This window comes from Nelumbo lutea, chromosome 8, assembly GCF_056320005.1.
Source record: "Nelumbo lutea isolate HS-2025 chromosome 8, American lotus-T2T, whole genome shotgun sequence".
NCBI classification, from domain to species: Eukaryota; Viridiplantae; Streptophyta; class Magnoliopsida; order Proteales; family Nelumbonaceae; genus Nelumbo; species Nelumbo lutea.
The window spans coordinates 43,867,616-43,931,380 of NC_142691.1; the positions used below are offsets into that span (position 1 = coordinate 43,867,616).

Here is a 63,765-nt window from a genome sequence, read left to right on the forward strand (position 1 = left end):
TTGGAGTTACTATTTGCTAAAAATGATTTTGATGCTATTCTCGGGGGTCCTATCATCTCCAATTCCTCCAAAATGATGGTTGGCAACTCCATTTCCATCCCAAAGTGTGTCATTTCCCAATGCTCACAAACTGGTGACTCCACTGGGGAGTTCTTAGACCATAGGTGGGCCACATGTGGTGCTCAACAGGTTTTTCCTCTTTTATTAGAAATAAGCTTGTCTTTCTTGCCTCTTGTTTAGATTATTGCATATAATGCTTCTTGTGTTATTTTGCTGATAATAAGTGTGTCTCTCTTGCCCCACTTTTGGCATATGAGTTTCTTTCTTTTTTCTTGCATAATCCTTTTACTTGCATGAATTGAATGGATTGCTTATTTCTTTCTCATGTTTTGATTTACATTATTTTGGATTAGGAAATTTGCTTTGTGTATTCATGTTACTCTCTTGAACTAGGATATTTTCTTTAGGAAATAAACCTCTTGCATGCTCTTATGTCACTTATGTTTGGATAGTGGAATTATGTGTTTTATTGGGTAACAAAATTCAAGTTGAACGTGAGGAAGTGTATAGGACTGTTAATAAATTTGCATGTTCCCTATCCCTATCCCTTAATTTAATTCAAGTGTGAAAGAGAGGAAATGAGTGTAAAGATGAGGGTAAGTTTGTAAGGGAATGAATTCTAAATCAAGGAAGGGAATGGAAATTGAATTCTACATGTGTATTTCTTCTCACAATTCCTTTATGTGATGAATTAACATGCAATTGTTTGAGGAGTCTTGAAAGCATATGCACACTTAAATTCAATGGATTGCAAGTGAATCATTTCACATTAGGAGCATAGTTTTTACTTGGGAAAGCATGGATTTCCTTTCTTAATGCTCATGGCTAATATTTGGGACTTTCAAAGAGGTAAGCACCACTCTCTTGATCACTTTGCTTCTCTTTTTCTTGAACCTCATGGACTGTCACTAGTAATGAATCCTAGTCTAGAATTGCTCTTTTTGCATGGGTTTGGATAGAATTTGAATATGACATTGCCTTTGGAAGTATGCCACACTAACAAAATTTAGAAATTGTGCTTCTTGGATTCTTTCACATGTGAATGTCAAGCTGAAATGGGTATGTTTCAAGATCAATGCAAGCTTTTAGAATCATGTTTATTGCTGAAATTTCTGGGTTTTGGGTCCTCTTTGATCCCAAAATGTGAGAAATGCATGTTTTTAGAATCATAATATTGTTGAATTTTTTGGGTTTTGGGCTCTCTTCGATCCCATTATGTGGAAAATGCATGTATTTGGAATCACAATATTGTTGAAATTTCTGGGTTTTGGGTTCTCTTTGATCCCAAAATGTGAGGAATGTATGTTTTTAGAATCATAATATTGCTGAATTTTTTGGGTTTTGGGCTCTCTTTGATCACGTTATGCGGAAAATGCATGTTTTCTGAATCGCTATATTACTGAAACTTCTGGGTTTTGGATTCTTTTTTTGATCCAAATGTTTGAAAAGTGTTTGATTTAGAAGCATATTCTATGCAGAAATTTCTGGGTTTTAGGTTTTCTTTGACTTAAATGTGTGAAGGATGTTTGATTTAAAAGCATGTTTTATGCTGAAATTTCTGAGTTTTGGGTACTCTTTAACTCTACTATATAAGTAGTGTGTGATTCTAGAAGCATCCTTATGCTGAAATAAGATGTTTTATGTGGCTTTTGAACTCTTTGTGATGGATGCAATGATCTAAGGACTTGTTTTAAATGTTGAAATGACATGCTTCTTGATAGGTGTTGAAAGTTTGATGTTTACAATAAGCATGATAGTTCTTTGATCAAATTTTAATGTTGAAAGGTTAATGCTTGTGATCTTGGAAAATCATCTATGCTAAAATGTGAATTTTTACATGTTTGTTGAAAACAATGCTTGAATGAAATAAACTTTTGGGGATGAGGTTCTATGATGAAATAAGCTATACATGTTAAATTCAAGAATGTTGATTAATGCATACAAAAGGGTTGAATGTTTGGGCTGAAATAAAAAGAGTCATGTTGATCACTTAGGCTAATGGGAAATGTCACATAATGGAGAATTCTAAAATCTGACTCATGAAACACAAATAAAATAAGCAAGATGGGGTTAGAATTAGAGCTTTGAGGTCTTCTAACTTTAGGAAGGTAAGTGAGTAGTGTAATTAGATGTTCCGAGGGTAACCATGAATAAAATGCAAACAAATTGGGTACCATGTCTTCTGAGGTGGAATAAATCAGCTTAGGATAGAAGTTTAATTCCTCGTTTCCTTATTAATAAGCAATAAAAGAAAGGCTTAGGCCAATTCAGTTTTGGTTAGTGACTTCTTTGAAATCCTTAATTCTTGAACTTGTTTATTATGGAGACATTAGAAGATGTTTCAGCATTGTTCTTTTGAAGTTGTTGACTTGGCATGCTAAAAATAGAACAAGTTTCTAGCTTCTTGGTAGATTTAACTCTCTTAAACTTGATCAAATCATTGGTCTTCTTATTGTGGAGAAGTTTAGGAGAATTTACAGCATTATTCTTTGAGGATAAACATGATCAAATGCTGAAAATGGGGAGAGTTTAAAATCTTTCCAGAAAGGTAATCTTGTAAAGCATGAAGAAGCCTTGAAAGCTCACTTAGAGTAAACAATTTAGGCCTTACTGAAAGTTGAATAAAGAGTGCCTTAAGCTGTAAATATGCTTAAGATTCAAGTCAAAAGACAAAAAAATGAAAAATAGAAAAGAAACAAAGAATAGAAAGAAAAATTGAAAGATCAAGTCAAAATAAAAAAATAAATAAATGTTAATGTTTATGATAGAGGAATAAAAAGGGGGGTTTGCTTTTAATAATTTTATATTCCAAATTAGTATACTCTCCTAGATTGAAAGTTCAATGTATGTGAATATCTCTCTTGTGTAATTTGTTTTTAGTGAGTTGTTATTTTACTTTATGCTTAGTTTTGTTAATCATGTTATTTACATTTGCATATGACGATGTTGCCCAGTTGTTGTTCTTCATGCTTTACTTTTTGAATGCTTAACATCACTCACTATTTGAACACACCATTTACATTAGATTATAGTGTCTTATTTCCTATTAGGAAGGGGGCCAGTAGTTGCTAGGCCATTTGGACCGCACTGACAACCCATAAACCAGCCACCAACCTAGGAAGCCTATTTATCCAATGGGTGGAGGTTTGAAGGCTAGCAACCTTGTTGGAGCCTTGAAAAGCATAAAGTCAAACATAAAAAAAAATCATCGTAAATAAAAAAGGGTAGGAAGTTTAAGCACAAATACACAAAAAAATGAGAAAAAATGAAAAAGAAAAAAGTAAAACAAGAGAAAAGAGAAAAATTAAAATATAAAATATAACACAATCTTCCCAAAAAGAGGATTAAAAGGTTAAAATTCAAATGAAATATCCAAATCCAAAAAAAATAAATAAATCAATCAAAAGAGAGAAAAAATTAATTAAAGGGAAAGTGTTTTTTAGAAGAAGAAAAATAAAATATATATACATACATATAAAATGTAAAGAAAACAAAGAGAAAGAAAAAAAAATGAAAAGAGTAAAAATCAAAATAAAATAAAATATAAGAGTGTAAAGAAAAAAATGGGTAAAAAAGCAAGGAAATGATAATGAGACAACAAATTTTCTAAAAAAAATAAAAAATACAATAAAATGTCAATATATATATAAGGGAATAGAAATAAAATAGGGTAGAAAAGAAAAAATTAAAAAATTAAAAATGAAACAAGAGAAAAAAAATTCATTCAAATAAGAAAAATTTGCAATATTTCTTTTGGGTATTAAGAAAAATTACTCATAGCACAAATATAAAAAATTCAATATATATATATAGAGAGAGAGAGAGAAAAAAAAAGGAGGTAAAAAATTCAATAATTAAAAGTCCAACGTTATATAGTAAACAAATGGTACAAATTATTACTGAGTAAAAAGTCTAAAATGAAAAAGAATGAAAAAAAATAAGAAGAAAAAGAAAAGATAAAAAAATAAAAAAATAAAATTAAAATATATATGAGAAATATATGTATATAATTAAAAAAAAAGAAGAAATATCAATAAAAAAGAAAAAAAAAGAGAGGAGAAGTAGGGAAAGTAAACAAAAAAAGGAAAAGGTAAACAAAAACATAAAAGAAATGAAATAAGGAAAAAAGGAAGAAAAAAGCAGGAAAAAATAATAAATAAAAATTTTAAAATCCTTAATCAAAATAATAATCATAAAAGTGGGTCCAAAAAGATAAAGAAATGAAAATATACAAAAAAATCAATCAATCCAAATTGAAAAATAAAAAGAATGAAAAGATAGGAGGAAAAAAGAAGAAAACAAAAGTATAAAAAATAGAAATAAAGGGAAAATAAAAGAAAAAGGAAGAAAAATGAGGAAAACTATGTTATAGAGAATGAGAATGATCTATTTTTATTGGATTTGCTTTACTCAACAAAAGTTTTGAAAAATGTAAATAAAGCCTTATGAAACAAGAAGAAAAAAAGAAAAAAATATATATGAACAAAAAAGGTACCATCATAAAAATAATAAAAATAGAGAAGAAGAAAAAGAAGATATATGAAAGGGAAAATAAAAAATGAAGCATAGCAAAGAAAAGTAAAAAAACAAAAAACAAAAAACAAGGTGTAGACACCTCAATTTTTGCATCCCTTAGTCTTTCTACATCACTTCGAGCTTTAAGCATACTTTAGCTAACCTCGTAGTCGATCTAGGGGCATTTTTGAAATTTTACAAAAGTCAGGGCCTCAAGGATCCAAGACCATAGGTGCATAGAGCCTAGAAAACCAAATGCAATGACACCAAGATCACTCAAATCCAACACCATTTACCTCTTCATCTTAACACTCAAAGTTGGAACCAATTCCGATCGTCCGGTCATGATCATTTTGATCAAGAACCTCATTTCACATCAAATCTTAAATCCAAAACCATGGGTATGTAGACCCCAAAAATCCAAATCCAACTTCATCAAGATCATCCAAATCCAACACCGTTTATCCCTTGATCCTAAGACCCAAAGTCGAAATTGATTCCAATCATTTGATCGGATTTATTTTGATCTTGAACATCATTTTACATCAAATTCAAAATCCAAGACTGGGTATGTAGAGCTTAAAAATCCAAATCCAACGACACTAAGGTCACCTGATTTTGACACCGTTTACCCCATCATCTTAAGACCCGAAGCTAGAACCAATTCTGATAATCCGATCGAAGTCATTTTAGTCCTAAACCTCATTTCACATCAAATAAGAAATCTAAAATCATAGGTATGTAGAGCCCAAAAATCCAAATCTAACAACACCAAGATCACCTAAATTCGACATCATTTACCCCTTCATCTCAAGACTCGAAGCCAAAACCGTTTTCAATCTTCCAACTAGGATCATCTTTGATCCTGAACCTTATGCCTCGTGAAATCTGGAATCCAACCTTTTAGATGGATGGAACTCGAAATTTGGAGTCTAACGGTACCAAGATCATCCAATTCCGACGCCGTTAACCCCTCCATCTTAAGACTCAATGCTACACTCAATCTATGCCTTCCGTTTGGAATCCCCTTCACTACAACTTCGAGCTTAGGGCATCCCACGACTAAACCTTTCTCCCAGGCTCTAGATCCATCTTAAAATACAACATTTGACAAGCTAGGAGCTTCCAATTAATTAAGCCAATCGCCTAAACTTTGAATGCCCAATTTAGGTAAATTGGTAAAATCTCCCACTCGTTATCTTGATTGATTGAGAGGTTTCTCGCAAAGCTGTCTTGACAGCCCTTTTTCTCAATCAACCTCTCTCCAAAAATCCTTTTAAACCTCAGCTTTTGATTTTCCTTGTCTCCCTATCTCAACCCTTCATTTTCCTCTAAAAACCTTTTCAAAAATCTATAAATACCCCCCCTTCTCACATTCTGGACACACAATCTAGTTTAAGGAGAGAACCCTACCCCCATTAGCCTAGTGAATACCCTCTTCACGTCCCAAGACCTTGCCCACTCACTCTCCAACATCCCTAGACTCCCCCATACATGTTTGAAGTCCAAGAATCCCCCTAGGTTGAGCTACATTGAAGAAGAAAGCAACCGAAGCATTCTTGAAGCAAAGATCAGAAAAAGTCACTGACATCTAGCAGATTTCTCTTTCTATTGGGCTACATAATCAGCGTCTTTCACCCTCCCAAATGAACCAAAATTCACCCTAAATCTTGGTGCCTATCAAGAAGCAAAAGTAATTCAAAGAAGTGTAGCAAAGGTGGGATCGAAGCCAATGGTTCTTGCTTAGAAAAAGTTGAATGCTATGGTGCATCTTCTCTATTTTTCTTTTTCGGGTTAGACTATGATATGGAAAATATATGATACCTCCTCCTAATTAGATTAGGAGATGGCTGATCTAATCTGCAGATGAGATAAGGGTTATCCCTTATCACTTAAAGGGACTTCTAATCCAAATATGATTTGGATCAGTAACTCTTAATGGGATTAGGAGTTGATCCCTTTAAGTCTATAAAAGGAGGAGGAGGCGGCAGTCTTTTGACATGCAACCAACACATTCTTGTCTTCAGAGCTGAAATCACAAGAAGAGAGAACTCTACACCTTGTGAATACTCTCTTGCCGCCTCCTTCCTACAGCCGCTACCTCTAGCAGTTCGATCTCCTACTCTCTACAGAAGTAATTAAGATTTGATCTTGGTATCAATCTTTTGGAGAAAAGATTGATTGGAGTTGTATTCACAAACCACCATGTTGATTCTTGCGAAGAGTCAAGTCCTTTTGGAAGAACACTACTGATTTTGCTCCATCCTGCACTGTGTCATCTTCAGTGGGAGCAGATTTTGGATCATTCCTTGTGCGTGAACACCTCCATTGGGAGATATTGTTTCTCCGTATCAAGTATAATCCCTTCCTACTCCTTTTGGTTCAGATCTGGTTTAGTTTATGGTTCAAGAATGATCCTTGAAAATATGTTTTTCTAAATAGGGAATGCGATTCCCAGTTGAAGAGAGAGAAAAATTTTTGAAATTCGGGTTTTGGGAAATGGGCAGAAGGCGTTCTACCCGATCTGATCTGAACCTGCGCAAATGGGTAGAAGGCGTTCTACCCTATTTGCGTAGATATGGGTTTTGGGAAACTTGTTCCCAAAATTGATGGGCAAATAATCTAAAATTAATTTTATATAAATGTGATTATTGTTTAGAATAGTTCTTTATAATTTCCTTGATTTGTGGGTTGTTCATACAAGAGGAGATCGAATTCTTGGTTTGCGTAGGGAACCTACAAGATTTGCAGTTTCTTGATTCATTACATGTGGTCTATAAATATTTTTTTTTTCTTATTTTAGACTCGATGTTTTAGGCAATCGATCTGATGTAATTATAATAGAAATTAGGTTTTCTATTTTCTATTTATTTTTGGATTGAAGATGGCAGCACATGGAAGGAGATTTCACAGATGGGACATTCACTACCTGCGATTTGCAGTTTGTGAAACTGCAATCTATGATCTAACCTATGTTTTGCAGGATGGATTGTGCAAACAGCCCTGATTGACTGATTCTTGATTATGTTTTATCAGTCCTTTAATTTCATATTATTTTCTTGAATTAAAGATTTAATTAAAGATCAAACCCTAGACCCATTCGTACCAAGATTGGTTCAAACTGTTTGGACCGAATCTAGGGTTTAATCAAGGCTAAAAGTCAGCCCTAATTTTCCCACTAATGGGCCTAAGGATTGATATATAATTAAATGATTAATTCGCCCAACCTGTAAAGGCTCTGTTTTAAATAGTTAAAACTGTCAAAAGCCCACTTCAAAGGTTAAAGCTATATGGGCCGAACTGGGTAACCCTAATTCAGCCCATATACCTAGATAATATTATGGACTTAAAACGAGCTTCCAATGGGCCTTACAAATGATTAAATGATTGGGTCAATTTATCCCTGATGTGTGATGTGCTACGTACTGGGCCATAAGTGCTTGGCCCATGCTCAATCGACAATGGATCTTGCGCACACCATGGCTGAATGCACATCATTGCCATGGTGTCCCTTTTGGTCATTAGATGACCTCCCTCAGTGGTGGGCCCCACACCTCATCAAGAGGTTACGTGCAGAACCCTAGCCGATTAACGCCCACCGAAATCTGACTTTATGAAGGTCAGTGGAAGCCACTTTGGTTTGACCTAAATCAAACTAGCGTAATAATTGTTCCCTCCTGCTAATATGAGTGCATGTGATAGGGAGAGTCATATGATGAACTCTCTAAAAGCCTCCCATCATTAGCAGGAGGATGAGTCCTTCAGTAATGAGGAAACACACTAGAAAATGGGCTATCCATTTGTTTTTGGGCTTGTCTGAGTGTTTCATGAGATGATAGGGGCATCATAGACCGATGTGAGAGGGGCTTCACTAGAAAATGGGAACTCTCTCACAGTACCTTGGCGTTCACGAACATGATGGGTAAGCACTCACTAGATAGAAAGGTTTACCTGAAAATGACTTTGAACCTTGTCTGACAGAGGCCAAAGGGAAAACTCATATGATGAGTGGATATGATCCTTCACAGAAAGGTGGTGGGGTTATGCAACTGAAACAGTTGGCTCCATGCACCCTATGTGATTTCCCACATTTCTAGAGACAACCCGTAGACTCCGTCACTAAGAAAGGAGGGAAATCTTAGAGATAAATAAATGAAAATGGAATGAAGATTAAAATCCATATCTATGTAATGAACATGAATCGAGGCCCGAAGGAGAGACTATCAGGAATGGGTGGAGAAAAACTCCCTTGCCCAGTGTTACATCATTGCCTCCTTGGACAACCCAATATAGAGGTAGTTCGATCAGATCGAACTAGCCAAGGACATATTGGACAGTCTCAGGATGATGTATGAAGAGTAGAATCATTCTACTCGACAAAAGGTTTTGAAACAGTTCATGACCGCTCAAATGACCAAGGGCCAACAAGTTCATGACCATTGTCTTCGGATGATGGGATACATCAACGAACTGGAGGCTCTTGGATCCAGGCTGGACCTTGTGACCCAGATAGATGTTATCCTTAATTCTTTGTCTCCTTCCTTTAATCCGTTCATTATGAACTATAATATGAACAAGCTGAATGTCAGTTTGCAAGAGCTCAACATTATGTTGCAAAGAGCTGAAGAACTTATTAGAAAGGATGAACCTATAGCTATGCTTGTTGAAACCAACAAGACAGGCAAGAGAAAGAGGAAGGCAAAGAAGACTCAGAAGAAAGCCATTAAGGGTAAGAAGCAGAAGAAAGACAAAGCATCGGATGCTTGTCACTTTTGCAAGAAGATCGGCCACTGGAAAATGAACTATCCTGCCTACCTGGAATCCAAGAAAGGTAATTTCAAAACTTGTGTTATAGAAACCAATCTATTGGTAGCTTCTGCGTCCTGGTGTATTGAATCCAAGGCTTCAACTCATGCGTGTAACTCATTGCAGGGGTTCAAGGTAAGCAGAAGGCTAAGTGAAGGAGAAGTCACACTCTACTTGGGGACTACTGCAACTGTTGTAGCCGCAGCCATAGGAATCGTGGAATTACTTTTTAGAGAAGGAACTATTGTATTGAGAGATTATCTTTATGTATAAAATTTAAGGAGAATTTGATTTCTGTCTCAAAATTGTGTGCAGATGGTTATTCTGTCTTCTTTAGTAATATGATTACTATTAAAAGAAATAACAAATTCATTACATAAAGGGAACTGGAGAACGGTCTCTATGTTCTACATCCTTCTCTAGAAACTAACATAACCGAAACTACATCGGTTGAAATCCCCAAGAAGAGAGCCTGTGATATAGTTAATCCCACGTGTCTGTGGCATTACCGACTTGACCACATTGGTGTTGACCGAATCACAAGGTTGGTAAAGGATGGTCCTTTGGATTTTCTAACTGTAGAAGATCTTCCCACCTATGAGCCTTGCCTACAAGGCAAAATGACGAAACGACCATTTAACGGTAAGCCAAAAAAATGTACAGGCACACTTGACCTAATACATACTGATGTATGTGGTCCCCTAAGTGTTAGGACACGAAATCAACACATGTATTTCATCACCTTCACAGATGATTTTTCACAATTTGGTTACGTGTACCTAATGAGCCATAAGTCTGAATCCTTTGAAAAGTTCAAAGAGTTTAGACAAGAGGTTGAGAAATAGTTAGGGAGAGAAATTAAAGCCCTTCGATCAGAACGAGGTGGCAAGTATCTCTCTGACAAATTCAGGGACTACTTAAAGGACAATGGGATAGTATCACAATTAGCTCCTCCTGCTACACCACAACTTAACGGTGTTTCATGAGTTGGGAGTAGTTCCGTCCGACACATCACCCATCCCATTTTTGTGTGACAACAATGGAGCCATTGCTCAGGCTAAGGAGCCACGAGCCCACTCGAAGTCAAAGCACATCGAGAGGAAGTACCACATACTGCGGGAGATTGTTGGTAGAGGGGACGTCCTGATTCAGAAGGTAGCATCAACGGATAATGTAGCAGACCCATTGACAAAGCCACTATCACAGAAAGTGTTTGAGAAACACGTGGAAAGCATGGGACTCCGGCTAGTACCTGATTGGACCTAAGTGCAAGAGGGAGCTGTTAGACAGTTTTGTATGCCCTTAGCTTCAATCAAAATTGATGTACTTTATGAGTTTATTGTAAATGAATAAAAGTACATATTTGATTCATGTTCCCTTGGTATGTTTCGGTGTATTACCCTTAAACTGGACACTTATTGAGACTCGTGTTAGTTTTGAATGTTCACAGCCAGTGGGTCGGTCTGGGGAGACCTATCCTGACAAGACTGACACTGTGGTGCCACTAATTCGGTTGGGGTGGCTTGTCTCAGCTACCGGGGTGAGACCCTGGGCACATACAGTGTGGGATTAATTGAATCTTTGAACTGGACCAGATTTCCAGTATCGCCCTAGACCTTGGAGATTGATGGGCAAAACTGGAAAGTTACACCCAACCCCTAGACTCAATTATGATACTGCTCTAGGTGTCGGATCGGGCTGTCTTTGATGTACCAATCAGTGAGATCCTTAGCGGGGGTCAAAACCTGGGTATGTTGGGACAATCCGAGAATTCATCTGAGTGGGTGATCATAGTGACAGGATCAGCCCCTTTGTCGGACAAAGGTAATGATCGGGGATGCGCTCACACTGTTGGAAACCAAGACTGCCGTCAGTCGATTTCAACTGTTGAGATTTGTTTTGCAAAGTATATTTTATATGAGATATAAAAGTATATATATTATGGTTTCTAAAATGTTTGCAAAAGGTTTTAATTCCCGGGATCCATATAAGTGGAGAGTGCAACACTGTTCCTTGCAGCCGAGGGAGAGGTCCTCTCTTGTCGATCAGTGTATGATCATTAAGGGCTGAGAGGTTAAGTGTAAGACCATTGAGGATAATACCTGATGGGATAATCTTGCATCTGCCCACAGTCCCTGGGTGTTACAAGGTGGCTTGGCCTAGGGACCACTTAGGGTAAGTGTTGGGCCCATAGAGCCCATTCGATGGGTTTCAAGGGGTACACTGTCTTTAATGTATTCGACCAGGCCTTGTAACAAAGGCTGGGCCGAACCCATGTGGCTGATGTGTAGATCAATGCTTGGGTCCCACGCCATACAAGGAAGCCCAACTGGGCAGCAGTTAGGAAGGTTAAGTGAGCACATAAGCTTAATGGGCCTAAAGCCCATTTCGAACTGGGCTATTAATTTAGTTAATTAAAGGGGCGAATTCTGAGATGGATTAGCAGTTAGGATAGGGTCTTAATGCTATCGACTCAGAGAGTCCAGATCTGAATGTGATTCAGATCTAGAAACCTCCTAATAAGATTAGGATAAAGCTAATCTAATCTACAGATAAGATAAGGGTTTATCCTTATCATTAGAAGAGAAGGCTGATCCAAATATGATTTGGATAAGCACCTCCTAATGGGATTAGGAGCTGATCTTTTCAAGTTAACAAAAGAAGGAAGGGGGCGGCAGCCTTGAGAGAGACCAAGAATCACATCAGATCCTCTTTAGTGCTGAAATCAAGAAGAGAGAATTCTGCACCCTACGAATACTCTCTTGCCGCCTCCCTGCTCTTGCCGCCCTGTTTTCCAGTTCGATCTCCAGCTGTAGGAGAAGTCAAGATTGGATCTTGACATCAATTCTTTGAGAAATGATTGAAAAGGGAGCTGTGCTCACGTTCCATCCTGTTGTTTCTTGCGAAGGACAGAGTTCTTGGGGAAGAACACTGCTGATTCTGCTCCATCTTGCACTGCGCCATCTTCAGTGGGAGCAGTCTTTGGATCCTTCCTTGGGCGTGAACACCTTCGTTGGGAGATATTGCTTCTCCATATCAGGTATCGTTCTCTCCCATTCCTTTTGGTTCAGATCTGGTTCAGTTTAAGGTTCAAGATTTATCCTTGAAAATATGATTTTCTAAATAGGGAATGTGATTCCTAGTTGAAGGGAGAGAAAAATTTTTGAAATTCGCCCCTTATTCCGCAATCTTTGGGCGTCCATCTGATGGATCTCTCAACCCTTCAGTACAGGCACGCTTGACCTTATACATACTGATGTATGTGGTCCCCTGAGTGTTAGGACCCATAACCAGCACATGTATTTCATTACATTTACCGATGACTATTCTCGGTATGGTTACGTGTACCTAATGAGACATAAGTCCAGATCCTTTAAAAAGTTCAAAGAGTTCAGACAAGAAGTCGAGAAATAGTTAGCGAGAGAAATTAAGTCCCTTCGATTGGATCGAGGTGGCGAGTATCTATCTGACGAATTCAAGGACTACTTGAAAGTCAATGGGGTAGTATCACAGTTGGCTCCTCCTACTACACCACAACTTAATGGTGTTTCAAAGATGAGGAATAGGACCTTATTGGATATGGTCCGGTCACTTCTCATCCATTCAGAGTTACCCACATCCTTTTGGGGATACGCATTGGAGACTGCGATATACGTGCTGAACCGGTTCCAACCAAATTGGTTCCTAAGACTCCCTATGAGCTTTGGACTGGAAAGAAACCAAGTGTACGACACTTGAAGGTTTGGGGTTGTCTGGCTCACATTAAAAGAATGAATCCAGACAAATTGGAATCCAAGACTAGTCGTCGCCTATTCGTAGGCTACCCAAAAGGCTCTGTAGGTTACCTATTCTATGATCCAAGTGAGCAGAAGGTGTTCTGCAGTCGAAATGCACAATTCTTAGAGAATGATTACATCCTAGACAACCTTCGTCAGGAAATTGTTATTGGTGAGGAGAGCTCAGATGTAGTGGGAGGTGTCCCACAAGTTTCAGATAATGACCAACTTAGAAGATCTACCCGGGTATCCAGGCCACCAGTCTGTTTTGGTTATGACCAGGATACTTACCTGGTGGAAACCTTGACTAGTGAGGAGGATCCTGTGACTTATGTGGAAGCTATGTTGGACATAGACTCCCCTAAGTGAGTAGATGCCATGAGAACTGAGATGGACTCAATGGAGACCAATGGAGTCTAGACTCTAGTGGATCTGCCCTCTGGGGTAAAAGCAATTGGTTGCAAATGGATCTACAAGAGGAAGAAGGGCCCCAATGGTAGGGTTGAGACCTACAAAGCTCGTCTGGTGGCGAAAGGGTACACTCAGAAAGATGGCATCGATTATGAGGAAACCTTTTCGCCCGTGGCCATGCTGAAATCCATTAGGATCCTGCTAGCTATAGCAACATACCATGATTATGAGATTTGGCAAATGGATGTCAAAACAGTGTTCCTAAATGGAAATCTTACTGAAAATATATATATGCAGCAACCGCAAGATTTTGTAGCTGTGGGTCAGGAACACATGGTTTGTAAACTAAATAGATCCATATATAGACTTAAGCAAGCTTCAAGAAGTTGGAACATCCAGTTTGACTCTATGGTCAAAAAGTTTGACTTTGAGTAGAATCCGGATGAACCCTGTGTTTACAGGAAGACTAGTGGTGACAAATCAAATTTCTCCTTAAATTTTGTACATAAAGACAATCTTTTAGTACAATTGTTCCTTCTTTAAAAAGTAACTCCACAGTTCCTATGGCCGCGGCTGCAACAGTTGCAGTAGTCCCCAAGTATAGTGTGACTTCTCCTTCACTCAGCCTTCTGCTTACCTTGAACCCCTGCAATGAATTACCCGCATGAGTTGAAGCCCTGGAGTCAATACACCAGGACGCAGAAGCTACCAATAAATTGGTTGCTATAACACAAGTTTTGAAATTAACTTTCTTGGATTCCAGGTAGGCAGGACAATTCTTTTTCCAGTGGCCGATCTTCTTGCAGAAGTGACAAGCATCCGATGCTTTGTCTTTCTTCTCCTTCTTGGGTTTGATGGCCTTCTTCTGGGGCTTTCTCTTTGCCTTCCTTTTCTTGCCCAATTTGCCAGTTTCAACAAGCATGGCAATCGGCTCATCCTTTTTAATCAATTCTTCAGCCCTCTACAACATATTGTTGAGTTCTTGCAAGCTGACATTCAGCTTGTTCATGTTGTAGTTCATGATGAATGGATTCAAGGATGGAGGCAGAGAGTTGAGAATAGCATCGATCTGTGTTACCAGATCCAGCCTGGATCCAAGAGCCTCCAGTTCGTTGATATAACCCATCATCTGGAGACAATGGTCGTGAACTTGTTGGCTCTTGGACATCTGCGCGGTCATGAACTGTTTCAAGACCTTCTGCCGAGTAGAATGATTCTGCTATTCGTACATTGTCTTGAGACTATCCAATACGTCCTTGGCAAGTTTGATCTAATCGAACTGCCTCTGAATTGGATTGTCCAAGGAGGCAATGATATAGCAACAGGCAAGGGAGTTTTTCTCCTCCCATTCTTGGTATTCTCTTCTACAGGCCTCAGAAGCCCTATCTCTCGGATGATCCGGGGCAGGATTCTTGGCTAACTTATCCAACTTTTCAGAGGTTAAGACCAACATAAGGTTCATGTACCAGTCGGTATAGTTTGGGCCCTTAAGCTTGTTGTCGTCAAGAAGCTTTTTGCAAATGATCTGTTTGCCATTTTCTGATAAAAGAGCAAACATCAATCCACAACCTAATTTGATTCATGTTCATTACATAGATATGGATTTTAATCTACGATCCATTTCCATTTATTCATCTTTGAGATTTCCCTCCTTTCTTAGTGACAGAGACTACGGGTTGTCATTGGAAATGTGGGAAATCACATAGGGTGCATTGAGCCAACTGTTTCAGCTGCATAACCCCACCACTTTTCTGTGAATGATCATATCCACTCATCATATGAGTTTTCCCTTTGGTCTCTGTTAGACAAGGTTCAAAGCTGTTTTTAGGTAAACTTTCTGTCTATTGAGTGCTTACCCATCATATTCGTGAATGCCAAGGTACTGTGAGAGAGTTCTCATTTTCTGGTGAAGCCCCTCCCACATCGGTCTATGACGCCCCTATCATCTTATGAAACACTTAGACAAGCCCAACAGCAAATGGATATCCCATTTTCTGGTGCGTTTCCTCATTACTGAAGGACCCATCCTCATGCTAATGATGGAAGGCCTTTAGAGAGTTCATCATGTGAATCTCCCTATCACATGCACTCATATTAGTTGGAGGGAATAGTTATTACGCCCTAGTTTGATTTAGGTCAAACCAAAGTGGCTCCCGTTGACTTTCATAAAGTCAGATTTCGATGGGCCTAAATCGGCTAGGGTTTCGCACGTAACTTCTTGATGAGGTGTGGGGCCCACCACTGAGGAAGGTCATCCAATGACCAAAAGGGACACCATGGCAATGATGTGCATTCAACCATGGTGTGCGCAAGAGCCACTGTCGATTGAGCATGGGCCAAGCACTTATGGCCCATGTACGTAGCACATCACACATCCATACATCTCATGCAGGGATAAATTGATCCAATCAATTAATCATCTGTAAGGCCCATTGGAAGCCCGTTTTAAATCCATAATATTAACCATTAATATTATCCAGGTATATGGGTTGAAATAAGGTTACCCAGTTCGGCCCATATAGCTTTATCTTTTGAAGTGGGCTTTTGGTAGTTTTAACTATTTAAAATTGGGCCTTTACAGGTTGGGCCGAATTAACAATTTAATTAAATATCAATCCTTAGGCCCATTAGTGGGAAAAATTAGGGCTGACTTTCAACATTGATTAAACCCTAGATTCAGTCCAAACAGTTTGAACCAATCTTGGTTCGAATGGATCTAGGGTTTGATCTTTAATTAAATCTTTAATTCAAGAAAATAATCTAAAATTAAGGAACTTAATACATTGAGTCTAAAAATAAAAAAAATATATTTATAGATCAAATGTAATAAATAAATCAAGAAATTGCAAATCTTGCAGGTTCCCTGCGCAAACCAAGAAATCGATCTCCTCTTGTACGAACAGCCCATAAATCAAGAAAACCATAAAGAACTATTCTAAACAATAATCAGATTTATGTAAAATTAATTTCAGATTATTTACCCATCAATTTTGGGAACAAATTTCCAAAAACCCATATCTGCACAAATCGGGTAGAACGCATTCTGCCTATTTGCGCAAGTTCAGATCTAAAACAAATTGGTTCAAGATTTGAACCATGGCTTTGAAACCACTGAAAGGATAGGATATCCATCACATGGGCGCCTAAAGATTGCGGAATAAGGGGGCGAATTTCAAAATTTTTTCTCTCCCTTCAATTGGGAATCGCATTCCCTATTTAGAAAATCATTTTCAAGGATCATTCTTGAACCATAAACTGAACCAAATCTGAACCAAAAGGTGTAGGGAGGGATTATACCTGATACGGAGAAACAGTATCTCCCAATGGAGGTGTTCACGCCCAAGGAAGGATCCAAAATTTGCTCCCACTGAAGATGGCGTAGTGTAGGATGGAGCAGAATCAACAGTATTCTTCCAAAAGAACTTGACCCTTCGCAAGAATCAACTTGATGGCTTGTGAATACAGCTCCAATCAATCTTTTCTCCAAAAGATTGGTATCAAGATCAAATCTTGATTACTCCTGTAGAGTAGGAGATCAAACTACTGGAGGCCGTGGCTGCAAGAAGGAGGCGAAAGCTACAGGAAGGAGGCAGCAAAAGAGTATTCATAGGGAGCAGAATTCTCTCTTGTGATTTCAGCTCTAAAGACAGGAGTTGTGTATTGCATGTCTAAAGGTTGCAGCCCCCTCCTCCTTTTATAATCTTAAAGGGATCAGCTACTTATCCCATTAGGAGTTGCTAATCCAATCATATTTGGATAAGAAGTCCCTTTAAGTGATAAGGGATAACCCTTATCTCATCTGTAGATCAGATCAGCCATCTCCTAACCTAATTAGGAGGCTTCTAGATCTAAATCTTATTTAGATATTGGACTCTCTAAGTGGATAGGGTCTGGGTCAAATCCTATCAGTTGATCCATCTCAGAATTTGCCCCTTTAAATGACTAGTCAAACCAGCCCAGTTCGAAATGGGCTTAAGGCCCATTTAAGGTTATGTATTCACTTAGCCTTCCAAACTGCTGCCCAGTTGGGCTTCCTTGTATGGCGTGGGATCCAAACATTGATCTACACATCAGTCACATGGGTTCGGCCCAGCCTTTGTTACAAGGCCTGTCCAAATACATTGTTATGGACAATGCACCCCCTGAAACCCATCTCATGGGCTCTATGTGCCCAACACTTACCCTAAGTGGTCCCTGGGCCAAGCCACCTTATAACACCCAGGGACTGTGGGCAGATGTAAGATTAGCCCATCAAGTATTATCCTCAATGGTCTTACACTTAACCTCTCAGCCCATAATGATCATACACTGCCTGACAAGAGAGGACATCTCCCTCAGCTGCAAGGAACTGTATTGCACTCTCTGCTTACATGGATCCCGGGAATTAAAACCTTTTAAAAATCATTTCGAAACCATAATATATATACTTTTATATCTCATATAAATAATATTTTGCAAAACAAATCTCAACGATTGAAATCGGCTGCCGGCAGTCTTGGTTTCCATCAGTGAGAGTGCATCCCTGATCATTACCTTTGTTCGACAAAGAGGCTGATTCTGTCACTATGATCATCCACTCAGATGAATTCTCAAACTGTCCCAACATACCCAGGTTTTGACCCCCGCTAAGGATCTCACTGATTGGTATATCAAAGACAGCCCAATCCAACACCTAGTGTAGTATCACAATTGAGTCTAGGGGTCGAGTGTAACTTTTCAGTTTTGCCCATCAATCTCCAAGGTCTAGGGCAATACTGGAAATCTGGTCCAGTTCAAAGATTCAATTAATCTCACACTGTACGTGCCTAGGGTCTCACCCTGGCAGTTGAGACAGGCCACCCCAACCGATTTGGTGGCACCACAGTGTTAGCCTTGTCAGGATAGGTCTCCCCAGACCGACCCACTGGCTGTGAACATTCTTAACTAACACGAGTCTCATTAAGTGTCCAATTTATGGGTATTACATAGAAACATATTAAGGGAACATGAATCAAATATGCACTTTTATTCATTTACGATAAACTCATAAAGTACATCATCTTGATTGAAGCTAAGGGCATACAAAACTGTCTAACACTCTTCATGTTCATATGGACCCTCTTCATCTTCCCCATCAGGTCCACAGTATACTTCCTCCTTCACATCTTCTTCCTCCCTTTCTACCATATTAACTACCTTCCTTCTGGGACAATCACTGGATATATGCCCAACCTCATTACATTTAAAGCATTTAAAAGGAGCAGGCTTTGCATAGGGATTACTGGGTTTAGGAGGGTTGGAAGGGTTACATCGAGTACGTCCTCCTGTGATAACCTTACCGGCGTTAGCTGTACTTGCCAGGTGAGAAGGTTGTACTGTCGGGGCTGATTTGTTCTTGTTGATAGTTGCCGGTCTGTTGTCGCTCCCGCTGTACCGGCTATAATTATCACTACGTGCCTTGTCTTGGAACATCAATTCTGATTTTAAGGCTAGGTTCCTTGCTTCCTACACATTGAGAACCATTTGTACACCAATTTTATCTATGATGGATGGTCTCAAACCGCTCAGATAATGGGTTGCCTACTGGTTATCACTTTCAGATAATTGATTTCTTTCAGCTAATCTTAAAAATTCAGATATATATTCATTAACACTACGGGAACCCTACGCATACCGTAGGTAAGATTCCAACATATACTGTTTATAATCTGGGAGTAAAAATCTACCTCTTATTAACTGTTTCATGCGCCTCCAGGTTCGAACAGGACCTCTTCCTTCTCTGATCTAGGTCTCTCTCATCCATTCCCACCAAACAGATGTGCCTCCCTTTAACCGGAAAGCCACTAATTTTACCCTTCATTCTTCTGGTATCTCCATGTACTCAAAGAAACGATCGACTTCTATGATCCAATCCAGCAATCCTTCTATGCCAAGATCTCCACTAAAAGTAGGAATATATACCTTGAGTTTAAATTCACCATTATTCCTACGGGGAGTGAAATTACCTTGATTGTGCCAATTCCTATCGTTTCTGCCATTGCCGGGAAGAACTAGAGAACCACCGAATTCTAATTCATCATCACTGTCGTCGTCAAGCACTGGACGTCGGAACGCTGCGTTGACAAGTTGCCTGTCGTGCTTGTCTCCTTCAAATGGATGTGAATTTTCCCGGTTCCGTGGAACAACCTCCCGTAACAAGGTTTGCAGTTGTTCAGCCATTTCTGCCAACTGTTGTTCGATGTTACGTGTGGCCATGCACTGCTCTTCGATTGTCTCCAAAAAGTTGGGAACCCCTGATCTCCGTCACGGGGTGGGTTGCTAATGCTACCGTCTGGGTTGGCCATCTAACTGGGCAAATTCCCTGCTCTGATACCACCTGATGCAGCGTGGAAGCAATGAAACTAGGCTGGCTATGCAAGCACCGGACGAACCAAGCTTCTAGCAAAGCAAGAAAGAAAGAAAATCTCTAGAGGAGAGAGAAAAGGTGGCAAGAATTGAAGAGAAAATCTGAAGTGTGTATTAATTGAAAACAATAACAATATTTATAGTACATCTAGAAATTATAGAATAACTAGGAAAGAACAACTAAGATAGATATCAAAACATCTAATCTGGATAGGGTCAAATTATTCACCGTCTGATCTTCTCGAATCTTTCCCATGAATCTTGGAAATCTTGGGTTATCTTGATCTCTGGAATTCTTGATTATCTTGAATTCTTGAATTCTTGATGGATCTTGAATCTCCTCTTGAATTATCTCTTGCCCTTATCCTTATCCTATAAGCTGCCACCCCTAAGGTGAGGTGGGCCTTGGGATAGGCCTCCATCACAAGATTATTGCCAAAATCATTGTTTAGAAACTTGCAACTCTTCTTCATAAAGTTATTTCTCCTCAACAAGCGGCTTTTGTCAAGAACAAAATATCCTTGATAATGTTGATCTGGTGCAAGAGGCCTTCTAGGAATTGGATAAACCAGTCAGGGGTCATAATGTGTCTATCAATCTTGATATGTTAAAAGCCTATGACATACTCAATTGGCATTTTCTCTTTTCTGATTTAAATCACTTCGGCTTCTCTCCAGTGTGGATTAATATGATTAAAAAAATGGTGTGCAACTGTTGGAAGATGGAAGGCTGCATCCATGACTATTTCAAATCACCTAGGGGTTACAGAAACGGAATCCCCTCTTGCCTTACCTTTTCATTATAGCCGAAGAAGTTTTTAGTAGAGGACTCACTCAATTGTTCAAAGACCCTCGCTCTCTGCTTTACCAGGTACCCAAGGGATACCCACAAAGTCTTTATGCAAATGACACCATTATTTTCAGGGGATTTTACTGTTCAGTCCACCCCAGAAATCCTAGCTCCACTGAACAGTTAGGGGTAGGTGTCAGCTCAAAATTGATGCCAATTCATGGACGGATATGAGAGATATCGGTGGAGCTATTTATAATTTTGAATTATTGTAGGTCTGCAGATCAAATCAGAATTCTGAGGTGGAGTGCAGTCTAAAAATCCCTTATTTTTATTAATGGCACTAAGAGCTCACTAAAAAAATTAATGGTTTTTCTAATTAGACACTATGAAGAGAGCTCTAAGCAGAAGATAATAAACATGTGGAAGAGTGCTTTTTATATTTCCTCTAAGGCCTTGATCACTCACTGTAATCTGATGAAGAAAACTTTCTCTTCCTGTAAGTACCTTGGGTGCCAATCCATAAATGTAAGGCTAGACCATATATGTTTGAGGAGCTGTTTGCAAAGATTCAAAATAATCAATCAACAAGCACTATAAAAGTAAAAGTAGTAACCAATCAGGTGAGATTTGATTGATCAAAATCTTTTCATGGCGTCATAGAATTTTCCATGTTTCTATATATTAAATCTTATTGACAAATTAAGAGCAAATAATTAGTACAAATTAACAATTAACAATAATTAATTATCAATACAAATTATTAATATTTTATCCAATATTTTTTCTCAAGGCAAATGATATAATATTTATATTTCCTTAGCCATATTCAATAATCAATCAAATTTCATATTTCAACATAGATGGAAGCCTTAGAATTCTTTTGCATTAAACTGACTAGAGGAACAGAGGAAAAATAAAGTCTGGTTTTATTTGATAAATGAGATTGTTTGCTGTATTTTGGGAGTTTTTCAAACATAAAATCCATTTGGCGAGACAAACAAAGAAAATAAAAACAGAAAAAAATATATTACATTATGAAACAAACAACAAAAATAAATAAAAGAATGAATGCACTCACTTCTGAAAGATGAGGTATTCAGACATTTTTTGAGAGAGCTAAAGACTTGAAAACATACTTTTCTGTGCCTTTCAAGTAGAACAAATGGAGCAGCTTTTTCCTTCAATGAAATTCACTTCCAATCGGTTGTTCCCTTCAATCAACTTATCTTCCAATTGGTTGAAGTATATCAATCGAGCAGATGACTGAGGATGATGCTGAACCCCTTTCTTGTCTTTCTTCGATCACAACCCAATTTATTCTCAAAAGAATCTCAAACTTTGTGCTTGTACCCAACTAGAAGAGGAAGGGGATAGACAAACTCGGAAAGTGTAAACCTAAACTTTGAGATTAAGGGAAAACTCCAAATCGAAGAAGAAGTGACACTCCAAGTCAAAGACCGACAAAGGGGAGACTCAAACTCAATAAGGAAGGGGAAGACTCCATGTTGAAGAAGAAAACACGAGAACTATACGTCTAGGAAGTCACAAAGACGATATTAACAATGCCACTTTTCAAAGTTTTTGCAATTTAGAACTGGTTCGGTATTTGGTTTATGACCGGTTTAATTTATAAAACCGCTGGTCCATTTTGGCTTTTTGCTTAATTTAGCTCACAATCAATAGTGTTGTTAAAACTGCCATCCTAGACACATCTAGACCGGTGCTTTTTTGAACCGCCGGCTTAATCTATTTTTCTTGTAGTGATTGTTGAAGATGTCAGGCAAATAAAATTTTGAAAGATAATTCAATCAATTTCTTCCTCTATAAACGTACGAATTGACAAATAGAAATACTTCAAATCATTGATGAAAAAAAAGAAACAATTAAGCCCGTGAAGAGATTACTACTCTTCTAGAACATGCTACATAAACATTAAAGTTCAATGATGCACAATAATTACTAGATCGATTAACAAAATAAATGGATATGGCTTTCTTGATTTGAGAATAACTAAAAAGCATAAATTTGCAATAATCCATGATTATTGACTATTCAAGATATGAATAAAATAGATAATCATATGAATATTTACGACAACAATATCAAAATATATAACAATTTAAGCTCAATTATCTCAATGGTTTTTCAATTATAATGCATATCACAATTTTAACACAAGAACTATTTATCTTCCCCTAGATTATGAAGGGGATCCATTTCTCATTTAACTCCCTTTGTTTTGAATCTATATCTACATCAAAACTCCCCCTGAATCATGTGTGGGGAATACTTTTATTTATCTCCGATCCCCTTGAGGCATACAAATAGAGGATTTTTGCAAACATAATGGGAGTTAAAACTCCTCCTTTTCATTTGAGAGATAGAACTTCCCCTGTTTATGTTGAAAGATACATTCTCTTTATTGGTATCTTTTCCCATATTCCCTACAAAAATCATTTTCAATTCAAGCCAAAATTTCTCCCCCTTTTGTCATGAACAAAAAGGGAGGGAGCAGAGGGCTAAACAATATATCATGCATCAAACTGTAAATAACAAGATTTAAGAGCATATGATGAGAAGGGAACTTCAACATCATGGATTAACAAAATTTAAGGAGTTAAAACACCTTCTCTTTGCATTGAACGAATAAAATGATTGGACCAATGATGAAACTGTTTGACCCCTGAACCAATAACCAAAATAGTATTGTGACACCGGTGAAAGAGAGATGATCATGGCCTGGCATGTTCCAACGCTCCTCACACTAACCTCACAGAGCGGAACATCTTTAGTACTTGTATGTTATTATTCATGGGAGATGTTACGTGGTTGTGACATGGGTGCAAGAAGTGCTCTGAAAGGAGAAAATCATACTTAGGCAAATCATCCATGAGATTGGATTTCCTGCCAACATGACCTCAGTGGAAGAAGCGCTTTGAGAGGAACAGATTCACATCTGGCTCATTTTTCACACTTGTATGTTATTATTCATGAGAGATGTTCTCAATGCACCATGGGATGTGACCTGTGTGCAAGATGTTGTTGTGACCTGGGTGCAAGAAGCACTCTAGAGGAGCAGATGACATTTGTGCTCATCATCCACGAGATTGGAGTTCCTGCCAACGTGGGGGAAGAGAATCCATGACTGGTGTAAAAAGGGTCCATGCTGGGCCAGCATGGCACGATCCGCGTGAAGCCCACACAAAGTGCAGGCCGGGTTGTTCCAGACTGCGGGCCATGCCTCCCTCCCTTGGGAAATTTTTGGGGATCAGCCCGGCATGGCCCATGGCTCAAGCCCATGTGGGCCCATGCCAAGCTGGTCTGGGCAGGTCTGTGGACCGAGCCATGGGCCAGGCCAAAGTTATTTATTTAAAAAATTGACAAAAATTTTAAAATTTTAATTTATATGAATTTTGATGTATAAAATTGCTTATATATACAATAATTAAATAAAATAGTATAATAAAATTGAAAATTTTGTTTATTTTATCAATATATTATATACTATATATTATTATATAATTATAATATATAAAATATATAAATATATATGGGTTGTGCCGGGCCACGAGCCACGGGGGGGCATGGCATGATAGTGTAGGCCATGACAACTTGGCCCGCTGACCTGAAACCTCAAGCCCGGCATGGCCCACGGGGCCCATACAAGTCATGGTGGGCCACGGCATGGCCCATGGACCATCAAGCCGGGCCGGCTCAAAAATGTGTAATATGCAGTATTTGGAAGAGAAGATAAAACATCACATGAAATAGTATTTGGTAGGTTTAAAAGACTGACATGTTCAGATTTCTTTGGGGTTGCATGCGACAGCGGTCGCAGAAAATCTTCTTGTGATCAACTCCATAGGCATGGTCCCCAAAGTTTGATTCAGTTTTTTGGTTTTAACCAAATAATGCTCACTCCTAGTGGAGAGAGGTGCATTCCTATTATTGATTCAGAAATGGATACAACTCATAGACAAACCTGTGAAAATTTCCCCTTCTGAGCCAATATAATACTCAAATCCTTTGTTTTTAATTTGGAAAAACCTATCATAATGAAAAACATGATATGGAAAAGATTTAGCCAATCAAAACTCCTTGTGAACTTTGACAAAGATCCACCTAATAATTGGTTGCCACTTTTGCTATGGTGTCTTTCAGTAGTTTACTTCCATTTGATATATACATATATATATATAAGTTTTCTTTGCATCATGTCTTCGAGGCATCATAATTTACCTTTGCTTCCATTAATAATTGGATTTGGACCGTACAAAGGTAATCGATCTCATCAATGTCCCATCTTATATGTGACCCCAGATGCCACTTAACTCATTTTCAAAATAATAAACCAAAACAACCTAAAAACACAAGAAGAGAGACAATTCATCAAATAAAAACAAGACTATGAAAGTTTCCTATTCAACTGGAGCTGGCTACTCCTCGTCCTCTCTCAATACAACCGCCCCACGCTGTGACCTTGCGTCCCCTTGCCCATGGGCCACAGCGCCAAAGCACATAGAAAGGCCGAGCTGTTGAGCCTCCACTGTTTTATTACTTTTATCACAACTTTGTTCTGTTCTCTTTTATCGTTAAAGTTTCTTGGGATTCATACAGTTAGCAGAGCATTGAAGAGTAGACAAGGAAATTATTTAGGGTCCTGGAATAGGAATATGGTCTAAGTAGAGAAGCTCGCTCTAATCATACCAAGAGAAAATCTGAAGCTCGTGTGGTTGTTATTGCCTGCTGGGACCAGAGATCACACTTTAAAAATTATGGTGGGCATGGTTTTTAAAACCAGACAGGACCGGATGGGATGGAAAAACTGGGAACCGGTCATCTGACTGGTTTTGTTTTACCCCAGAATTGTTATTTCATCAAAAGCCGTTGATCCGGGTGGTCAAACCATTTAATAGTTTGACCTTTTTTTTTTAAATCTGTTTTTTGTCAAAACAGACCATTCATTCGGTTTGAATGATGAGAACGTTTGACCCAGGAACCGGACCCTGACCGGTTCAATTTTAAAAACCTTGATGGTGGGCCTTTTCCTGATCTTTGGACCAGTTCGGTACCCAGTAGCGTAGAAGACTTGTTTCTTTCAATGCATGTAAGCATCACAAAAATAGTTCATCTAATCGTTCCTAATTTCGAGAGTTTATCTTTCCACATTTACCGGGTGGAATCGTAAACAATTGTTGTTTCTTCAATTTTAGTTTAAAATAGGCCCATTGATGTGATATTTTGTCTTTCTTTAGAAAGTTGCATGTTTTTGTATTTTACTGGACTCACTCTAAACATAAGACACATGAGATGTACGTAAAATTATTTTGTTTAAAATAGTCCCATTGATGTGATGCCTAAATGCATGGCTGGGTTCATAAAATTTAGTTGTACGTACAATTATTTTGTTTAGGACGTCCACTACCCGCATGTAGGTGTGTCAATTTGATTGGATGAGTCCACTAGAAAAGGATCTGATGGAATCCAGTCCAATGAATTTTTAATTTGGACCATTTTGGATCGGTTCAGAGAGTGTCCAATATGTTTAAATTTTTGTTAATTTAGTTAGATTTTAAATTAAACCTGGTCCATCGACACTAATGTTTTTATCTTCTATCAATGCACCAGATATTAATTCAATACAATATAAATTCGTTATGGATGGACCAGATGAAGGGGATGAGAGGGATCCAATCATATGGATGAAATTGATCAATATATAGACAGTGGTTCTCGTTCTCTTCAATATATAGACAGGGAGAGGGAGATTCTGCTCCTTGTGGGTTGCAATTTAGTTGGTGGCCACAGAATTGTTGGAAATGGGTAGAAGGCCGTGCTGTGTAGAAGAGGGGCTGAATAGAGGATCATGGTCTGCTATCGAAGATATGATACTCACTAGCTACATTAATCTCCATGGAGAAGGGAAATGGAGAGAGCTCCCTAAGAGAGCAGGTAAATTAATTAGCGACTGAAATTATTTGTTGGTTACATTATTTCTTCACCCAACACACTTATATATATTTCGTTGCATAGCCTGATGTCTTTTCTTGCAGACGATCGATAACGGTGGTTTCTGTTACTCTGTAGGTTTGAAACGTTGCGGAAAGAGTTGCAGGCTCCGATGGTTAAATTATTTGAGGCCAGATATCAAGAGGGGAAATATTTCCAAGGATGAAGAGGATCTCATCATCAAGCTTCAGAGGCTTCTTGGTAACAGGTCTCTCTCTCTCCCTCTCGATATCGATCTCAGTTGAACAGAAGGCAATATTGGGTAATTATATCTGAAACTTTTGGTGTTTCAAGAGGGATGAGGCTTCATATGGTACTACTTAATATTTCAATTCATTTGCAAGAAATTATGAGATTTATTGCTTAAATCATTTATCCCTTGGTGCAACTCTGAAGTGCATTCTCAGAATATAATAATGGACTTCTGCTTTTGCAGATGGTCCCTCATAGCCGGAAGGCTACCTGGACGAACGGATAACGAAATCAAAAACTACTGGAACACCAAACTGAGCAAGAAAATTCAAGGCCAGACGCCAAAGATACGGATTAACGGATCTGTAGAGAAGAAGGCTGCAAGCGAATCCTTCGTTAGCTCAGAAACTCCTCCTGTAATCGGAACGAAAGCCTCGAGATGCACTAGGGTTTTTCTCCCACGGCAAGAAGGAAACGAGATAACGAAGAAGAATGGAGAGTCTTCTCGGGACTGCAGCAGGCCATTCTCTTCATTCCAACAAGTGGGTGATGATTCTTTGGATATGCTGGCGGGTTTTGATATGAACGAGCTGCTTTTTATGTCGGATGATCTGAACTCCAATTGCTTACAGATTTGCAGCGATGGGATTCGGGGAAGCAGTAATTTGGTCATTGGAGAGGATGGTTGGAATATCTCTTCTTGGTGTTTAGATGATCCCTTCTCAACTGGTACTGATGTAATGCTTCAGGGTGGTTCTGGTAATGAAGCAATACATGAAAATTGCAGTATTGACACTCTTCAACCTGATGAAGCCTTTGAGCTCAAGATGCTGGCTTCTTTTCTCAGTTGATTGCATGGATAGAGCAATAATATCTTCCTACGAAACTGGAAATAAATTTCTTGGAACTGAACTCTATTAGGCTGTGTTTTGCTTGATGGAAAATAAGATAAATAGAAAGTTGAGCCGTTGAGGGAATGTTCTTAAACAAAACTTCATCTCAATTTTCTGTTTCACTCCTATTTTAGTCTTAACTAGTCTGTCGTTCTATTTCTTTCCGGCAAGATAAAAGTTGTTCTTGTCGGCATGGAAAGTCCCTAGTGTTGTCTTCTAAATGCTGAACCCTAAAAATTTCAGCAAGAGATTTCATTCGTTGAGTTGTTCAATGTAATTCTTTAACTTCTTTTTTAATAAACTCTTCAATTGAATCGTTTCATCAACCTAAAATAATTGTCAACCAGTTGTTATCAATATGGTTATTGTTTTTTGTCATAAAGTGTTGAAATTTGCTAATAAATGATAATGGAGTTAGATATCCCTCAATGGAGTCCAAGATCAATATAATGGAGTTCATGCATTTTGCAACATTAATTAGTTATAAATCGAAACTAACTTAATAACTTAAATTAAATAATTCTATAAATGAATCCATCCTAATGCTAGCGCTAGACGATTCATGTGGGAAGGGGTGTCAATGGACCGATTTTGGGTTGGACTCCGTCCAAATCAAAATCCATTTAGATGGATTGGATGGACCAATAAGACATATATATTGAATCTGGACGGATTGAACGGACCAATATGATATATTGGATTGGACTTGGTGTAAGATAGTGTATGTTCTTAATCTCTAATCAGATTGATGTATTTGATGATATTTATTGTAAATGAATAAAAGTACATAATTGATTCATGTGTTATGGTATGTTTCTGTGTAATACTCTTAAGTTGGACATGTATGTGTTATTTTAGAATCTTCATAGTCATTGGATAAATCTGGGGAGATTTATCCTGTCAAGGCTGACACTAATGTACCGCCAAGTTGGTTGGGGTGGGGTGGCTTGCCTCAGATGCCAGGGTGAGACATGAGGTACATACAGTGTGGGTTTTCTTAAAACCCTGAACCAGACCAAAACTCCAGTATTGCCCTGCACCTTAGAGATAGATGGGCAAAACTGGAATGTTACAGTTGACCCCTAGACACGATTATGGTTCTACACAAGGTGTCAGATTGGGTTGTCTTTGATATACCAATATGTGAGATTCTTAGAGGGGATCAAAACCTGAGTATGTTGGGACAGTCCGAGAATTCATCTGAGTGGGTGATCATAGTTCATATGGTGTCGATTAATACTTGTTCTATTAACATGCGCTACACAACCCCAAATCTTCAAGTGTCTCACACTTGGTTTCTTACTAGTCCATAGCTCATATGGAGTCTTAGTAACGGATTTAGTTGGAACTTAATTTAGCATGTAAATCGCAATCTCTAATGCAAAACCCCAAAAGGATGTGGGTAACTTTGAGTGGGCGATAAGTGATTGGACTATATCTAATAGAATCTGATTTCTCTTTTCTGACACACCGTTTAATTATGGTGTAGCAGGAGGAGCTAGTTGTGATACTATCCTATTGTCCTTTAAGTAGTCTCTTAATTCGTCAGAGAGATACTCGTCGCCTCGATCTAATCGAAGGGTCTTAATTTCTCTACCTAACTATTTCTCAACTTTTTGTTTGAATTCTTTGAACTTTTCAAAAGATTCAAACTTATGTTTCATTGGGTACACGTAACCATATTGCGAGTGATCATCGATAAAAGTTATAAAATAAATGTGCTGGTTACGTGTCCTAACATTCAGGGAACCACAAACATTAGTATGTATAAGGTTAAGTGTGCCTGTAGATCTTTCAGGCTTATCGGTAAATGGTTGTTTTGTCATCTTACCCTGAAGGCAAGGTTCATAGGTTGGAAGATCTTTTATAATTAGAAAATTCAAAGGACCATCCTTTACCAACCTTGTGATACAATTTATATTTATGTGGCCAAGTCGGTAATGCCATAGGCATGTGGGATTAACTGTATCATGAGTCCTCTTTTTGGGGATTATTTCTAACATAGTTTAGGTAATGTTTATTTCAAGAGAAGGATAGAGAACATAGAGACCGTTCTCAAGTTTTTTGTATGTGAGGAATTTGTTATTCCGTTTAATAATAACCACATTACTGAATAAGAAAGAATAACCATCCATGCACAATTTTGAGACAAAAATCAAATTTCTTCTTAAATTAGGTACGAAAGACAATCTTTAAGTACAATTGTTCATTCTCTTAAAACTAATTCTACAGATCCTATGGCTGTAGTTGCAACTATTGTAGAAGTCCCCAAGTAGAGCATCACTTCTCCATTACTCAGATTTCTGCTTATCTTGAACCCCTGCAGTGAGTTACACTCATGAGTTGAAGCCACAGATTCAATGCACCAGGAAGCAGAAGTGACCAACAAAATGGTCTCTATGATAAAAGATTTGAAATTACCTTGCATCTTATTCTCCAAATATTGAGGACAATTCCTCTTCTAGTGGCCGGTCTATTTGCAGAAGTGACAGGCATCCGATACTTTATCTTTCTTCTGCTTTATAGTTTTGCTACTCTTCTTCTGAGCCTTCTTTTTAGCCTTCCGCTTTTTCTTGCCTTATTTTCCACCTTCAACAAGCATGGCTATCGGCTTATCCTTATTAATCAGTTCTTCAGCCCTCTACAACATATTATTGAATTCCTGAAGGCTAACATTTAGTTTATTCATGTTGTGATTCATGATAAACTGATTGAAGGAGGGAGGTAAGGAATTGAGGACAGCGTCAAATTTGGTGTCATGATCTAGCCCTGACCCGAGAGCCTCCAGTTCATTAATATAATCCATCATCTTTAGACAATGGTCATGAACCTGTTGGTTCTCGGTCATCTGTGCAGTCATAAACAATTTTCAGACCTTTTGTAGAGTAGAACGATTCTGCTCTTCATACATAGTCTTCAAACAATCCAATATAATCTTGGACACTTCGATCTTATCGAATTGTCACTATATCGGATTGTCCAAAGAGGCTATAATATAACACTGGGCAAGAGAGTTTTCCTCTTCCCATTCTTGATACTCACTTCTTCGAGCCTCCGAAGCCCTGTCACCCGAACAATCTGAAGTAGGGTTCTTAGCAATTTTGTCCAATTTCTTGGACGTTAGAACCAGCATAAGGTTTCGAAACCAGCCAGCATAATTAGGGCCTTTCAGTTTGTTATCATCCAACATTTTGGTGAAGTTTTCGTTTGCCATTTCTAGTAAAGGAGAGGCAGATTTGTAAGTCCACAACCTAATTGATTCATGTCATCACATAGAACTTTTAATCAATGTTCCATTTCCATTTTGGGCATCTCTGAGATTCCTTCCAATCTTAGTGACGGAGACAGTTGTATCTCTTGAAATGTGGGAAACCACAAGGGGTGCATGGAACCAACTATTTCAGCTGTAAAACCCCATCACCTTTTATGAAGGATCTCATCCACTCATCTTATGAACTTTCCCTTTGGCCTCTGTCAGATAAGGTTTATAGCCATTATGAGATAGGCCCCTTCCACATCGGTCTATGATACCCCTATCATCTCAATAAGTAATCCAACCAACTACATTAGCAGATGGATAGCCCAATCAATACAGTCAACCTTCGTACTAATGATGGAAGGCCTTTAGAGAATTCATCATATGAAGTTCCTTATCACATGCACTTATATTTAATGGAGGGAATGGAAACTCCCTAGATCTGATTTAGGTCAAACCAAAGTGGCTCCCACTAGCTTTCGTAAAGCCAGATTTAGATGGGCCCTAAACGACTAGGGTTCCGCACGGTTCCTCTTGGGGAGGAAGCTGGTGTGGGGCCCACTAAGCAAGGAGATCATCCAATGATCTTAAGGACACCATGGTAATGATGTGCATTCATCCATGGTGTGTGAAAGAGCTACTATCGAATTAGCATGGGCTAAGTGCTTATGGCCCATGAACGTAGCACATCACACATCCATACATCACATGCATGAAATCCATGAAATCCAATTATAATTATTTATGATTGGATTTCATGGATTTCATGCATGTGATGTATGGATGTGTGATGTGCTACGTTCATGGGCCATAAGCACTTAGCCCATGCTAATTCGATAGTAGCTCTTTCACACACCATGGATGAATGCACATCATTACCATGGTGTCCTTAAGATCATTGGATGATCTCCTTGCTTAGTGGGCCCCACACCAGCTTCCTCCCCAAGAGGAACCGTGCGGAACCCTAGTCGTTTAGGGCCCATCTAAATCTGGTTTTACGAAAGCTAGTGGGAGCCACTTTGGTTTGACCTAAATCAGATCTAGGGAGTTTCCATTCCCTCCATTAAATATAAGTGCATGTGATAAGGAACTTCATATGATGAATTCTCTAAAGGCCTTCCATCATTAGTACGAAGGTTGACTGTATTGATTGGGCTATCCATCTGCTAATGCAGTTGGTTGGATTACTTATTGAGATGATAGGGGTATCATAGACCGATGTGGAAGGGGCCTATCTCATAATGGCTATAAACCTTATCTGACAGAGGCCAAAGGGAAAGTTCATAAGATGAGTGGATGAGATCCTTCATAAAAGGTGATGGGGTTTTACAGCTGAAATAGTTGGTTCCATGCACCCCTTGTGGTTTCCCACATTTCAAGAGATACAACTGTCTCCGTCACTAAGATTGGAAGGAATCTCAGAGATGCCCAAAATGGAAATGGAACATTGATTAAAAGTTCTATGTGATGACATGAATCAATTAGGTTGTGGACTTACAAATCTGCCTCTCCTTTACTAGAAATGGCAAACGAAAACTTCACCAAAATGTTGGATGATAACAAACTGAAAGGCCCTAATTATGCTGGCTGGTTTCGAAACCTTATGCTGGTTCTAACGTCCAAGAAATTGGACAAAATTGCTAAGAACCCTACTTCAGATTGTTCGGGTGACAGGGCTTCGGAGGCTCGAAGAAGTGAGTATCAAGAATGGGAAGAGGAAAACTCTCTTGCCCAGTGTTATATTATAGCCTCTTTGGACAATCCGATATAGTGACAATTCGATAAGATCGAAGTGTCCAAGATTATATTGGATTGTTTGAAGACTATGTATGAAGAGCAGAATCGTTCTACTCTACAAAAGGTCTGAAAATTGTTTATGACTGCACAGATGACCGAGAACCAACAGGTTCATGACCATTGTCTAAAGATGATGGATTATATTAATGAACTGGAGGCTCTCGGGTCAGGGCTAGATCATGACACCAAATTTGACGCTGTCCTCAATTCCTTACCTCCCTCCTTCAATCAGTTTATCATGAATCACAACATGAATAAACTAAATGTTAGCCTTCAGGAATTCAATAATATGTTGTAGAGGGCTGAAGAACTGATTAATAAGGATAAGCCGATAGCCATGCTTGTTGAAGGTGGAAAATAAGGCAAGAAAAAGCGGAAGGCTAAAAAGAAGGCTCAGAAGAAGAGTAGCAAAACTATAAAGCAGAAGAAAGATAAAGTATCGGATGCCTGTCACTTCTGCAAATAGACCGGCCACTAGAAGAGGAATTGTCCTCAATATTTGGAGAATAAGATGCAAGGTAATTTCAAATCTTTTATCATAGAGACCATTTTGTTGGTCACTTCTGCTTCCTGGTGCATTGAATCTGTGGCTTCAACTCATGAGTGTAACTCACTGCAGGGGTTCAAGATAAGCAGAAATCTGAGTAATGGAGAAGTGATGCTCTACTTGGGGACTTCTACAATAGTTGCAACTACAGCCATAGGATCTGTAGAATTAGTTTTAAGAGAATGAACAATTGTACTTAAAGATTGTCTTTCGTACCTAATTTAAGAAGAAATTTGATTTTTGTCTCAAAATTGTGCATGGATGGTTATTCTTTCTTATTCAGTAATGTGGTTATTATTAAACGGAATAACAAATTCCTCACATACAAAAAACTTGAGAACGGTCTCTATGTTCTCTATCCTTCTCTTGAAATAAACATTACCTAAACTATGTTAGAAATAATCCCCAAAAAGAGGACTCATGATACAGTTAATCCCACATGCCTATGGCATTACCGACTTGGCCACATAAATATAAATTGTATCACAAGGTTGGTAAAGGATGGTCCTTTGAATTTTCTAATTATAAAAGATCTTCCAACCTATGAACCTTGCCTTCAGGGTAAGATGACAAAACAACCATTTACCGATAAGCCTGAAAGATCTACAGGCACACTTAACCTTATACATACTAATGTTTGTGGTTCCCTGAATGTTAGGACACGTAACCAGCACATTTATTTTATAACTTTTATCGATGATCACTCGCAATATGGTTACGTGTACCCAATGAAACATAAGTTTGAATCTTTTGAAAAGTTCAAAGAATTCAAACAAAAAGTTGAGAAATAGTTAGGTAGAGAAATTAAGACCCTTCGATTAGATCGAGGCGACGAGTATCTCTCTGACGAATTAAGAGACTACTTAAAGGACAATAGGATAGTATCACAACTAGCTCCTCCTGCTACACCATAATTAAACGGTGTGTCAGAAAAGAGAAATCAGATTCTATTAGATATAGTCCAATCACTTATCGCCCACTCAAAGTTACCCACATCCTTTTGGGGTTTTGCATTAGAGATTGCGATTTACATGCTAAATTAAGTTCCAACTAAATCCGTTACTAAGACTCCATATGAGCTATGGACTAGTAAGAAACCAAGTGTGAGACACTTGAAGATTTGGGGTTGTGTAGCGCATGTTAATAGAACAAGTATTAATCGACACCATATGAACTATGATCACCCACTCAGATGAATTCTCGGACTGTCCCAACATACTCAGGTTTTGATCCCCTCTAAGAATCTCACATATTGGTATATCAAAGACAACCCAATCTGACACCTTGTGTAGAACCATAATCGTGTCTAGGGGTCAACTGTAACATTCCAGTTTTGCCCATCTATCTCTAAGGTGCAGGGCAATACTGGAGTTTTGGTCTGGTTCAGGGTTTTAAGAAAACCCACACTGTATGTACCTCATGTCTCACCCTGGCATCTGAGGCAAGCCACCCCACCCCAACCAACTTGGCGGTACATTAGTGTCAGCCTTGACAGGATAAATCTCCCCAGATTTATCCAATGACTATGAAGATTCTAAAATAACACATACATGTCCAACTTAAGAGTATTACACAGAAACATACCATAACACATGAATCAATTATGTACTTTTATTCATTTACAATAAATATCATCAAATACATCAATCTGATTAGAGATTAAGAACATACACTATCTTACACCAAGTCCAATCCAATATATCATATTGGTCCGTTCAATCCGTCCAGATTCAATATATATGTCTTATTGGTCCATCCAATCCATCTAAATGGATTTTGATTTGGACGGAGTCCAACCCAAAATCGGTCCATTGACACCCCTTCCCACATGAATCGTCTAGCGCTAGCATTAGGATGGATTCATTTATAGAATTATTTAATTTAAGTTATTAAGTTAGTTTCGATTTATAACTAATTAATGTTGCAAAATGCATGAACTCCATTATATTGATCTTGGACTCCATTGAGGGATATCTAACTCCATTATCATTTATTAGCAAATTTCAACACTTTATGACAAAAAACAATAACCATATTGATAACAACTGGTTGACAATTATTTTAGGTTGATGAAACGATTCAATTGAAGAGTTTATTAAAAAAGAAGTTAAAGAATTACATTGAACAACTCAACGAATGAAATCTCTTGCTGAAATTTTTAGGGTTCAGCATTTAGAAGACAACACTAGGGACTTTCCATGCCGACAAGAACAACTTTTATCTTGCCGGAAAGAAATAGAACGACAGACTAGTTAAGACTAAAATAGGAGTGAAACAGAAAATTGAGATGAAGTTTTGTTTAAGAACATTCCCTCAACGGCTCAACTTTCTATTTATCTTATTTTCCATCAAGCAAAACACAGCCTAATAGAGTTCAGTTCCAAGAAATTTATTTCCAGTTTCGTAGGAAGATATTATTGCTCTATCCATGCAATCAACTGAGAAAAGAAGCCAGCATCTTGAGCTCAAAGGCTTCATCAGGTTGAAGAGTGTCAATACTGCAATTTTCATGTATTGCTTCATTACCAGAACCACCCTGAAGCATTACATCAGTACCAGTTGAGAAGGGATCATCTAAACACCAAGAAGAGATATTCCAACCATCCTCTCCAATGACCAAATTACTGCTTCCCCGAATCCCATCGCTGCAAATCTGTAAGCAATTGGAGTTCAGATCATCCGACATAAAAAGCAGCTCGTTCATATCAAAACCCGCCAGCATATCCAAAGAATCATCACCCACTTGTTGGAATGAAGAGAATGGCCTGCTGCAGTCCCGAGAAGACTCTCCATTCTTCTTCGTTATCTCGTTTCCTTCTTGCCGTGGGAGAAAAACCCTAGTGCATCTCGAGGCTTTCGTTCCGATTACAGGAGGAGTTTCTGAGCTAACGAAGGATTCGCTTGCAGCCTTCTTCTCTACAGATCCGTTAATCCGTATCTTTGGCGTCTGGCCTTGAATTTTCTTGCTCAGTTTGGTGTTCCAGTAGTTTTTGATTTCGTTATCCGTTCGTCCAGGTAGCCTTCCGGCTATGAGGGACCATCTGCAAAAGCAGAAGTCCATTATTATATTCTGAGAATGCACTTCAGAGTTGCACCAAGGGATAAATGATTTAAGCAATAAATCTCATAATTTCTTGCAAATGAATTGAAATATTAAGTAGTACCATATGAAGCCTCATCCCTCTTGAAACACCAAAAGTTTCAGATATAATTACCCAATATTGCCTTCTGTTCAACTGAGATCGATATCGAGAGGGAGAGAGAGAGACCTGTTACCAAGAAGCCTCTGAAGCTTGATGATGAGATCCTCTTCATCCTTGGAAATATTTCCCCTCTTGATATCTGGCCTCAAATAATTTAACCATCGGAGCCTGCAACTCTTTCCGCAACGTTTCAAACCTACAGAGTAACAGAAACCACCGTTATCGATCGTCTGCAAGAAAAGACATCAGGCTATGCAACGAAATATATATAAGTGTGTTGGGTGAAGAAATAATGTAACCAACAAATAATTTCAGTCGCTAATTAATTTACCTGCTCTCTTAGGGAGCTCTCTCCATTTCCCTTCTCCATGGAGATTAATGTAGCTAGTGAGTATCATATCTTCGATAGCAGACCATGATCCTCTATTCAGCCCCTCTTCTACACAGCACGGCCTTCTACCCATTTCCAACAATTCTGTGGCCACCAACTAAATTGCAACCCACAAGGAGCAGAATCTCCCTCTCCCTGTCTATATATTGAAGAGAACGAGAACCACTGTCTATATATTGATCAATTTCATCCATATGATTGGATCCCTCTCATCCCCTTCATCTGGTCCATCCATAACGAATTTATATTGTATTGAATTAATATCTGGTGCATTGATAGAAGATAAAAACATTAGTGTCGATGGACCAGGTTTAATTTAAAATCTAACTAAATTAACAAAAATTTAAACATATTGGACACTCTCTGAACCGATCCAAAATGGTCCAAATTAAAAATTCATTGGACTGGATTCCATCAGATCCTTTTCTAGTGGACTCATCCAATCAAATTGACACACCTACATGCGGGTAGTGGACGTCCTAAACAAAATAATTGTACGTACAACTAAATTTTATGAACCCAGCCATGCATTTAGGCATCACATCAATGGGACTATTTTAAACAAAATAATTTTACGTACATCTCATGTGTCTTATGTTTAGAGTGAGTCCAGTAAAATACAAAAACATGCAACTTTCTAAAGAAAGACAAAATATCACATCAATGGGCCTATTTTAAACTAAAATTGAAGAAACAACAATTGTTTACGATTCCACCCGGTAAATGTGGAAAGATAAACTCTCGAAATTAGGAACGATTAGATGAACTATTTTTGTGATGCTTACATGCATTGAAAGAAACAAGTCTTCTACGCTACTGGGTACCGAACTGGTCCAAAGATCAGGAAAAGGCCCACCATCAAGGTTTTTAAAATTGAACCGGTCAGGGTCCGGTTCCTGGGTCAAACGTTCTCATCATTCAAACCGAATGAATGGTCTGTTTTGACAAAAAACAGATTTAAAAAAAAAAGGTCAAACTATTAAATGGTTTGACCACCCGATCAACGGCTTTTGATGAAATAACAATTCTGGGGTAAAACAAAACCAGTCAGATGACCGGTTCCCAGTTTTTCCATCCCATCCGGTCCTGTCTGGTTTTAAAAACCATGCCCACCATAATTTTTAAAGTGTGATCTCTGGTCCCAGCAGGCAATAACAACCACACGAGCTTCAGATTTTCTCTTGGTATGATTAGAGCGAGCTTCTCTACTTAGACCATATTCCTATTCCAGGACCCTAAATAATTTCCTTGTCTACTCTTCAATGCTCTGCTAACTGTATGAATCCCAAGAAACTTTAACGATAAAAGAGAACAGAACAAAGTTGTGATAAAAGTAATAAAACAGTGGAGGCTCAACAGCTCGGCCTTTCTATGTGCTTTGGCGCTGTGGCCCATGGGCAAGGGGACGCAAGGTCACAGCGTGGGGCGGTTGTATTGAGAGAGGACGAGGAGTAGCCAGCTCCAGTTGAATAGGAAACTTTCATAGTCTTGTTTTTATTTGATGAATTGTCTCTCTTCTTGTGTTTTTAGGTTGTTTTGGTTTATTATTTTGAAAATGAGTTAAGTGGCATCTGGGGTCACATATAAGATGGGACATTGATGAGATCGATTACCTTTGTACGGTCCAAATCCAATTATTAATGGAAGCAAAGGTAAATTATGATGCCTCGAAGACATGATGCAAAGAAAACTTATATATATATCAAATGGAAGTAAACTATGATGACTAAAAGACACGGTACCAAAAAAATCTTATATCATCATAAAAGTGGCAACTAATTATTAGGTGGATGTTTGTTAAAATTCACAAGGAGTTTTGATTGGTCAAAACTTTGCGATATCATGTTTTTCATTATGATAGATTTTTCCAAATTAAAAATAAAGGATTTGAGTATTTTATTGGCTTATAAGGGGAAATTTTCACAGGTTTGTCTATGAGTTGTATCCATTTCTGAATCAATAATAGGAATGCTCCTCTCTCCACTAGAGGTGAGCATTATTTGGTTAAAACTGAAAAACTGAATCAAACATTTCAGTTTTGGTTCTTTAAATATTTTGGTTTTCAGAATTAGAAATTCAGTTAAACGAAAAATCAAATTGATCCAACTATGCTATATAGCATGTAATATATAATATATAGTATATAACATATTATATTTAATATATAAATATTTATATATATTAATATATAATATAATAAAATATGATTTCATAATATATATTTATATATTACATGTTATGATATATATAATATATAATATCGTATATATATTTTTGAAATATGGTTTTAACTGAAAACCAAACCAAAAATTTCAGTTTAGGTTATTTTGGTTTTCCTTTAATTTGGTTTTGGCTCAGTTTTCAATTTTTTAATTCATTTTCTAAAATTTTGGTTCATTCGGTTTGGTTTTTAACTGAATAAACCGAATGCTTACCCCTACTCTCCACTCCCCTAAACCCATATATTTTTTTTGTTTTTTTTAATTTTAAAAGATAAAAGTAATTAAGAGAAAAACTCAAATGCCACTAATTGAAATTTTTATTAAATATCCCTTCAGTTAATTCAGTATTAATTCAATACTCAATTATATTAGAAATTTTATTTAATATAAAAAACTAAACTCAAACATTAATATAATATTAGATGCCTAATAATATTAAAAATAAATAAATCATATAATTTTACTAGCTCCTTAATGAAAACATTCTTTATTATAGTAATTCTCTTCAAATTTTAATTTTATATTAATCTAATAGTATAAAGTATGAAGTACTCTATATTTTTTGCATTTTAATATTACATATACAAAAACAATAATACAAAGAAATGATTAGCATAACATTAATCTATATTTCATATGATAAGGGTTTGGGTCTATATTACCAATTTAACTATCTTGGCCCATGGTAGGCCTTCAATGTCTACGCCCATGACATCGTTAATCATATAATGAAAATATAAAAAGAGATAAGTATGCAACATAGAAAAATTACAGAAAATTGGCCATGTCTTTAGGGTTGTAATTGGGTTGGAGTCAGATGGGATTCAGCCACATCGGAATCCAAAGCCAGTAGTCATATTATAGAAACTTCATTGTTTATAAAATTAAAAAATAAAAAAGTTTTAAAACTTTAATTATTTTTTTAACTTATAGGTAATAAATTTATATAAACATGAAGTGTTGAATTTTTTATTTATAAAATTTGCATGTGTGGTGTGTGTCTACATAAAAATTGACAATGTTTATTGTTAGCACCCAATTTTTGCTCGGCCCCTTCACCTTACCTCTTTGATACACCTCTCTTAGACCCCAAAAAACTTAGAAACATAACCAGATCAACTTGACACTTTCTAAAGCCCAAAATACCCTCATTTGATACAATTCACAGGAAAAATAAGAACATTAATCAGACGTCATCCCCAAACTTGGAAAACCACGACTTAGTTACACATTAATTTGCATGACTAAACTACAAGATCCACCGTTCATCATGCCAATCCCCCTTCTAACAGCCCCAATTTATGCGATATTCAAACTCCAACTCCTTAAAATCAAATCCAATACACCCATCACGCCAAGATCACTAGGAAGCAATCAACTAGTGAATCCCACCACAAATTTACGACGATCAACCTGAAAAACATCAAGATCTCATTCTGATGGCCTAGAATGATTACTAAGATTGATCATATCTTTCTCATAATAGAATAATTCACCTACCTCTTCCCCTTAATCCATGCCTAGCCACCAAATTGTAGCTCAAAATTCCCCCGTTTGGACTATCGTCAAACAAATATTTCATTTCAACAAATCCCATTGATCCGAACTTGTCAGCCATAGATCTCTATCATTCCAACCATATTTGACTAATCAGACACCACCACAATTTCTAGAGGCCCAAGAAACCCTAACACATCGAATTTCACGACTAGATTCTTTTGTTTGATTATTAAACTAGAAATATACCATTTCAACGCACAAGATTAAATTACCATGTCATTTATTCCAACCTCAAGTCCCAAAAGGGTGATGGCTGATGCCAAACTCATTCTTAACCCATTAGAACACTTGGACCAATGAAATAAAATTTAATAGACCCAAAAAGCCTAAAAACCCAAAGATACCCCCACTTAAAACCAAGAAGAGACAAAATAACATTTAAAAGTTCATCAAATTTATGTTTTTTGCCACTGTTAGCCCCAAATACGGGGCTGCAACGTCTTGCACGCCCCAAGCTCCCATTGGACGCACAAAACCCATGAAATCCATCCCCAAACTAAAGAAAATGTTTTCAAATAGGTAGCCTTGACTAGGCATCTATTTCTTTGAAGGATCTTTACCTATTTTTGTGAAAAATCTCTGTTAAATCCCAAGCAGTGTAGTTGAGCGAATTCAAACCAGACCCCTTCCCTTTCTCTATAAATATTGATCTAATTTGAGCTTAAAGAGAGGAAGGGGAGAGAGGAAGGAAACCCAAGAGAGGCCCCCAGAGAGAGAGGAAAAAATAAAGGGAGAATCCTAAAGGAGAAGAAGAAGAGAAAATAGAATTTTTCCAACCTCTGTAATCCCAAAGTCCTTGAAGATCAAACTTCCAATCTGCCCATCTGTTTTTAGCTATACAAATTGAAACCGAAAATTACACCATCCATCCCAATATCTCATTCAAACTTCTTCAAACTCGTCTCAGTTGTTGGAAAACTTTTAACAAGGTACATACGAAAGGTAAGTCCTTTTTTAGCTTTTTTCTGGATTACTTGAGGTTCTGAAATATTGGATAACCATTGTTTGCAATATCTTCTTGGTTGAGAATAGAAGTAGAGAGGCAAGGATTTTAGGGAAATCAGTACCTAAGATCCGATAACATCAACTCAAAATCGATCTTAGGAGAAGTTAAAAGCATGTTTCTTTGGATTTAAAAAATTCTTGCAACCATTTCTATTTTGCTCCAAATGAAACTAAGCCTAAGCAACTCATATATTGGGCTGCTACAATAGCTTGGAGAGAAGGGTGCCTAATACCTTCCCTCTCTCAATCCTTGTGACCCAAAATCTCTCGGTTGTGTGTCTTTTCCCTGGAAGATGGAGTCACTATCGAGGCAAGTAAATCATTTTTCGAATTTGAAAATGATGATCCATTTCCTCTAAAAAATGGGTGGCGACTCCATGTCATTGAGTCGACCATGAGCTTCTCAGAGCTCACATCTATTATATTTTATATTCCTTATGTTAAACAAAAATAATTGTAGTAAATGAGCTTTTGTTATTAATGATGGAAAACGACTAAAAGATAAAAATACCAAAAAAGGGGATCAAATGTCCAACTTGCAACCCATTGATTATTTCAAAAGATTTAATGGTCCAACAAGATGGATCATTAGGGTGATGCTTGGTAACGTTTATGTTTATTCAGTAAACATTTCTTGACGGTGCCATATAGGCGCCATATCAGCATTTTCTCTCTCGCTCTTTTGCATACATCGAAAATGTAAAAAGTGAACGTTGGTTTATGTGCATGCCAGCCGTTTGTAGAAGTTATTTTTTTAAGCTTCCACAAATGGCCAGGCGTTTATTCACTGTTACACTGAAGTGGCGCCCAGTTGTCATAAATGATTGCAATTATTGCACTTCTCAATTTTACCAACAAATAAAGTACAAACGTTTATTCAATAAACATAAACGGTACCAAACACATACTAGGTCATTGGCTAAATTCATTTTCAAGTTTAATTTAAGGGAAAAGACATGGTTGTTCACATCTATCTCTAACCCTAATTAAGTTTAAAATTTGAAAAGGTTGAACCAAAAGGAGACAGAATTGTAAGAGTTTTCAAGATTAGACACACTCAATAGGTAAAATGAGGTTAGGCCACAATGGTAGAGTGATAGAAACTTCTACAACCTCTATGTACATCCAAGAAAGAAATAAAATTTTATTATTAGGGTGGTTGACATAAATTTCATAGGAATACATATCCTCAATTGAAAAAATATGTCAAACCCATTGGAAATTCTAAGAGACATATGTCATGTAATTAATAAAATTTAATTTTAAAATAATTATTATATTTATATTTTATTTCTGTAAATTACTTTAAAATTTTGAAAAGACATTTTTTACAGAAACTTTTGATGGATTAATGGATTTTGTTTAGATCATTCATAGATCCATCTTTTCCTTACTTTTCTCCTATCAAAACCATTTTAAAATATAAAAGTAAATTACTTTTATATATTTGTTAAATCCTCTTTTTACAGAAAATCCATAATATCTACTAATATTCAAAAAAGGAAACACCACATGTCCAACAACAAATCAACATATCCTTGCATTTCAACGATGAAATATGTGTGGCTTGTTTGGTATGTTAGCTGGTTCGCTACAGCATTGACGTGAAATCGATTCCAGCAGCCACTGATTTGGGAAAAAGAGGGGTAATCCTTTTTTCTTCTTGATTTCAGTGATGAGTTATCATTTTCTAATGCAAGAACTCTACCACAGGCTTCTAAGATGAAGAAAATAATAGGAAACCTCAGACTGAGATGTAAGATTAAGTGATTACGGGTTCCAAAGAAATAACAAAGAAAAGCTAACGTAGAGGGATGTCTAACTACTTGGACTCCATAGAGGGATGTCTAACTACTTGGAATTATCATTTATTAGCAATTTTCAATACTTTATGACAAAAAATAATAACCATATTGAGAACTACTGGTAGACAATTATTTTAGGTTGATGAAACGATTCAATTGAAGAGTTTATGAAAAAAGAAGTTAAGAATTACATTGAACAACTCAACGAATGAAATCTCTTACTGAAATTTTTAGGGTTCATTTAGAAGACAACACTAGGGACTTTCCATGCCGACAAGAACAGCTTTTATCTTGCCGGAAAGAAATAAAACGACAGACTAGTTAAGACTAAAATAGGAGAGAAACAGAAAGTTGAGATGAAGTTTTGTTTAAGAACATTCCCTCATCAGCTCAACTTTCAGTTTATCTTATTTTCTATCAAGCAAAACACAGCCTAATAGAGTTCAGTTCCGAGAAATTTATTTCCAGTTTTGTACGTAGGAAGATATTAGTGCTCTATCGATGCAATCAGCTGAGAAAAGAAGCCAGCATCTTGAGCTCCAAAGCTTCATCAGGTTGAAGAGTATCAATACTGCAATTTTCAAGTATTGCTTCATTACCAGAATCACCCTGAAGCATTACATCAGTACCAGTTGAGAAGGGATCATCTGAACACCAAGAACAGTTATTCCAACCATCCTTTCCAGTGACCAAATTACTGCTTCCCCGAATCCCATCGCTACAAATCTGTAAGCAATTGGAGTTCAGATCATCCGACATGAAAAGCAGCTCGTTCATGTCAAAACCCACCAGCATATCCAAAGAATGGCCTGCTGCAGTCCCGAGAAGACTCTCCATTCTTCTTCGTTATCTCGTTCCCTTCTTGCCGTGGGAGAAAAACCCTAGTGCATCTCGAGGCTTTCGTTCTGATTACAGGAGAAGTTTCTGAGCTAACTGAGGATTCGCTTGCAGCCTTCTTCTCTACAGATCCGTTAACCGTATCTTTGGCGTCTGGCCTTGAATTTTCTTGCTCAGTTTGGTGTTCCAGTAGTTTTTGATTTCGTTATCCGTTCGTCCAGGTAGCCTTCCGGCTATGAGGGACCATCTGCAAAAGCAGAAGTCCATTATTATATTCTGAGAATGCACTTCAGAGTTGCACCAAGGGATAAATGATTTAAGCAATAAATCTCATAATTTCTTGCAAATGAACTGAAATATTAGGAAGTACCATATGAAGCCTCATGCCTCTTGAAACACCAAAAGTTTCAGATATAATTACCCAATATTGCCTTCTGTTCAACTGAGATCGATATCGAGAAGAGAGAGAGAGAGAGAGAGAGAGAGAGAGAGACCTGTTACCAAGAAGCCTATGAAGCTTGATGATGAGATCCTCTTCATCCATGGAAATATTTCCTCTCTTGATATTGAAGAGAACGAGACCCACTGTCCTCAAAACGTCAGAAATAATTTGTGCACATTGGTCTTTTGAAAACTCTCATCGATGAGGACAAAGTGTGATAAAACGACTGATTTAATTAGCGTTGTTTGTTACTAGTATATTCATACTCAATTCCAAAACCTCCGTTGTAACCACACCCTAACATTGGGGACCTGCCTACGGAATTGATCACAAGAAGATTTACTGCGACCGCTGTCGCATGCAACCCCAAAGAATCTGAACATGTCAGTCTTTTAAACCTACCAAATACTAGTTCATGTGATGTTTTATCTTCTCTTCCAAATACTGCATATTACACGTTTTTGAGCGGGCCCGGCTCGATGGTCCACGGGCCGTGCGGTGGCCCAACACGACTTGTATGGGCCCGTGGGCTGTGCCGGGCTTGGGGTTTCAGGTCTGCGGGCCAAGCTGGCATGGTCTGCACTATCATGCCTTGCCCCCATGTGGCCCGTGGCTTGGCACGGCCTATATATATTTATATATTTTATATATTATAATTATATAATAATATATAGTATATAATATATTAATAAAATAAATAATTTTTCGATTTTATTATACTATTTTATTTAATTATTGTATATATAAGAAATTGTAGATATCAAAATTCATGTAAATTAAAATTTTAAATTTTTTGTCAATTTTTTAAATGAATAACTTTGGGCTGGCCCATGTCTCGGCCCACAGACCAGCCCAGATCAGCTGGGCATGGGCTCGCATGGGCTTGGGCCATGGGCCGTGCCGGGCTGACCCCCAAAAATTTTCCAAGGGAGGGAGGCATGGCCCGCAGATCATGCCATGCTGGCCCAATATGGACCATTTTTACACCAGTCATGGATTCACTTCCACGTTGGCAGGAACTCCAATCTCGTGCATGATGAGCACAGATGTCATCTGCTCCTCTAGAGTGCTTCTTGCACCCAGGTCACAGCAACATCTTGCATGCATGTCACATCCCACGGTGTATTGAGAACATCTCTCTTGAATAATAGCATACGTGTGAAAGATGAGCCAGATGTGAATCTGTTCCTCTCAGAGCGCTTCTTCCACTGAGGTCATGTTGGCAGGAAATCCAATCTCAATGATGATTTGCTTAAATGTGATTTTATCCTCTCAAAGCATTTCTTGCACCGAGGTCACAACCACATAACATCTCCCATGAATAATAACATACAAGTACTAAAGATGTTCCGCTCTGTGAGGTTAGTGTGAGGAGCGTTGGAACATGCCAAGCCATGATCATCCTAGTTCGAAGATCATCCCTCTTTCACCGGTGTCACAATACTATTTTGGTTATTGGTTCAGGGGTCAAACAGTTTTATCATTGGTCCAATCATTTTATTCGTTCAAAGCAAAGAGAAGGTGTTTTAACTCATTAAATTTTGTTAATCCATGATGTTGAAGTTCCCTTCTCATCATATGCTCTTAAATCTTGTTATTTACAGTTTGATGCATGATATATTGTTTAGCCCTCTGCTCCCTCCCTTTTTGTTCATGACAAAAGGGGGAGAAATTTTGGCTTGAATTGAAAATGATTTTTGTAGGGAATATGGGAAAAGATACCAATAAAGAGAATGTATCTTTCAACATAAACAGGGGAAGTTCTATCTCTCAAATGAAAAGGAGGAGTTTTAACTCCCATTATGTTTGCAAAAATCCTCTATTTGTATGCCTCAAGGGGATCGGAGATAAATAGAAGTATTCCCCACACATGAGTCAGGGGAAGTTTTGATGTAGATATAGATTCAAAACAAAGGGAATTAAATGAGAAATGGATCCCCTTCATAATCTAGGGGAAGATAAATAGTTCTTGTGTTAAAATTGTGATATGCATTATAATTGAAAAACCATTAAGATAATTGAGCTTAAATTGTTATATATTTTGATATTGTTGTCGTGAATATTTATATGATTATCTATTTTATTCATATCTTGAATAGTCAATGATCATGGATTATTGCAAATTTATGCTTTTAGTTATTCTCAAATCAAGAAAGCCATATCCATTTATTTTGTTAATCGATCTAGTAATTATTGTGCATCATTGAACTTTAATGTTTATGTAGCATGTTCTAGAAGAGTAGTAATCTCTTCACGGGCTTAATTGTTTCATTTTTTTCATCAATGATTTGAGGTATTTCTATTTGTTAATTCGTACGTTTATAGAGGAAGAAATTAATTGAATTATCTTTCCAAATTTTATTTGCCTGACATCTTCAATAACCACTACAAGAAAAATAGATTAAGCCGGCGGTTTAGAATCGGCGGTTCAAAAAAGCACCGGTCTAGATGTGTCTAGGATGGAAGTTTTAACAACACTATTGATTGTGAGCTAAATTAAGCAAAAAGCCAAAATGGGCCAGCGGTTTTATAAATTAAAAATGACAGTTTTTAAATTAAACCGGTCATAAACCAATACCGAACCAGTTCAAAATTACAAAAACTTTGAAAAGTGGCGCTGTTATTATTGTCTTTGTGATGTCTAGACGTAGAGTTCCTGCTTTTTCTTCAACATGGAGTCTCCCCTTTCCTTATTGAGTTTGAGTCTCCCCTTTGTCGGTCTTTGACTTGGAGTATCACTTGTTCCTCGATTTGGAGTTTCCCCTTAATCTCAAAGTTTAGGTTTACACTTTCTGATTTCGTCTCTCCCCTTCCTCTTCTAATTGGGTACGAGCACAAAGTTTGAGTTTCCCCTTAATCCCAAAGGTTTAGGGTTTTGAATCTTTTGAGAATAAATGGGTTCTGATCGAAGAAAGACGAGAAAGGGGTTCAGCATCATCCTCAATCATTTGCTCGATTGATATACTTCAACCAATTGGAAGATAAGTTCATTGAAGGGAACAACCGATTGGATGTGAATTTCATTGAAGGAAAAAGCTGCTCCATTTGTTCTACTTGAACGACACAGAAAAGTATGTTTTCAAGTCTTTATCTCTCGCAAAAAATGTCTGAAAACCTCATCTTTCAGAATTGAGTGCATTCATTCTTTTATTTATTTTTGTTGTTTGTTTCATAATGTCATATATTTTTTTCTGTTTTTATTTTCTTTGTTTGTCTCTCCAAATGGATTTTATGTTTGAAAAACTCCCAAAATACAGCAAACCATCTCATTTATCAAATAAACCCAGACTTTATTTTGATCCTGTTCCTCTAGTTAGTTTAATGCAAAAGAATTCTAAGGCTTCCATCTATGTTGAAATATGGAATTTGATTGATTATCGAATATGGCTAAGGAAATATAAATATTATATCATTTGCCTTGAGAAAAAATGTTGGATCAAATATTAATAATTTGTATTGATAATTAATTATTGTTAATTGTTAATTTGTACTAATAATTTGCTTTTAATTTGTCAATAAGACTAAATAGATAGAAACATGGAAAATTCTATGACGCCATGAATATAGTGCTTGTTGATTGATTATAATTTTTTCTGGTATCATGTCTTTCTGGGGGATGGTAGTCGAATTCCAAAAACATAGGTGGGTTGTATTTGTTAAATTAAAGAAACTTAAGATTCATAGTTTGATGGCTCCCTCATTTAACTTAGAAGCTTCAAATCTTATAAGAGGCTCATAATAAGAGGGCATTCGTTGACCTATTTACATAGGTAAGTTAATAAAAAAAAGTACAAAATTCTTGCGTATGAGCTATCAACATTTGGCATTATGTAAAAGTGGCTTATCAATACTTTGTAGAATGGTGTTGATTACTCCCTGGCATCTACAAAAATGTGTTGCTCTATGAATTTTCGTATTGATGACCAGGCTTTCTTAAGTCCATAATGACTATATAAAAGTTTGTTGGAAATTTGGCATGGAAAAGTTCTCCCTCTACTACAGAAAAACAATTTGATGGATATTATAATAGGTAACTATTGTTTTTGACACCTTATCAAACGATCCGCTTACAAACACTTTGTTATACTAAATTTCTTCAAACCCTTTTCATAATCAAAATCCCAATCTCTTAATAAATTATGGCCCCAAAAATATGAGAAAAGGAAACTGATGACATTAAACAAAAAGAGTCTTAAAACATAGGAAAAAAACTGCCATCCTGAAATTTTGTTTTTCAAGTGATAATTACCTATGAAGTGTTTTATTGAGGTGTTAGATTAAGAAGACAATAACACAGGTGGATCAAGAAAGGAAGACATTACCTTATGGAGAAGCTTGACATAATCCTTGGTAATAGAGATAGGCTTGACATCTTGGCCCCAAAACCATCTCCTTTAAAGATCTAAAACCCTTGAAAAGGAAATATACCTAAAATAGAACACCACCTAAGACTGTGTGTTGGAACAAAGGAGATAAATTATTTAAAAACCAAAAATACACTTTATCATCATCATCAATCAAAATAAACAAACAATGGCCATCAATGCCTCTGCCTTTTTATCAATAAGCTAATTAATCTCCTTAGGGAGAAAGAAACAATGCCTTTTAGAAAACAGATCTATGTCCTTCAAATATTTGCTTTCTTATATTTCTTTCTCAGGTAACTTGTGTGTGAGCTCCAGGAAGTTAATGGCAGGCTCAAAAAATGGAGTTGCCACCCATTTCTTAGAGGAAATGGAATCTCATTTTCATATTCGAAAATTTGATTTATGTCTTTAATAGTAACTCCACTCTTCCTGGAAAAAGCATACAATTGAAAGATTGTAAATCCAAAAGGATTGGGAGAGGAAAGGTGTTAGTCACACCTCTCTCGAAGCTGATGTGACAACCTAAAAAGAGAGTTATTCAGGTTTAATTACTAAAAATAGTTGCTCAGAGCTCCTGAAATCAGGTAAAAACACTCCCAACTTCACCCAAAATTGATTTGAGGTGATGTTATCGGGTCTTAGGTATTGATTTCCCTAAGACCCTCACCTCCCTACATCTTTTTCTTAATCTGAATGCAACCGGAAATGAAAGTTTCCCATGGTTTTTGGACTTCAAGCAGTGCAGATATAAACTAAAACAGACTACAAAATTAGGTTTAAACGTTAAAATGAGACTTACTTCTCATGTACAACCTTGACAGAAGTTTTCTAGCAGTGGGAACAAGTTCAAAGAAGCTTGAATGAGATACTAGGATGGATGGTGTGCTTTTTTGTTTCAAATCTTGAAGCTGACAATAAAGGGGCAAATTTGAAGATTAAGCTCCGGATGCTTTGGGATTTCAAGTAATTGAGGTCATCTCAAAGATTAGGAAATGCTCTTTTGGGTCTCTTCTTCCCTTTTAGTTCTTTCTTCTCTTTCTAATTTTTCCCCCAAAGTTCTCCCTCCTCAAGCCCTCTCTGGTTTTCCCCCTCTTTCAAAGCAAGAATTGGGTTTGTATTTATAGAGAAAAAGAGGGAAAGAGTTCTAAAATTCACCCAATCAGAGAGCTTGGACTTGAAGACAACTTTTACATAAAATGGGTAAAGTTTTTTAAAGGAAATGGTCACCAATCAAACTTTCTTCTTTAGTGAAAGGTTTTCTTCGATTTGGGGAGGGGGGTTTCATGGGTTTTATGCATCCATTAGTAGTTTGGGGCATGCTTTCCATGGTAGTCTCGTATTTAGGGTTATCAGTGGCAAAAAACATAAATTTGATAAATTTTTAAAAATGGTTTTATCTTTTTCTTAGTTTTAAGTGTCAGTATCTTTGGGTTTTTGGGATTTTATTTGATGTGATGGGGTTTTAGGGTCTTCGAACATAGTAGTGAGATCTAATTGGCCAAAAAGGGTCAGGATGATGTAGATCTATGGTTGATAAGTTCGGATCAATAAGATTTATTGAAATAGAATCTTTATTTTATTAAGGGTTAAACAGGGGAAATTTGAGCTGAAATTTGGTAGATAGGCACTTTTGAACATTCTAAATCTAATAGAAGTGTAGATTGACAAATTTAGTTTGGGTCAATGGTTTATTAATTAATGAGACTACCCAAAACGGAATCTTACTTTTTAACGGTCAAATGAATGAGTTTGGTCATGAAATTTGATGTGCTAGGGTTTTTTGGGTTTTTGAACGCAATGGTAAAGTCTGATCAGCCAAATGAAACTAGGATGACAATTGATAAACTATACTAGATGAGATTTGCTAAAATTGGATTTAGGCTTGATAGCGGGTCAAACGAGAGAATTTTGTGATGAAATTTGGTGGGTAGGCATGAATTAAGTTGTAGAGTCAAATGGACAATTCTAATCTAAGAAGGAAATGGTTAATCTAGGTTTTATAATTCTAGTTATATAGGGATGTCAGAATGAAATCTTAACACTTTTGGTATTAATTGTTGTAGACTTGCAATGGTATTGTATCCTAATGATCTTGAGGTGATGAATGTTGGATTAGGGCCATTATAAAGGAAGTTGGCATGATGAGTAGTGGATGTGTGACTAATTTATAATTTCCTATGTCTATAAGCCATATTTGATTGGATGTCAATGTTGATCTCGATTATTTTTTTAATTCATAAATTCCATAAGGAATCCAAAGCTTGTCTCTTCCATAAAATATGACCTATAATCAAGGTTCAAATTATCAATATGCTTAATATGCCGGTAGAGGCATATCAGGCAGTATTGGTAGTTTTTTTTAGTTTTTCTCAAATCCAGTTCAAAGAGGTTGGTTTAAGGTCCATACACCCCCTAAACCGGTCAAAACCATGATACACCCTCTATAGGAGCATATCAGGAAGCTCCTGATATAATACGTATCGGCTAATGCGGGCTGATACATATCGATACTTTGAACCTTACTTGCAATTTTATCTTTCTAAAGACAATTTTCCTTTTAGATTTTGAGACTCTTGCTAAGATATATTGATATGATAGACAATAGAGTTAATTTTGTTGTATGCTTTGTGTGAGATATTAGAGAAGGTTTATATAATTGTAGTGCTAGAATGTAGTAGCTACACCATATTTATAGACTAAGACAAATCAAACCTATTCAAACTCAAACTCTTAAACTCTAAGACTCTATATAGTCTATTTCGATCCATCTCAAACTCTATCATAACATAACAAACTCAACCATATCATTATCCCTAATACTTTGGACTTGCTAATTAATTTAAGCATCCTATTATTGGGAGTCAAAAAACTTGCTAATGAATAAAGGGTATTGTGACATCTGAACTTCAAAATCAAGAAATATGTTTATGATTTTTTCTAATTCAATATATCATACTAGTTGAAGAGACTAGAAGTGATCAGTTACAAGTCCAAACAATGACAAGTTCTTTAGGGTATGTTTCCTACTCCAAATTAGAGTTTGTAAAGAAAAATTCTAGTTCACATAGTGAGTCTATAAATAAAAAACATTATTGCTTATTTCTTCTAAGCAACCCATCTCATTGTTGTATTTTATAATAGTATGAATCTTCCCCTTTCTATTTGAATTACACTTTCTTTGGTGGACAAAAAGCTATCTAGTTGCATCTCTATCCCTGTTATTCATCATTTTATCATCCAAATCTCCCTTTATCACCCCACAAAGACCATACCTAGATTTGAAATCTGTAGGACTCCTACCTTGTCCACCCAGCCACCACAACCTCTCCAAGAATATAGAGAAATGATGATAACAAGGATTTGGACCCTAAATCTACACTTTATTCGATTTTCAGCTCAATTGAGAGTTAACTGTACATGTACGTATACACCAATAAAACGAATTGTTCTAGAGAACCTAGAACTCCTTTGTAACAAACCAGATTGCTTGGAAACTCTTGAATGCCATGATTCTTGAATAGGTTAATAGGAATTGAGTGCACTAATCTAATTGTTAATTGGTTTTGACTATCTTGAGTCTTATGAGTCCTTAAGTTATTTTTCTTAGTTGGAACAATGAGGTATGTAGTCTAATATATGCTCTTTCTTGAGAATGAACTTTTTTCCCATTTTTCCATGGGTAGGTTCAAAATCTCTACTAGAACGAAGTTGAAACATACCATCCTTCTACTCAACAGCCTCCAAGGTTTTGGTGTACATACAATTAGTTTAGGAGTTGAAGTTTGGAACAACTAAAGGTCAAAATAAGCATAAATATTTTAAAGTACTTAAATAATAAAACCCAACTTCATATTCAGATATTAAGGAGATGACAACCTCCTTAAAAACTTATTCAGTACTAAAAGTCAAAGTAATAAATCATTCAATTAAGCCACATCATCTGTTACCAAACAGGCCCTTGATTGAGTCACTTCAGTTGTTATCAAATGATCTCAAAGTTTTGAGATATAAAATATTTTCCCTTAGATGCTGATTTAGGTTATAAACAAAAGATCTGGCTGAAATGTATAAATGAGATGTCTTGTTTAAGGGAAAAGATTTGAGATCTTTTTTTATGGTTCACATTGTTTGCACATGTAAAGCTCAAAGCATGTCTTTGCAATGGGTTTATAGGCTACAATCCACTATTATGAAGAGCTATTCAAAGATACATGGGTTCATAGCCATATGCCAAAGTTGGAAAGAATTCAGTTCAATGGGCTATCTAATATATATATTATTAGAAACTCATAAGAAAAATCTATTAATTTTAAAAGAAAGCAAAGAAGCAAGACATTGCGGAAAACACAACAAACACCAAGTGTCTAGACACCCCAAACATATTACAGCTGAGCCCAAAACATACTCTGTCTCTAAACCCCTTGCTTAGCTAGAGTATCTGGTAAGGTTGTTGGTAATTCAATATATTGAATATAACTAGTGAAAGAAAAAAGTTCTTTAATATCCTATTCAAATGCAATTAGTGAAATATTGCTCACCTTAAATGTTCTTATCTATAATATAAAATAGTAAGCATGATGAAAATTCAAATGATGCCATCAAGCTTTTTTTTACCATCCTTATAAAAAAACTCTAAGACAACAACAAAAAAAATTAAAATGAAAAAAATAGTTTTATTGACATCAATAGATGCTTATGACATATCGCTTAAAGTGTAAACTGAAGCAGCAAACAATGCCAATAACAAAATCAACTAATTTGATTTTATATAGTATCTTCTCTCTTTGTGCATCAAAGCAAAGACTTCATAAGTAATTGTAAGTGTAAAAGTATCACCCTTTGTATTGATGGATGGCATACAGATTCTGTTGCATCACTAGTAAAAACCCAGCATGATCATGAATAGAAAGGTATAGTAATGTGCACCAACTAATAGAATTCCAAATAAGCTTTATCCTCACATTTGAAACATTGATTGTCCAATTTGATAATGGGAGATCTGTTCCCATTTTTGGATCATGATGATCCATTGGGACCTGCAAATTAGTAAACACTAGTCAACTTTCTAGATTTGTTCTTCAATTTGTTCCCATTCTACTATTTATAGGTTCTAGGCAAGGATTGCAATAAGTCATCACTTTAGTATTGTCTGAACCAAGATCCTTTAGAAGTTTCCATTCCCTAGATTATTTTGTGTTAACTTCTCAATTCCACCAGAGTTGAGACCCAATTATAGTCTTTCTATGTCCCATCCAATCCTACATTCCATCCACCACATCTTCATTTAGATAAAATTTGACTTAGATATGCATCTATGTGAATGTGGAGGTGTATGTCTATGCTTGTATGTAGGTAAGAAAACTACATGAAACCAGAATGCTGAAATGGGAAAATCATAACCCTTTAGTTTATCCTAAACCTTGTGTACTATATCTATTCCACCTTGCATTCTAACCACCACTCCAAAAGTGATCTAGTTAGCAAGTTCAAGGGGTTGTCCAATGGCCTCTATAAGTTGTTAACAAGGTCAGTTGGTGGGTTCCCATAGAGTATTCTACCTTGCAACTAATCGCCATGTATCTGTAAGCAATAACAAAAAACTCTAAAACTTTGAGAAATCATTACCTTTAGGAAATTCTGATATGTATTAACTTCACGAAATACCTTTATTTGAACTTTATTCGGTTTTGTTGGATAAAAATTATAGTTGTATCCTCCAAGGTAAAGAGACCTCATCTTTCATATCATATAGAATGGAGAAGGTGCATAGGTAGTACTCTAGTCACCTCCAACTCTATAAAAGTAGAAGTTTACAATTGAACAAAAGTAAAATTAATTGATTAGGGGCTCAGGATCTCTTAGATGTACATGTAGCTAATCAGAGTAGTTGCAAGAGTGATGGGTTGATATCGTCTTCCAATGCCCTCCTCTTGAGCAAAAGTGGATACTCTTCTACTTTGAACTCCATGCAAGAGAAATGCTCTCCAAAACCGTAAAACTTCTTAGTTTCACTTGAATATATCAGAAAAATTCTATTTAACCCTAGAAACTCCCCAGACTTCTCTTCTTCTCTTTCATCACCTGAAGAATTAATTGCAATAAAACCTCTTGGCCTTTGGCAACTTCCATCTTAAACCACTGAAGCTTCTAGGGGCCTTTGGCAAGGCTCTCCGGTGCAAATTAGAATTATATTGGGTATTCCAAGCTACTCTTAGAATTATATTGTGGTAGAGATGGAATGTTTGTCGGTCTCTGAATCTAACCTTCCATTAGGCTCCAATTTTCTCAAAACAAAACTGCTTTTGTTTCTTCCTCCTTTTCTTAGAGAAAATCCAACCTGTCATGAGTAAAATATGGAAATTGGTATCCTTGAAATCCAGTTTTTGAAGACTTAATTCTCCTTTTATCTTTTGAGATAATTGCTAAGATATGTTGATATGATACACAATGCGGTTAATTTTGTTAAATACTTTGTGTGAGATATTAGAGAAGGTTTATATAATTGTGTGAATATAGTATTTACACCATATTTATAGGCTAAGACAAATAAGACATAGAAACGCAAACTCATAGACTCTAAGACTCTATGTAGTCTATCTCAATCCATTTCAAACTCTATCATAACATAAAAAACCCAACCATACCATTATCCCTAATACTTTAGACATGCTAAATAATTTAAGCATCCTCTTCCATGGGAGTCAAAACTTTAATAATGAATAAATGGTATTGTAACAAACTCAACCAATCAAGAAATATGTTTATGTATTTTTGGTAATTCAATATATCATACTAGTTGAAGAGACTAGAAGAAGTGATTAGTTACAAGGGTCTAGAAGAGCCAACAACAGACCACAAAGGACATAGGTTAAAGCAATAGGAAATGATTCAAGGGACTATGATCTAACAATGGATATGGTATTGAAAGATCTGAATGATGGAAAAAGATTCATGTATACAACCCCATATACTTGGGACAAGATTGATGTGGACAATTTGGGACATTGTATACCTAGAGAGAAGACAATATTTATTCATGTGAAGCACGGAATTTGGTTTTCTAACAACTCATCTCTTCTTTGTAATTGTGCTTAGGTATAAATTTTTTATTCTTGATCTCATCAGAAGCATTCCTTTTATGTTTGAGTTTTTGGTTGAAATGCTTGTCTCAATCAGACTAAACATTATCTTACAAAGATAAAACACATTTTAGTGATATAAACATTACCAGTTAAACTATCAAGTTTTCATTGCATTGGTCGTCTTTGGAGCAATCAGTCATATTAAATGGATAGAAATTGGAATACTCTTCAAAGGTACCCCTAATAGTGCATAGCCTCTCTTCTAGGAATAGGTTTCATTATATAATATTTAGTTTAATAATATGTTCTTTGGGATTTAACGCATTGTATAGGGATGATCCAGCATATATTAAAGGAGTGTAGAAATTTATTGAATTTGTTATTATTAATGGATCTCATGGTGGTGGAATATTGTGTTGATGCCAAAAATGTGTCAATACTTCATTAGAAGATAAAGATGAAGTCTTTGACCATTTATTGTGGGATGGGATTATGCCAAGTTATACTAATTGGATTGATCATGGGGTAAAGAAAAAGAATCTTGTTGGCAATAATGCACCAAATGTGGATATTAAAATGCATGGACTATTGTAGGATGCATTTAGAATATCAAACCAAGTGTATGAATAAGTGAATGAAAAAACCGATGGACCAAATGTATATGTAGGGATTGGATTTAATACATCAGTTGAAGAATATTACAAATTGCTAGGTGATGTTAAACAAGATCTATACTCGAGCTATAAAAAATTCACAAAATTATCATTTATAGTGAGGCTATTTCAGATTAAGTGCCTTTGTGGGTGGTTTAACAAACAATTTACCATGTTACTTGATCTATTAAATGAGACTCTATTAGAAGGTGAGGTGTTTCCGAGTTCATACTATGAAACAAGGAAGACCATAAGGTAATTGGATTTTGACTATACTAAGATTCATGCATGCCCTAATGATTACATTTATATTGGAAGGAAGATTAACATAGACATTTGTAAGGTTTGTGGTTGTTCTCGATGTGATAATTCTTCCAACACAAACAATGACAATGAGGCATCTTTATTTAAACGTAAGGGCAAGATTCTATCTAAGGTTTTACACTACTTTCCATTACAATGAAGGCTATAGAGGTTATTTATGTCATCCAAAATGGCTTCATCTATGAGATGGCATGAATAGGAACGTATAAAGATGGAAGATTAAGGCATCCTACTGATTCTCCAACTTGGATTGGCAAGTGATGGTTTTTGTCCATTTGAAATAATGTCTATTTCTTATAACACTTGGCATATTGTATTGGTCATTTATAATCTACCCCCTTGGATGTATATGAAACAACTATATATGACGTTGTCCTTATTGATTCTTGGACTACGTGCACCAGGTAATGATATTAATATATACTTGTAGCCATTGGTGGGAGATCTTATTGATTTATGAGAAAATGGTGTACTGACATATGATGCATCAAAGAAAGTTATTTCTATTGCATGCAACTATCCTTTGGACAATCAATGACTTCTTACTTATACTAATTTTTTAGGGTGGTCTACCAAAGGTAAACTGGCATACCTTGTGCATCGGAGGGATAATTGTTTACTAAAATTGAAAAGTTGGTACAAGCTTTGTTATATGGATCATCCTAGAATATTAGATAGAAGTCATAGGTTTTGACATTATAAATCATTATTTGATAGAAATGAAGAGTGGAGATTAGCACCTATAAGATTAACATGGAAGAAAGTGATAGATTATGTACAAGGATTAGAGTACACATTTGGAAAGGGAAATGAATCCAATGGTAGAAGAAAGAGGAAACGTGGGGACAACTCTAAGAATGATAATGATGATGATGATAAGCATAATTGGAAGAAAAGCATATTTTTTAATTTGCCTTATTGGGAAGATCTCCTATTGTGAAATAATTTGGACGTGATGCACATAGAGAATAATATATGTGATAATTTATTGGGGACACTATTAAACATTGAAGAGAAGACAACAGACAATTTAAAAACTAATCAAGACATACAACATATAAGCATAAGAGAACTTCAACCCCAAGCCTCATTCCCAACCTGATAGAACCTATCTACATGCGACATGCTACACATTGAATAAAAAGGATAAAACTATTTTTTGTCAAGTGCTTGGTAATGTAAATGTCCTAGATGGGTATGCATCCAACATTTTGCACTTAGTGAAAGTGTTTAATTACAAGCTTAAGAGGATAAAGAGTCACGATTATCATATACTAATGCAATAATTGCTTCTCATAGCCATTTAGAGGATGCTATCAAAGAATGTGAATTATATTTTGGTTGAATTATGTAAGTTCTTTAGGGACTTATGTAAAGAAAGGGGAAATCCATCATATGGATGGCTGAACCATACTAGATGGTTGTGCAAATTTTCAAAAATTTTCTTTCAACCTTCTGGGAATCGCATTCCCAGTTTAAAAAAAAAAAAAAAAAAAAACTGCATTTTTCAATGGTTGTTTTTGAACCAAAACGGATCAGATCTGAAACCAAAAGGATGGGAGAAGAATACCTTATACGGCTTCCACAAATGTAGTTCATAAAGTGATAGTTCACGCCCAAACTGAATCCCAAAACCAGCCTCCATTGAAGATGGCGCAGCTTGAGATGAAGCTGGTTCGATAACACATTTTTCAACAAACCTGCAATACAACACATTGGATCGAACAAGGGAGGTGAGCATGAAATCATTATGATGTTTTCTTGTAAAAACCAGAATTAAAGACTGATCAAGATAAGCCACAATGATGGAGAATGAATTAGGGTTTCTGGGACGACAAGAGCAAAGAGATAACTGAGAGCACATGTGTAATTAGAGCAGTTCACCCTCTCCCTTTTATAAGCCTTAAGATAGCACATCTCCTAATTGAATTATGAGATTTGTTATCTAAATCTTTATTTGGATCTAGACTTTATCATCAGATAAGTCTTATCATCTTATGAGAATGGGTGTTCCAAACCCAAATTCACCCAAGTTGCATGACTGCTTAAGTTGTCACGTGACTTCTTGATTAATCCAATTAATCATGGGCTTTAGGCCCATTAAGCAAGTGGCTCACATCCCTATGTAGTTGCTTGCCCATTTAGGTTAATTTTGCATGGCGTAAGACCCCAATAATGACCTTACATTAGCCCACATGGGTTCGGCCCAGCCTTCGTGAAAAGGCCTAGCCGAACTCACTGTCAAGAATAGTGAACCCTTGAGTCTATCAGTATGCACTCTTAATGGGCCCAACATTTACATTAAATGATCATTGAGTCCAGTCATCCTATGAAAGCCCAAGGATAATGGACTTAAGTAAGATAAAGCCCGTCAGGTAAAACAACTATCAATAATCTCTTACACTTAACCTCTCAACCCACAATGATCAACCACTACCTAATAGGGAAGGACCTCTTCCCTGGTTGTAAGGTGCAGTGTTGCACTCCCTACTTAGATGGATCCCTAGAATTAAAATATTTTTGCAAACACTTTTCTTAGAACATATATATTAAATATTTTGCAAAACAAGTCTCAAACAAGTTTGAAATCGACTGCTGACAGTTTTGGTTTCCATTAGAGAAAGTGTAGTCCCAATCATTCACTTTGTCCAACAAATGGGTTAATCCTATCACTACGATCACCCACTCGAGTGAATTCCCAAACTGCCCCAACATACCCAGGTTTTGACCCCCAAAGGATCTCATTGTTTGGCATATAAAAAACAAACCAATCCAACACCTAAGTGCAATACCATAATCGACTCTAGGGATTATGTGTAATTTTCTAGTTTTGTCCATCAGTCTCCAAGGTCCATAGCATAAGTAGAAATTGGTCTGGATTCAGTGCTTCAATCAAACACACACTACATATGCTTTAGGTCTAACCCTAGCAACTAAGATAGACTACTCCAACCTCCTTGGCAGCACATTAGTGTCAACCTTGGCAGGATAAACTCCCAAAGTCTATCTAATAGCTAAGAACATTCTAAACTAACATGAATCTCTTAAGTGTCCAATTTAAGAGGTAATTACACAGAAACACACAAATCATAACATGAAACAATTATGTACATTTATTCATTTACAATAAATGTATCTATACATCAATCTAATTGGAGGTAAGGGCATACACTATCTAACATTATATTCAATGGTTGCGAAGGGTTATGATTTTGCTAGCCTAGAATCCAATATTGCAATAGTACTTTGTCAATTAGAAATAATTTCTCACTTTCATTCTTTGACATTATGGTACATTTGCCCATCCATCTAATAGAAGAGGCTAGGCTAACTAGATCTATTCGATATCGTTGGGTGTACCCAATTTTGAACACTATCTATTTTATTGATATATTAATTTAACCATTTTTATCCATTCCATTTTCATGGATAGGTAATTTCGTACATTGAATCCATATGTACAAAATAAAAGTATGCCAAAAGGATGTATAGCCGAAGGGTACATAGTGGATGAGTGCATGACCTTCTATTCTAAAAAATAAAGATGATGGGTTTTGTGAACTTGACAAAAGATTTATACTCTCAGGCATATGCCATGGAATTGGAAGCCCCTCTCATGTTCAATTGGGCAAGGAAACAGTGATGAAAGCACACGTATATGTGTTAGGCAATTATGGTGGTGTTGGCCCATATTGAGTAAGTTGATTAGGTTGTTTTATATTTAAGGTTTCTGGTTGAATAGTTCTCCATTTATAACTAAGACTCAAGCTTACAATTCTATGCAATTGTAGGAAACACCTCGGAAATATTCGTGAAGAAAATCCTAGATCACTGATAAGAATAAAAATTATCATATTTTTATTCATAAATATTCAGTCTTTTATGCTTGTACTTAATTGGACTCATTATGCTTGTATTTCGATTCAGAGCATGAAAAAAGGCGTTAGGAGAAAAATAAGGCTAATCGAGTAATTCTGCATAGTTTCGGCGCCGCGTAGTAATCTGGGCATAACTCTCCTATCCGGACTCTGATTGAGATGATTCAAGATGCATTGGAAAAATAAGGAAAAACTTTACAATTTTCATGTTTTGAGTTTTGATAGATTCGGACTGCATCAAAGTCAAAATCAGGACCGAAATCTGAGCAAATTCGTAGAGAAATCTAGTTCGCAACAAAAGCCCAATACGAATACAAGAATAAGCAAACTGCAAAGAGTCCTATCAAATTTAATTTTCTGATGTAATTCTACAAAGATAAAGGAGATTGAGATTACCAGATAAGATATAAGATAGGGTTAGATCTAAACTAATCATTAGGAATTAGGACTTTCTATTTTAGAGAAAGAACTCCAAAAAGGAGTTGGAAACAACCCCTCCTCCTAAAGCTATATAAAGAAAGGGGGGAGGGGGGGGACTAACACCAGACATCAATCAATATGGGGAGCAATCAAAAGTCCTCCAAGAGAGCTTCATCTTTTAAGGAAGCAGTTAGCAACCTAGGAGGAAAAGAAGGCGGCGGCAAGGAGAAGACAAACTCATCGATCTCAACTTCAAGGGCGACATCATGAGTTCTTTCTTATACCTTGTTTGTTTAATCTTCTTTATCATGAACTAGTTTATTTATAGTTGGGGCTATGGAAAGCCTAACCACGACCATGGATTGATTTTTATTTAATTCAACCAAGCTGTTTTTATTTTCATATTGTCTAGGAGTTATTATACGTAATGCAATTAGGAGCTTGGCCACCTCTTAGTTGATTTGGTTTATGTGAATGAATCGAAAGGGGAGTTCATATAATAAACTAAATAACTCATAGTGTGAATTGAATGGTATATAGGAATATATATACATGATTCATCTGATGATACATGCTTTTCATAGAACTTAACGCACTTTCTATCTTGAGAACTCTAATCGAAGAATCGAGGGGTTACTTGATAGAAGTAGGTTTGATATATCCTGGAAAGGAATATCAAATAAATTAAGAAAAACTTCAGCTTATGAAAATAATAAATTATCTTGATTAATTTAATAAATTGATATTCATTTGAAAGGTTAGGTGGACCAATAGTCCTAGCACTTTCAGTTAAATCGTTGCAAGTTCAGCCATTGATTGTCTTTGTTTTTATCTCTTTTCTTTTTCTATCTTTAATTTTCAGTAGTTCCTATTGTTAGATCCAAAATTCAGTTGTCCAAATAATTGAGGGAAGTTATAGTTTTAATACTTATTTTATTAAATCCCCGTGGGAATGATATCTTTATACTACTTGATAACTAGTGCACTTCCCAGGGTTATACAATTATAACTATCAATAATGGACACATATTATGTAGAGAATCGACAATATAGAATTTTCTAATTGCTTTATGAACCATGTTAGTAATGCATATTTTAAGTTTCTTTTTGAAAAATATTTGATGTTAATCCATTATTATGTTTTTGATAAGACATCTTTTAATTTTTATATAGATAATGACATTGCATATTGAGCGTAAGGAACAAATTTTGAACTTTTTGAAATAATTGACTAGTGGCCCATGCATAGCTACAAAGATATATAAAGGAGTTAACATAAATAGGTTTAGGTTTCATACAAAGAAACATGAAGCAACCAAAATAATGGCATTATTGTGACTGCAAGAACAAATAGTTTTTCCAATATACGAGATATGAATTGAGTTTCAAGTGGCATTGCATATTATGGCATGCTCACTAATATCATAGAATTGAATTATTATGAGCATTTGAAGGTAATGTTGTTCAAGTTGATTGGGTTGATGTTGCTCAAGGTAGGGGATGAAGGTTGACAAATTTAGATTTATTCTTGTGAATTTGGTAGACAATAGTGTGCAATGTCACTTGAAACTTGGTAGACAATAGTGAGCCTCATAGTGTGCAAAATTTGGCCGACGATATCTCATTAAGTGATGATGATGTTAATTGAGATAGCACAGATGCACCCAGTATAAGATTAAGCAAGCATATGATTTTATACAACTAATTGGATTGGGTAAAGAAGATGAAGATTATATTAAGTTTGGTGATGCTAATAATAATGATGGGGATATTGATAGTGATGCCATTAATTTTGAAAAGAATGATGAAGATGATGTAGACTAAAGTTAGAATTAATGTGAATTTTATTGTATCACTAGAAAACAATTAAATAATATTTTAAGTTGCATAATGCCTTACAAACTTCCAAGTATGCCCTTTTTGTTCTGTATATGGTCGCTTATTGGTTATTTTGATATGTAGATGTTAGAGTTATCTTTTTGAAGATGTAGTTATGTTTCTTTCTATCTTAAGCAACTGGTGGTCACAAGCAAGCCAACCAATTCCTTAGTCAACTATTAGACCAAGACATAAGACTGAGGATGATTCAACCCAACCCTCGACACTTGACTTAGACATGCAAGAAGAATCCACTATAG

The 63,765-nt window shown here is 36.6% G+C and overlaps 2 protein-coding genes and 1 long non-coding RNA gene across 3 annotated transcripts; 1 reads left to right on the top strand and 2 right to left on the bottom strand.

Annotated features, from left to right (window-relative positions):
* The first annotated feature begins 26,523 nt into the window (after positions 1-26,523).
* Positions 26,524-28,261, top strand: LOC148843941 (transcription factor MYB1-like). The gene is made up of 3 exons (XM_088959867.1): positions 26,524-26,696; positions 26,832-26,961; positions 27,190-28,261. Exons 1-3 carry the CDS (start codon positions 26,564-26,566, stop codon positions 27,794-27,796), a joined length of 870 nt encoding a protein of 289 aa, XP_088815993.1. The 5' UTR covers positions 26,524-26,563; the 3' UTR covers positions 27,797-28,261.
* Positions 28,262-35,632: 7,371 nt separating this feature from the next.
* On the bottom strand, positions 35,633-37,145 carry LOC148843942 (transcription factor MYB1-like). Its single transcript, XM_088960013.1, has 3 exons — positions 36,973-37,145; positions 36,708-36,837; positions 35,633-36,479 (listed from the first exon to the last, which is right to left on the bottom strand). The coding sequence occupies exons 1-3, from the start codon at positions 37,103-37,105 to the stop codon at positions 35,873-35,875; spliced, it is 870 nt and encodes a 289-aa protein (XP_088816139.1). The 5' UTR covers positions 37,106-37,145; the 3' UTR covers positions 35,633-35,872.
* A 6,656-nt stretch (positions 37,146-43,801) lies between these two features.
* LOC148843943 (uncharacterized) lies at positions 43,802-45,091 on the bottom strand. The gene is made up of 2 exons (XR_016103789.1): positions 44,956-45,091; positions 43,802-44,708 (listed from the first exon to the last, which is right to left on the bottom strand). It is a non-coding gene; the product is annotated as an uncharacterized LOC148843943 (long non-coding RNA).
* Between the last annotated feature and the right edge of the window lie 18,674 nt (positions 45,092-63,765).

Coding starts and splice junctions, on each gene's coding strand:
- LOC148843942 (XM_088960013.1), bottom strand. CDS start 37,105: ATGGGTAGAAGGCCGTGCTGTGTAGAAGAGGGGCTGAATAGAGGATCA. Junction 36,838..36,972: donor AGAGCTCCCTAAGAGAGCAG/GTAAATTAATTA, acceptor GTTACTCTGTAG/GTTTGAAACGTTGCGGAAAG. Junction 36,480..36,707: donor CAGAGGCTTCTTGGTAACAG/GTCTCTCTCTCT, acceptor CTGCTTTTGCAG/ATGGTCCCTCATAGCCGGAA.
- LOC148843941 (XM_088959867.1), top strand. CDS start 26,564: ATGGGTAGAAGGCCGTGCTGTGTAGAAGAGGGGCTGAATAGAGGATCA. Junction 26,697..26,831: donor AGAGCTCCCTAAGAGAGCAG/GTAAATTAATTA, acceptor GTTACTCTGTAG/GTTTGAAACGTTGCGGAAAG. Junction 26,962..27,189: donor CAGAGGCTTCTTGGTAACAG/GTCTCTCTCTCT, acceptor CTGCTTTTGCAG/ATGGTCCCTCATAGCCGGAA.